This window comes from Symphalangus syndactylus, chromosome 2 (genome assembly GCF_028878055.3).
Source record: "Symphalangus syndactylus isolate Jambi chromosome 2, NHGRI_mSymSyn1-v2.1_pri, whole genome shotgun sequence".
NCBI lineage: Eukaryota > Metazoa > Chordata > Mammalia > Primates > Hylobatidae > Symphalangus > Symphalangus syndactylus.
Window position 1 is genome coordinate 136,946,364 of NC_072424.2, and position 72,089 is coordinate 137,018,452.

At 45.0% G+C, this 72,089-nt stretch overlaps 1 protein-coding gene across 2 annotated transcripts; it reads right to left on the minus strand.

The window, feature by feature from the left end:
* Positions 1-11,651: 11,651 nt before the first annotated feature.
* On the minus strand, positions 11,652-56,502 carry LOC134733499 (uncharacterized). Of its 2 annotated transcripts, XM_063623067.1 has the most exons (4): positions 56,324-56,502; positions 38,071-38,153; positions 28,583-28,753; positions 11,652-11,694 (listed from the first exon to the last, which is right to left on the minus strand). In XM_063623067.1, exons 1-4 carry the CDS (start codon positions 56,390-56,392, stop codon positions 11,673-11,675), a joined length of 345 nt encoding a protein of 114 aa, XP_063479137.1. In that variant the 5' UTR covers positions 56,393-56,502; the 3' UTR covers positions 11,652-11,672. The 2 variants fall into 2 exon arrangements, 1 of the variants encoding a protein (XP_063479137.1); XR_010117041.1 differs by lacking the exons at positions 11,652-11,694; positions 28,583-28,753 and adding an exon at positions 36,302-36,550.
* Between the last annotated feature and the right edge of the window lie 15,587 nt (positions 56,503-72,089).

Below are 72,089 nucleotides of genomic sequence, written 5' to 3' on the forward strand. Positions count from 1 at the left end.
TTCTTTTCCTCCAAGGAGTAGTGGATGTGCAATGGGCTGTCCTGCCCGTAGAGATGTGTGGGGCTGGCTGCTAGAACAAGATGGCAACTGGCTGGCTCTGATGTCTCAGAAGAGGTGAATACATTCGGAGAGGCCACAGCTGAGAGTCCCTCAAACTGGGGAGTTATTATTTTAAAAGTTGGATTTTTAGCAAGATTTTACCAGGTGAGGCCGATTAAATGATAGTGGCGGGGGTGGGGAGGAATGCCTCTGTAGCTGGGGAGAAAAACAAAAGTGAGTTGAAGTCAACTTCTCCAGTTAATGGATGTGCGTCTCCTTTACCCAGTGTTCATTGATCAGAAATCTCACTATTCCACCTAGTAACATACTTCTAGAATTTTTGGCTTCTGTTGTCCTGCATTTGAGCTCTTCTAGGGCATTTTGTTTTGCAATGGAGGAATACTTCCAGCAGGCCACCAACAGTGGTTCCATTGATTGCCAGTTGAGACTTCTATCTGACCACTCGGGGCTCCTCACACCACTGAACCGCACAGAAGAGAAGGGCATTACCCCACTGGCTGGGGTGGACATGCAACCACCAAGAGGAAATGCAGTTGTTGCCATACAGTGGGGCAAGGGAGGATTCTCTGGAGCCCAGGGGACTCTCTGGGCTGTCCCTTAGCTCTTCCATGTCTAATAATAAACGTTAAGGGAAAACTATAGTAACAACAAAAATGCAGGGTCACTGACCCCTTAGGAATGAAGGTTCCAGTCACTGTGTAGAGAACCCTCACAAGCTGAAGCCATGGCCGAGGACAAAGGAAACAGAATGGCCAGTGCAGAAAGAAGCTGTACACATCAACGACAGCCTCATGATCAGTTAGAGAAAGGGGGACCAAAGCCACTCCGTGTACTCTCTCACATTCGTCATAAGTGTGTGCATGAGTGTGCTTACATATGAACATATTTTGTCTTCTGCCTTTTCCCTCTCTTTATTTCTTTGAGCAAGTATTGTTGGAGATTAACTGACAATTTCGTCCTTAGGTATCACGTTATTTGAATGGGCTGTGACTGAATTTGAGGAACAACGCACCCACCCCAGAGATGGACAGTGGCCTGTTTTCAGGAGATGGCAGCATTGATGACTGGGATGTTGTATCTCCTCATTCAAGGGAGAGAATGGGAATGCCTCCATTTCTTATGAAAGCGGCCCCCCATCTTGTTAAGTTGAAACATGGATGTCTTGGGAGTTCCAATGCTCACAGAGGGGAGTGTGTGGAAGCAAAGCCCAGGGCAGGCTGTGCCAGGTATGGAGCTTTGGTTTCTCAGTCCCAAACCTGCCATCCTCCACCCTGAGACGCTGGGCTGGGACGTTGCAAACCAGTGCCTGCCTTGCTGCCTGGCTCCCTGTGGGCTCTGCTGATTGGACCCCTGCAGGCTGGAGGAGGGGGAAGGGACTTGCTCCTTCCTGGTTTGTCCTAGTTCTGCTTTCTCTCATTCGGTTCCGGTCAGACACTTGTCCGTGTCTTCAGGTTGGCAGTGGCAGTCCCATCCAGTAGCAGGAATTGAGATCAGTTTTCAGTTTTTTCCAAGATTCTCAGAACTGGTCTCATCACACTCTCTTAGGGCTGTGAGTGCCTGTTGCCCAGCGTCCCGCCCCTCTTCAGAGGTCAGGGACTCAGCCTCACAGGGACCCCGCTCTGATCTCTGGGATCCCAACCGGGCTGAGCATCACTTGATTCTCACGGGTTTTGCTCTGCAAGGCTTTCCCCCAAACTGTTAAGAATTCCAACTTCTTCCCTTTGTTCTCCTAGCCGAGGTGTGACAGCTGCTTCCCGCCTTTGCTACATCCACGATCCCTCACTGTTTCCATTTTGCCTTTTCATTTCTCCAGGTAGTTAGCAATTCTATGCATTACATTCTCTCTGTCAGACTAACCAGTTTGGTTTCTGCCTGCTGTCTGCATTTTTAAACTTTGCTTCTTTTTTTATCTCTCTTCCTCACTCATGTGGAATTGGTCAAATTTTCTTTTACCTGCTTTCAGAATTTTCTTTTGCCTCCTTTTAGAAGGTAAAAACATACATTCTACTTTTACTATTTTAGAAATCATCCATTAATTCTTAATTCTTAATGCTTACTCGACCTTATTTTTTTCTAACAAAATCTAGAGATGGTTAATATTTCTACTCTTCTTGAACAAGTCAAGAATGGTTTACTTTCTTCTGAAGTCTTCTCTTCCATCTTTTATGATATCGTCTGTTATATCAGTTCCACTATCCTGACTTTTTTTTTTTTTTTTGAGACAGGTCTCATTTTGTCACCCAGGCTGGAGTGCAGTGGCACGATCACCACTTGCTGCCACCTTGACCTCCTGGGCTTGAGTGATTCTCCCACCTCAGCTTCTTGAGTAGCTGGGACTACAGGTGTGTGCTACCATGCCTGGCCAATTTTTATATTTTTTTGTAGAGACTGGGTTTCGCCATGTTGCCAAGGCCGATCTTGAGCTCCTGGCCCCAAGCAATCCACCCGCCTCAGTCTCCCAAAATCCTGGGATTACAGATGTGAGCCACTGTATCTGGTCTCCATCCTGATTTTTAAGCAATCTCTAACTAGCTGTAATTGTGATCTGTACCAGTCAACTATGTAGACTGATCAGTGCATTTGATTGATTTCTTTGGTTACCATTGTCTTTTTGGATCCTCATTTTTCCCTTTGGATTCAACTTCCTTCTTGCCAACGTACAAAATAATAACTTTTTTTTTTTTTTTTACCAAGAGTCTGTGGGCATTCAACTCTCAGTTTTTGTTGCCAGAAATTGTCTTTATTTAGCTTTTAACTTGGAATAATAATTTAGCTGGAATTTAGATCTCTCTGATGAAAATTGTTTTTCCCTGAGTATTTAAAAGATATTATTCAGGGCTCCTGGTATCTGTTATTGCTTCTTGGAAATCTACTGTCAGGTTAGTTATTATTCATTTTAGCTCTCTGTTTTGTTTTCTTATAACGTCCAGTTTTTTTCTCTTTACTTTTGATATTCTGCAGGTTTGTTACCATGTGCCTTGGAGCTTTTATTTATACTGTCCTGGTTTCAGTCTACTTATACAATTTGAAAAGTGATGTTTTTCCTCTCTTCTGGAAAAGTTTTCAGCCATTACCACTTGAATATTGCCTCTCTAACTTTCTATTTTATGCACTTATTCTAGAACTCTAATTAGACACATGTTGACTTTTCTCACTCTACCCTTGTAACTTTCTTTCTTTTTTCTTTTCTTTTTTCTTTTTTTTTTTCCGAGATGGAGTCTCACTCTGTCACCCAGGCTGGAGTGCAGTGGCACAATCTTGGCTCATTGCAACCTTCGCCTCCTGGGTTCAAGTGATTCTTCTGCCTCAGCCTCCCGAGTAGCTGGGACTACAGGCGTGTGCCACCACACCCGGCTAATTTTTTTTTTTTTTTGTATTTTTAGTACAGATGGAGTTTCACCATATTGGCCAGGCTTGTCTCTAACTCCTGACCTGGTGATCCGCCCCTCCTCGGCCTCCCAAAGTGCTGGGATTACAGGCATGAGTCACCACGCCTGGCCACCCTTGTAACTTTCATATGTTACATTTTATCTTTCTGAACTACATTCTAGATTATTTTTCCTAGTTCTCTATGCTAATTCACTATTCTTCTCTTCAACTATTAAACCCACCTATTAAGGCTTTTTGTATAATTTGTTTTTTTTTTTTTTTTTTTTTGGAGGTTAATCTCTCTTTTTCTCTCCCATGCTCTTTATGCTATGTACATCTTTACATTACATATTTTAGATATATTTAGGATCTTTTCAGATTGTTTTATTTTTCTTATTTTATTTTTTGAGACAGAATCTGCTCTGGTTTTTGGGCTGGAGTGCAGTGGCAAAATCATGGCTTACTGCAGCCTTCACCTCTTGGGCTCAAGAGATCCTCTTGCCTCAGCCTCCTGAAGTTCTGGGATTACAGGTATGAGCCACCATGCCTGGCCAGATTATTTTATTTTTAGTTCTTGAAATGCAAATATTCCCATTTATTGTGTTTGCTATTTGCCCCTTTGGTAGTCTGTTTCCTAATGTGATTTAGAGTCTGAATTCATTTTTTTAAAAGTGCTATTTTCTACAGGAGTCTCCCATACTGTTGTTTTATGGAACTGTTCCTACAGAGCTGTTTATATTTCCCAGAAGCCTCCAGGAAACCTTTCCTGGCATCTCATTGGCCAGAGTGGAGTCACATGTTTTTCCTAGGCCAATTGATTGTAAGGGGGAGGGAATTACCCTTAGATCAATCAAGTCCACCCTAATCAAGCTGAGGGTGTTTCAATCTTCCCCTCAGAAACATAGGCTGAGAGGGAGGGTGGACACCGGAACCAAATCAGGGTTCTGTGAAGGAGAAACGTACATTTGAAACTTTAGCACTCCTAGAGATGTTCCAATTTGCAAAGGATCACTAGTGAACTATCCAGTAGACAAAATCCTCCAAGGGATATGGAAGGGGAAGGGAGAGTCGGAGAGTAAAAATGGAAACAAACACAGCAGGGGCAATTTTTTGATGAGACACATTCTGGTGGAGTAGCATTTATGTGTTCTCTAGAAGTGACTCACATTTTTCTGAAAGGCGACTTTGGCTTTTGTTGTTGGGTGTGGAGTAGCACTATACATACCATTCTGTTTTTCTTTTGTCTTTTTTTCCCTTCTATTTACAGGAAAATAAAAACAAAAGCAATCCAATGAAGAAAATGTAAATAAAATGATCTCTAAATTTCAGATATGGCAAAACGAAAATTTAGTACTAAGAACAGTTTGAATTAATCTGTGAGTACACTGTGATCCTTTGATGGGTTCAAAGTAACTTGTAGAAAGTTAGTTATATTTTCAGTATTGACGCAGAGCTATGCTTTACTCTGCTTACACAACATAGTAGTTAAGTAACATGATAGGGAACACAGTGTCTGACTGTGGGTCTATCTGGGTCTAACACTATCACCAGCCACACAATTTTGGCAACATCTCTTCTGTGATTTGACAAGCAAAGTTCCTATAGCAGTAACAAAAGCCTCAGGGGTGCCGCCAATGCTTTATGAAGTTTTGCTAAGATTGGTCCACTCCCTTTTGTCCTGTCAATATTTGATGAGCATCCACTGTGCGTCAGGCACTGTGCTGTGTCAAAGACGTGACAGGGAATCAACAAAGTCTCTGCCTTCATTGGAGCTTATTGAGGACCAAATCTCTGAGGAGATGAGAACATTGTATCAGACTTTATACATATTTAAATCTATGGACATTTCAATTCTTCATTATTTATGGGCATATTTGCCACCTTGTTGAAAAGTAAAGGCATTATTGATCCTAGTAATAGGTGCTAAAATACCCAACATTTAGCATTCTAGATGAATCTAGCCTCTCCATTTGCTTGTGTGACTTCGTCCTGCCATTCACTCCTGCAGTTTCTCAAGAGACGTTAGATGTTAGATGGCAGAAAGACTTCTCGGCAAAGGTGACAATTAGGCTGAAACCTGACGATGCGGGGGAGGAATGGTGGTGTTGGTGGGAGTGAGGGTAGAGATTGGCTGAGGCAAGAAGAATGTTTCCAGAGAAAGGAAAAGAGCAGCACATGTAAAGAACCTCAGCTGGGAAAGAGCTTATGAGGATGAGGAACCATTAGGAACCACTATTTCCTTCTCGCATTAAAGCCATTGGCTACCCCAGCCCCTATGTCCCTTGCTCCCTCTAGCATTCCCATCTTAGACCCGGGAACAGTGGCTTTCTCCTTCCTATCTCTTTTGCTTTTTCCCCTTTCATCCTTTCGTGTGTCGTCCTCACCTCACCCCTTTTCTATGTTCTTATCATTTCATCCTTGAACTTTAAGTCTGCTTGACGTTTGGTTGTTTTCTGGTCATAATGTTATTGTGTACACTTTGAAATCTTTTCAGTCTATGAACATGCTTTGAATCCTGCTGGCTTTTCTGTAAGGCAGCTTTCAAACACCATAATGTAAACTTGGAACAATTGCATATGTAAGCCCTGTGAAAGAATATCCATTTGTCCATCATGTTTGCAAGGGGGGTTTTACACATGTCTTATTGAATTCCAGCCCCAAGCTTTCAAGGAGGTGTTCTCATGAGGAAACCATGGCTCCAAGAAGGACTTTGTTAAAATCTAAAAACTAGTAAACAATAGAGCTCAGACAGATCCAGGTCTTTGGACTCCAAATCTAGTGTTCCTCCCAAATCACTTCTTTGCCTTTTTCACAAATGATATCATTGCCCTAAATAGAGACTGCAGATTTAACTTAAATAATTACAGGATCTCTTACACACAGCTTATGTTGAGTAGGATTCAGAGGCTCAATTGATTTTTGGAGATTGGATCTGTATTTAGATCAATTATCCTTTTAGATGGCATCGACAGAACAGATTATGCAACTCAATTTTATCCCCCACCCCTAGTCCACCCAGCAGAACTAGGGTTACTTGTATTTACTCAGACAACTTTTTGTTTAGTTGATTCTCTATATTTTCTAGATCAGGAGTTGACAAACTTCTTCTGTAAAGGAGTACATAGTAAATATTTTGGGCTTGCACAATCTCTCAACTCTTCCACTGTAGCACAAAAGTGGACATAGACAATGTGTAAACAAACTTACAAAAAACACATGGCTGGTGGGATTCATCCCCTGGGCTGTAGTTTGCTGACCTTTGTTTAAGATAAATGATCTAGATGAGTGATAAATATTGTCTCATCTTTATTCCTCATATCAGTTAGGATTTGTTTCAACTCTGAATAACAAATCCTTCAGATAATAGTGGCCTAAACAAGATAGATGTTTATTTCTGTCTCATAAAATGCCCAGAGATGAGCAGTCTCAGGCTAGTATGGCATCTCTGTTCTGGGAAGTCCTCATAGTCTGTCCAGCTCACCACTCTCCCATCCAGAGTGTGGCCTCATCCTTAGATCTGAGATGGCAGTATCCAGTTCCAGGCAGCAGGATGGAAGAAAAGCCAATGAAGCTTTTCTTCCATTGAACTGACCCTTCGGGGAAAGTCCCAGAACCTGTCACATGATACTTCCTCTTTCATCCTGTTGGTCAGGCTCAGTCACATGGCTACTGGCCTAACTGCAAGAGACTCTGGGAAATGTGGTTCTTACTCTGAATGGTCATTTGCTTGGCTCAGAATTCTGTTACTGTGAAAGAAAGGGAAAATGGATATTGGGAGGTTCCCAACACACACGCTTCTTAATTCTTTCATTAACTGAATTTCAGTAGAAAATTCAGTAACTAAATTTTGTTTTTGTTATTGCTAATATGATATTAACTAATGAACACTCTTTTCTTGTTTAATAGGAATGATGCTAATGGTTCACTTTTTTTTTCTTTTTTTTGAGATGGAGTCTCGCTCTGTCACCCAGGCTGGAGTGCAGTGGCACAATCTCAGCTCACTGCAAGGTCCGCCTCCTGGGTTCACGCCATTCTCCTGCCTCAGCCTCCCAAGTAGCTGGGACTACAGGCGCCCACCACACCCAGCTAATTTTTTGTATTTTTAGCAGAGATGGGGTTTCACCGTGTGAGCCAGGATGGTCTCGATCTCCTGACCTCATGATCTGCCCGCCTCGGCCTCCCAAAGTGCTGGGATTACAGGCATGAGCCACCGTGCCCAGCCTTGGTTCACTTTTAAGTATGGTTATAGTAGATTTCTCTCAGAGATCCTTTGTCAATTTAAAGAAGTTTTCTTCTAATTTTAGCTTGCTGACTACTTTTTAATCAGAAGAGAATAAGCCATACAATCTTCTGATAAGGAAGGCCTGGCTATCCCACCCTCTTTATAGTTCACAAGAATAACCTTAACACCATCTGAATGGAAACGCATAAGATTCCCATGTAGGTGAGCCAGGTCTCCTCGATTCTCGGGGCCATCTGGTCATGCTGTCAGTGAATTAATCTCAGGGATGCTGATAACCACCCTGGGGGAAGACAAAGCTGCCTTTATATAGAATCACTTCTTTGGCTCTCTGCAAACAGAGACCCTGCTCTGTCAGACTTATTTGGGGTTGGTGTATCATGATGATTTCCTATCTTCCTTTGTGATAAATATGTAAACTATAAAATGTCCCCCTGGGGTGCAGAGTGGTCATAGACTCTCGGTTTGTATAGGCCTGTCTCAGAAGATAGGAGAGTTTATTGCTTGCTATGGGCATAAAACCACACCCCATACTCCTTGTTGAAATTGGAGTCTTCCAGCCCCTGCAGAAACACACCCAACTGTTCTTACCTGCCATGCCTAAGGACTCCCTAAACCCAGGCAGAGAACCTTTTGGAAATCCCCTATGAAACAGCAGCTTCCTCTCTGACTTAGTCAACTTTCTATGCCTCTGGATTTGAACTGGATCCATTTCACCTGCCTTCTCCAGTCTACTTTGAAGGGGTATAGATTTTCTTTTTGTTTTGTTTTGTTTCTGACCCACAGCGCCTACTTGCCCCTTCCTAAAGGAACTGCTGCTCTGGGTCTGGGCTTGTTGCCAGGCCCTTCCTGGGTGATGGGAGTCCTGCTCTGTCACCCAGCTCCGTCCTGTGGGGCTGCTTGCATCCAGGTGCAATACCCTCTCTGCTCTGTTTGTGCCCAGCATAAGGCACATATTGCCTGCAATTCAAGCTTTAAGAGCCCAGGAATGTTTTACTATGCCTCTTCTCTCTTCAACAGAGCCTGTTCCATCAGCCGGGGTCCTGGGATGAAGGTAACGTGGAGCAGAGTTGCAGCAGACCCACGATGTGTTAGCACAAGCAAGAAATAAACTTTTGTGGTCCTAAGCCATGGAGGTTTTTGAGTTGTTTGTTAGAGCATGACCTATCCTATCCCGACAGCTGTACAACAATTTCTGTTTGGCAGGATTTCCCAGACCCTCCGGAAGGCTGCTGTGCTGTGTGAATCTTTAAAATGGGAATGAGGTATATCGCTTTTCCCGGTCTTAATGCCCAAGACTTTCTTAATGAAATCATCTATTGGGACTTGAACTGCTGTTCCAAAGAAGTTAATGGGATAAATGGCTGCGTGTGTTCTGTGCATGAGTCATCTTCTTCCAATGAGATTGAAAGCCCCTCAGTAGAGTAGCATACTATCCAACACAGAGTTCAACAAACTTGTTGATAAAAAAATTTCATCCTTTCCTGCCACCTCCATGCCCACCCCATGCTGAAAGATTTATTTATAATACCTGTTTCCTGCTTCGTGAACAAAGTTAAGCAGTCAGTGCATCCTGCTTATGTCATATGAGGCCCTTCCTGGCCCATGGAACTACCACTGACTTCTTTTTATTTATTTATTTTTTGAGACAGAGTCTTGCTTTGTCACCCAGGCTGGTGCACAGTGGTGTGATCTTGGCTAACTGCAACCTCCACCTCCTGGGTTCAATTGATCTTTCCACCTCAGCCTACCGAGTAACAGGGACTACAGGTTTGTGCTACCACACCTGGCTAACTTTTTTGTATTTTTAGTAGAGAGATGGTTTCACCATGTTGGCCAGCTGGTCTCGAACTCCCGACCTCAAGTGATCCGCCTGCCTCGGTCTCCCAAAGTGTTGGGATTACAGGTGTGAGCCACCACGTCTGGCCACTACTACTGACTTCTACAAGTGCTCCCTTCTGGGGCAGCGCCTGGGAGGCAAAGAGCTATGTGAGAAGCTTATTTCCAGAAGAGGTGATGAAGGTAAATCAATAAGATTCCGATGCTGTAAACTGGTCAAGTGTCACTCTGCAGCAGACATGCAGTATTAAAGCCTTTGCTAAAAACAAACCTTTGCCACGTCTGCAGCTATTAGAAAACTTTTTGAATGTCTTCAAAGTAGGATCACGACAATAGTTTCTTAAAAAGTGTGGTTGTTGGGGAGAAAAGAGAGGCTGCCATGAAGTCCTTTTCTTCTCAAAAGCAATTGCAGGAGAGATCCCTGTGATCAGAAGAGAAGTGAAGGTGTGAATGGGAAATGCTTTGGTTTGCAGTTGATGCTAGCCGAGGCTCCTCTGGGACCAGTCAGAAGCTGCCAGCGCCTGTGATTTCCCCAGCCCTAGGTGCTGTGAGCGAGGCGGCCGGTGAGTAATAGCAGTGCAGCTCACTCTGCAGTATGTGGGAGGACAATAAAGGTCAAACCACAGAGTGGGCTTCCAGCTCAGCACGGTGGCCTCTGTCCTTTCACTGCAAGGGGGCTTGGGAGGCCCAGGGAGGAAAGGGAAGGCTGGGTGTTAACGTGAGGTCCTGTCATGGTTTCCGTGGTAAACCATGGGTTTTCCAGGTCTTCAGATTCCAGGCCCACCACACTGTGGTTGCCATCTGCCAGCCCCTCTGGACCGGATCAAGTGAAGTCTCTCTCCCAGTTCCCTTCTAGTGAGGAAGCAGACACCTGGCTCCTTTTCATTGAAGAGAGAAAGCACTTATGAAATTGGATTTTGATTTCTGAGAGATTCAGGAACAACGGAGTAATAAAACTAGAGATTAGTGGATCCAGGCACTTTTTAAAAAAAGTTGGCATTCTGGGGCACTTTCATTGTGCCTCGTACTGTGATAAATATTTTTCAATAACTATTTTGTATTGTTTTGTTTTTTGAGACGAGGTCTCACTCTGTCTCCCAGGCTGGAGTGCAGTAGTGCAATCATGGCTCACTGCAGCATCGAACTCCTGGGCTCAAGCGATCCTCCTGCCTCAGCCTCCTGAGTAGCTGGGACTAGAGGCATGAGCCACCAGGCCTGGCTATTTTTTTTTTCTTTTGTAGATACAGGGTTTTGCTGTGTTGACCAGGCTGGTTTTAAACTCTTGGGCTCAAGCAATCCTCCTGCCTCGACCTCCCAAAGTGCTGGGATTACAGGTGTGAACCACCACACCCAGCCTAATAACTATCTTTTCTAATCTCCGTGTCACCACTATGCTGTGGTACTATTACTATCCACATTTTACAGGGGAGGAAACTGGCATCTGGAAGTTTAAGACCCCCACAGACAGCTGGGACCAAATTAAAGTTCAGCTAAATCACCAGCCTGCTCTCCATCATGCTGCTGCCCTGTATGGCCATTTTGGAAATTTCTGGCTAAAATAACTACTTGATAGAAAAGAACTACTATTGGTTCAGCATTTCTTCATTTATCCAGAGAACTTCTGTTGAGACCCTGCTGGTGAGAGCCCAAGGTGGATAAGGTTTGCCCCATCTGGAAGGCACCTGGGCTGGCTCAATTATAGGGAGGCAATGCCAAAGGCAGTGGGAACCTTGAGGAAAGAACAACTCACTCTACCTGCGGCAGCTGGAGTGGACTTCCATGACATGGTGACATTGATGCTGAAGTGGGTTAACCCAAAGAGGAGAAGAAGGGGCAAGAGACTTGGAGAGGACTCAGCAAGGTGACCTGGGAATGGGAGGCGTGGGGAGTTTGGGAAACTACAAGTATTTCCCTGCACAATGGGAGGAGAGGGAGGAAGTAGGAGAGAGTAAACCTTCTTAATGCCACACTAGCTGGAGGGGCTTCATAAGAAGGCAGGTGACGTTACTGATGTTTTATTGAGCTGATGTTTGCCATTGAGGATTGGAAGAGATGGGAGTGAGGTGAGGCGGGTGCTAGATGAGATCAGTCTTGAAGCCACTGCTCCTCTGTGGTGGCATGAAGGATGAAATGGGCCGAGCAGGTAAGGAGACAGGTGCAATAGTCAGATGCGAGATGATGAGGGCCTGGGATGAGGCAGAAGGGATGGGTTAGAATGACATGGTCTTGGTCATTGAATGGATTTGGGGGAAGGAAGAGAAGGAGAACATTTTGGCTTCTGCCTCACCCCATTGTCTCAGTCTCGTGCTAAAGGGGACTCTCTGTCTTGACTTTGTGGGTGCATACTCGAAAATGGGGTTTCAGGCTGGGCGTGGTGGCTCATGCCTGTAATTCCAGCACTTTGGGAGGCCAAGGCAGACGGCTTACTTGAGGTCAGGAGTTTGAGACCAGCCTGGCCAACATGGTGAAATCCTGTCTCTACTAAAAATACAAAAATTAGCTGGGTGTGGTGGTGGGCGCCTGTGATCTCAGCTACTCAGTAGACTGAGGCAGGAGAATCGCTTGAACCCAGGAGGCGGAGGTTGTGGTGAGCCAAGGTCACGCCACTGCACTTTAGCAAAAAAAAAAAAAAAAAAAAAAAAAAAAAAGGTGGGGGGGTTTCAGGGTGGCTATTATCTAAGTAAAAGGGGATGGGTTTTTAAGTTCCTCTGCTTCATTTGTTCACTTCTATTATTCATGCCTCTAGCATGAATCTGCAAGCAGAACCAGTCCCAGTGGAAACTGTGGTGGAGGAGGTTCGAAGTGACAGGGGGCACATTGTGTAAAGTTGCTGTCCTTTTTGTCTCCCGGCCGCTTCCAGCCTTGCACTGGGTCTCTCCCTGGTTACAGAGTACAGCATTCCAGGGAAGAACAGTTTGGCAGAAAATGAAAACATTTGGCATATAGTAAAAATAAATAGAGATCTGCAATGAGGAATCTTAACCCTGAACAATTCATGGAGAAAATATCTTCTGGGATATTTGAACCATCAAGAGTTGGGATAATTTAACATATGGGCTATAAAATGAGGAAGAAGGAAGGCAAGTTTAAATGATTTCTTTAATTAGAATATCTTGGTGAAATTGGGTTATAGCCTCCTGGGACCAATTGTTTTATTTTATAACTTTTCCTTAAATTTTGTTTTGCAAATTTTTCACTATATCAAGAAAGCCTAGACCAAATAAACTACTGAAACATCTGGGCTCAGAACTATGAGGCCCCCACATAGCTGTCTAAAGCACAAGAAAATCCAGGTTCAAATCCCAACTTCACTGCGTACTCGTGCTGTGACTTTAGGCAAGGAGGTAACCCAAGCATCAGCATTTCGATCCTCAAGCTGAGAATAAAAACACCAAGGATAGGTTGCTCTGAGGACCAAATTATAGAAATAATATGAAAATGTTATACTACTACCTGGTCCACAGGCAACACAGAATAAAATGTTAGCTCTTTATTACATCATTTAATCCAAAGAGACCAAAGTCACGTGTAGTGGCATTTGGGCATACCAGCAGGCACACAGGAAGTCTCATGGCCCAGCAGAATTGCCTTACTTAGCTTCTCTCTAGAGACAGCCTTCATTGTGTTAATGAAACAGAGGTTGGCCAAGGTCTATGACAGCACAGATCTTCCTGTCAGAAGTGAACTCCAGGCAGGGGTCCATTCTAGCTCCTGTGTTAACAGCACAATGTAAGAGACACTAAGTCTGTAAGAAACTTGAAATAGCCCATAACCTTCCTCACATCCTCCACCTCCTACTAAGCTCTGGGCCTGTCCCACCTTTGTGCACAGACTGGAAGGTGTGCTTTGTTGACAGTGGGGTAACGTAACTGTGCACATCTGCTAATGGGCAAGGTGGCCTGGCAGAGGAATGGTCTCAGGGGCTTCCCCTTCTGCAGAAAGGACGGTGGAGCTCACACCCTGAGTTTAGAGAAATGACCAGTCCCTTTCTTTCTTTCTCTCCATGCTCCATGGGTTAATCTAATAATACCCATCAAAGGGAAGGAAGAGCCACAAGGGTCTTTTTGTTTTATTTTTAGCAGAGCCCTCCTTCCTGTCTGGTCTTCCCCAGTCCCTCACTTAGGTCCCACACTCTGTGGTGAGGCAGTCCTGCTAATCTGCCTTACAACCAACTTTCCATCGTCTTTACAATTAGGAGTTACTGTAAAAAATAGACCAGGAACAAGGGAATATACATCCTTAAAAGAAAAAACAAGGCCAGGCATGGTGGCTCACGCCTGTAATCCCAGCACTTTGGGAGACCAAGGCGGGTGGATCACGAGGTCAGGAGATCGAGACCATCCTCTCTAATAAAAATACAAAAAATTTAGCCGGGCGTGGTGGTGGGTGCCTATAGTCCCAGCTGCTGGGGTGGCTGAGGCAGGAGAATGGCGTGAACCCGGTAGGCGGAGCTTGCAGTGAGCCGAGATTGCGCCACTGCACTCCAGCCTGGGTGACAGAGCGAGATTCCACCTAAAAAAAAAAAAAAAAAAAAAAAAAAACAGAAAAAGAACTTATAGGAATTTAGCAGTAATTACAAGTAATTACATCCTCACACTATCCTGTAAATTCAGTCCATTTCAGTTTTTAAATCAACATTTAAGGAAAATAACTAATATTTGTTGAGCATCAAGGACTTGATCCATTAACATCAAATCTTTAGTAATGCTCTGTAAGTGAGCTCTATTTTCCTTATTTCATAGATGAGGAAATGTGTGGCCAAGCTTAACAGAGCTCCAAAATAAAAAGACAGGGATTTGAAACCATCTGTGTCCAAAGCTCACACTCATTTCCAAACTCTGCCCGGCTCATCACTAAACCTAACAGCCTCGACTAAGTGAGATAATCCAGCACGCTTGGTCAGAAGTTTCATCTCCCAAGAAAAAGCAGATAAAGCAAATTGCTTTAAAAAAAATTTCCATAGGTATTTGGGGAACAGGAGGTGTTGGGTTACAAGATTAAGTTCTTTAGTGGTGATTTGTGAGATTTTGGTGCACCCACCACCAGAGCAGTATACACTACCCAATTTGTAGTCTTTTATCCCTCATCCCCCTCCCACACTTTCTCCAAAGTCCTCAAAGTCCATTGTATCATCTTATGCCTTTGCATCCTCATAGCTTAGCTCCCACTTATGAGTGAGAACATAAAATGTTTGGTTTTCCATTCCTGAGTTACTTCACTTAGAATAATGGTCTCCAATTCCATCCAGGTTGGATGGAAACAATGATATAAATAGGTGAGACTTAATTAAACTAAAAAGTTTCTGAAGAGCAAAAGAAACAATTAGCAGAGTCAATAGACAACTGGCAGAGTGGGAGAAAACTCTTCATGGTCTGTACATCAGACAAAGGACTAATATCCAGAATCTACAAGAAACTCAAACAAACTGAAAAAAACCCAAACAATCCCATCAAAAAATGGGCTAAGGACATGAATAGACAATTCCAAAAGAAGATATGCAAATGGCTGAAATACATACGACAAAATGCTCTACATCACTAATGATCAGGGAAATGCAAACCAAAACCACAACGCCATACTCCCTTACTCCTGCAAGAACGGCCATAACCAAAAAATGATGGATATTGGTGGGGATGCGGTGAAAAGGGAACACTTTTACACTGCTGGTGGGAATATAAACGAGTACAACCACTATAGAAAACAGTGCAGAGATTCCTTAAAGAACTAAAAGTAGAACTACCATTTGGTCCAGCAATCTCACTACTGGATATCTACCCAGAGGAAAAGAAGTCATTATGCAAATTACTTTTAATAATGAGCTCATCTCTTAGAGCAGGGCTGGAAATGCAGGGCCTTTCTGCAGGTGTTGACATACCACAGAATCACACTGGAAAATGATAGAAAACAAAATATCTTACTTCTACTTAACTAGTCATATGCTTTATTTAAAAAAGGATTTTTGAGATTATAATGAATATTAAACAATAAACTTGGGCCAGGTGCAGTGGTTCATGCCTGTAATCCCAGCACTTTGGGAGGCTGAGGCGGGTGGATCACCTGAGGTCAGGAGTTTGAGATCAGCCTGACCAACATGATAAAACCCCATCTCTACTAAATACAAAGAATTAGCCGGGCGTGGTGGTGTATACCTGTAATCCCAGCTGCTCAGGAGGCTGAGGCAGGAGAATTGCTTGAACCTGGGAGGCGGAGATTGCAGTGAGCTGAGAATGCGCCATTGCACTCCAGCCTGGGCAACAAGAGCAAAATTTCATCTCAAAAGAGTAAAATAAAGTAAAATAAGATAAATAAAATTGAAAAAATAGGATTTTTAGTAAAGGAAATTTCGTTTAGATTTATTACAACTAACATGAATATAACATTTTATTTCTCTGAAAATAATAAAATTGGAATCTGCTGATAGACTGATAGGAAATGTATGCATGTACATACATTTCTATATCTGAAAACATAATTCGTGATGATGCAAAACATTGCTAGGTAACTTAGTGACTAGATAGAGGATTACATATTCAGCTTGCTGAACCATATAATGTGGGCTAGTTGTGAGCTCTGTCTTCATGCTGATTTTCCTAAATGCTATTTAAAGAACACTTGAGATTTTAAAAATTCCTTCTCCTTGTTCTTGCTGTAGCTAGGTACATATTTGTTTTGTATGTTTTCTTTTTAGAAGGAGGCTCATTTTTAAAAACACAGAAAAAATATAAATAACAAAAAAGCAATAATTCATAAAGCCACTACCCACTGGTATCTGTTTTAATGTCTATGGCTTTATATTTTATTTTGGTAAATGATAGCATCTGTCTTCTTTATTTGTTTATCTTCACACAGTTGCCTTGGCTTTTTGGCACATTTAAGAATTTAATAATCAATGATGTTTAAAAAAAAATCTCTTGATGATTTTGATTGGCATAGCAGTTATACAGTAATTTGAGAAGAAATTGAGTCTTGCCATCCATGAATGTGGTACAGCTCTTCAAGTCATCTCTCATTTCATATTTAATTAAAACTTTCTCTATAAAGGTCATGAAGATTTTTCTTAGATTTATTCCTATTTTTAATTTTTTGCAATTGCAAACTAGATCTTATTTTTACATTTTAAAACTTTTGTTATTTCCAATTTTTAAATTAAAAAAGTTTCTACCTGTTTGGGTATATTTTAATTCTGCTTTTCTCTATTTTTTTTTTTTTTTTTTTTGAGATGGAGTCTTGCTCTGTCACCCAGGCTGCAGCGCAATAGTGCAATCTTGGCTCACTGCAAGCTCCACCTCCGGGGTTCATGCCATTCTCCCGCTTCAGCCTCCCGAGGAGCTGGGACTACAGACGCCCGCCACCACGCCCAGCCTGCTTTTCTCTATTTTTAAATTTAGTGATTGATTTATGTATTAATCTCTCTTGTTTTGTAATAATTGCATATAAAGTGTATAGTATTTTATAACCTGGGCTAGTTTTGAAGTTTTATACTTAATAGCAAAACAAGAGATTCCATTTTAAATAGTAAATTTATTTTAATAACATGATTAAAAGTTTTGCCATAATTGTATTTAAAGATTTTGAAAACCAAGATAAAGTTTGTGCATGCAAGTATCTGTAGCTGAAAAAATATTAAGGTAGTGGTTTTACAAACCAGGGTGGTATGTATCACTTGCGCAGTGACATCAGTACATGAGAATCTTTTTTGTTTCTATGAAAGTACTGATGTTGCATCATCTGCTTATTAAGTAATTGTTCTTTTTTTAAAAAAATCTATTTTTGGGTTAAAACAAGATTGCCATCTCTCCTTGGATGGTTTTTCACATTGAATTACTGTTTCATCATCTGTTAGCCTATTGTGGATTTGATTTGGAATAAGCAACTGATCAATAGAAGAAGACAAGTGCTTATATTTCACTGAAATTTTAAGAAATATTGCCCATGTTGGTATCATTTTGCTATAATAGAACATTAAAATGTTAAAAATTTAAAATGTAAAAAACTTTTCTCATCAATCTTAATTGTACTTATTTTTGTTATAAGTGGTTACTTAATGAATAGATACTAACAATTTTAAGTCAATTTAAATTGATTTTATTACTTTTTAATCCATTGCTTACAAAATTTGTTACAATACTTGGAAAACAGTTTTTGAAGTAATTGAAATTTATTCCTGTCTCACACATGTCAATGGAGTAGATTTTTAGGTTCAAATAAAAATTCTGAAGACTTAGACTCAATATTTGTAAAGGGAAGAATCTTTGGAATTCCATGAATTTTAAAAATCTTCAAAATATATTTAAACATATTAAATATATAACAGAAAAATTCCATGAACAAAATCTCAAACCATTTTTTATTTATAAAAGTTATACTTTTGTTCAATGTAGACAATTTGAAAATACAAAAAAAGAAAAAAGCCAACTTTTGGGTAATTCATGAGAATTTTGAAAAGATTTTGAGAATAACTTCTCTGTTTGTGGGTATAAACTTGAAAATTTAAGATTCCACCCTTGACCTAGAGCGTGAGGTCCAGCATGGGCCAGATTCCCCTTAGGCTGATCCTAGCCTGCTCCTTCCTCTGGTCTTTTTTTCCATCCATGTTTGACCCTAATGTGTCTTTCCTGGCCTACATGAGTTTTTGCTTGGTCCCTGTCGAGCTGCCCTGCATAAGAGCTTGCATTCTGGGGCCGGTCTACTTGGGATTAAGTGTCAGTTTCTCCACTTAACCTTAGTGGGACATTGGGCAAGTCTTCTAACCTCTGCTGGTACCCTCATCTGTAAGATGATTGTAAGAATAGCAGTGTGGGCCGGGCGCGTTGGCTCACGCTTGTAATCCCAGCACTTTGGGAGGCCGAGGTGGGCGGATCACGAGGTCAGGAGATCAAGACCACGGTGAAACCCCGTCTCTACTAAAAATACAAAAAATTAGCCGGGCGTGGTGGCGGGCGCCTGTAGTCCCAGCTACTTGGAGAGGCTGAGGCAGGAGAATGGCGTGAACCCGGGAGGCGGAGCTTGCAGTGAGCCGAGATTGTGCCACTGCACTCCAGCCTGGGCGATAGAGCGAGACTCCATCTCAGAAAAAAAAAAAAAAAAAAAGAATAGCAGTGTGCTGTATTTAACTCATCATTTGACGAGTCTGGGCAATAGGATGTTCGTGCACACGAGGCAAAGGCCTGACACATCCTTGTGAGGCTAGGTTTGTCCTCTTGCATTTCAGTTGTCATTAGAAACACATGCCCTGAGTATCCATCCTGCTGGTCCTAGAAGAATAACAGACACTAGAGAATGCCTGAACTTAACCTGTGTTGGGCACCCAAGCCCTCTGGGTCCAGCTTAGATCAGCAGAATGCTAGACAACCTGGAGATGCCAGAATAAGATGCAAATGCTTGTTTTCATGAGCTACTGTGTTTTGAGATGGTTTGTTCTGTGTCATTTTTGTGACACTAGCCAATTAAAATAGTACCTGCTGCATAGAGGTATTATAAAGGTAATTAGGCACTGTGTCTAAAGTACTTCAGAGCTTATCACAAAGTCACAGCTTAGTCAATGTTGGGTTTTTGAGCTCAGTTTCCAAACCGCTGTGTCATGTCCTGCCTCCCTAACTGTTTCCTCCCAGTGGGCTGATTTTTCCACCTTGAGACTCTCTTGTGAAAGGCACACATTGCAGCTATGGTGGCAATGCACCTGGCCTGATTCCTGGGACCAGCCTCTCCTCACACACAGCCCCAGAGTCAGAGGGCAGATGCCTGTGGATGAGATTCTCTATGGATACGATCATTTCATAGTTTCAGATAGTTAAAGTGAGAACACTACTCATATCAGAAACACTTAGAAAGATTCTAGAAATAATTTTCTTTCTACCATTTTTTTCCCTTGCCAGTATTCACCTGAGTAGTGAAGATAATCTCTGCTTCCTAGAGAACCCAGAAATAAAGCCACATGTTTACAACTAACTTATCTTCAACAAAGCTGACAATAACTTTCATTGGGGAAAGGACACCCTTTTCAATAAATGGTGTTGGGAGAATTGGATATCCACATGCCGAAGAATGAAACTGGACCTGTATCTCTCACCATATAAAAAAAATCAACTCAAAATGGGTTAAAACCATCCGAAGACCCAAAACTGTAAAAATACTAGAAGAAAACTTAGGAAAACTCTCGTGGAGATTGGTCTAGGAGAATAATTTATGACTAAGACCACAAAAGCACAGGCAACAAAAACAAAAATAGACAAATGGGACTTAGCTAAACTAAAAAGCTTCTACACAGCAAAAGAAATAATCAACAGAGTAAAGAGACAATCAGTTGAATGAGAAAAAAGATTTGCAAACTATTCTTCTGACAGGGGACTAATATCCAGAATATACAAGGAACTCAAACAACTCGACAGGAAGAATCAAATAATCCCATTAAAAAGGGGGCAAAGGACATGTATAGATATTTCTCAAAAGAAAGTATACAAATGGCCAAAGATATATGAAAAAAAAATGCTCAACATCACTAATCATCAGAGAAAAGCAAATCAAAACAACAATGAGATATTATTTTACCCCAGTTAGAATGGCTGTTATTAAAAAGAAAAAATAAGATATGTTGGCAAGGATGTGGAGAAAAGGAAACTCTTATACACTGTTGGTGGGAATGTAAACTAGTACAGCCATTATGGAAAAGAGTATGGACATCTCTCAAAAAACTGAAAATAGAATTACCATTCTATCCAGCAATTCCACAACTGGGTTTTTACCCAAAGGAAAAGAAATCAATATATAAAGGGATTCTTGCACTCCTATGTCTATTACAGCACTATTTACAAGACAATGATGTGGAATCAACTAAGTGCCCATCAACAGAAGAATGGATAAAGAAAACATGGTATATATACACAGTGGAACCCTAGTCAGCCATAAAGAAGAATGAAATCAAGTCACTTGCAGCAATGTAGCTGGAACTGGAGGTCATTATTGTAAGTGAAATAAGCCAAGCACAAAAAGACAAATACCACATGTTCTCCCACTTAGATGTGGGAGCTGAAACATTTGATCACATGGTGGTAGAAAGTGGACAGATAGACAACAGAGATGGGAAGGGTGATTGGGGTAAAGGGGTGAGGATGAAGAGAACTGCATTAAAGGACACACATACAATTAGATAGAAGAAATAAATTCAAGTTTTAAAAAATAATTTAAAAAAATTAGAGATGAGATCTTGCTGTGTTGTCCAGGCTGGCCTTAAACTCCTGGGTGCAAGCAAACCTCCCACCCTGGCCTCTGAAAGTGTTGGGATTATAGCTGTGAGCTACCATACTGGGCCTAAATTCATTGTTTGGTAGCAGAGCAGGATGAGTATGGTTAAACAAAAATGTATTGTATGTGGGTGATGGATATCCTAAATACCCTGACTTGATCAGTATACATTATATACACGTAACAAAATTTCACATGTATCCCATACATTTGTACAAATAAGAAAATTTTTTTTAATGTAATCTACTGTTCCTGTGGATGGAGGTGACTTTTTCCATGAAGCCAACAATCTCAAGAAAAAAATTGTTAAATAATATGTAAAATGAAAGTTAACATCAACTTTCTACTGCCTTAAAGTGTCAAAAATAAGCCAGAATTTTTTAAACAAAGGTCAATAATTCATCTAAGTAAGTTGTCACTTGACAAATGGCAACATACCATGAGGCAGTATTATAACTCTGAGACTTGGGCAGGCATGCAAGGTGCGATGAAGAAGAGATACCAACTTTGCAGAGCTGCTGTTGGCTACCAAATACATCAAGACGTATGAAGCGATAAACCTGGTGCCTGGGCCATAGGAATGATCGATCTTAGTATTAAAATTTGGCGTAGGCTAAGTGGAGATGGGTGGTAATGAGGTCATCCTTCATAAGTGTCCAGCGGGGAAGACAAGGGTCAGGACAGCCATGGACATTTGGATGGCTATGACACCAGGGAACAAGCCATGATGAGAGCTTTTATACATTTCATCACATGTAAAGCATTTCATGAATAATTAGGAATAAATACGAATCTTGTTAGGTCTGTTTCTATTTTATCTACTTGGATCACTATTAAAGATGTTCTTTTTGCCTCTTTGCCAAATTATTTTGTTTTGAAAACAATTTTATAGCATTGCAATTGTGACAATTTTTTTCAAAATAGGTAACTCATAAAATGAATTTGTTTATTTATTTTTGAGACAAAATATTGCTCTGTTGTCCTGGCTGGAGTGCAGTGGTATGATCTCAGCTCACTGCAACCTCCACCTCCCAGTTTCAATCCTCAGCCTCCTAAATAGCTGGGATTACAGGCGTGCGCCACCATGCCTGGCTAATTTTCGTATTTTTCAGTAGAGATGAGGTTTCACCATGTTGGCCAGGCTAGTCTTGAACTCCTGACCTCAAGTGATCTGCCCACCTCGGCCCCCAAAGTTCTGGGATTGCAGGTGTGAACCACCACATTCAGCTCCATAAAATGAATTTAGAAGTACTCAAACTTTCACATAATCTGTGATTACATTAAATAGTGATTGAGAAGAGTTAAAATTTAGTGAATGAATTGAGCTTATGTTTTTTAAAATCTTACTTTAATTTGACAGTTATTTTATGTTATACTTACACTAATATTAGCTAATAGTTTACTTAGCTCTGTAATAGCTTTTAGTAGGAAAAGTGTTTTGAATGCAAAGGTATGCTGATGTATGTCCCACAATAAGACACAATTAGACACTGATCCCTCATTATCACCAGTGTCCTCTATGATGCCTGAACCAATCCCCAAATCTCAGTGCTCACATTACCTGACTTGGGTATGGGATGTCCATAGGATTCTTTGTCAAATCTGGCTCCTTTTGAGAGTGAAAGGGAGCATGATTAGTAATAACACCAGGACGAAAGCAGATGTGAGCTGGGACCTTCCTGGGCAAGCCAGTATAAATGACTAACCCTATCTCACAGCAGCATTTGCTGAAGTTACTCACTCTCCCCTCCTTGATGCACTTTCTTTACTTGGTTCCAAAATGCCACAGTCTCATGATTGTCCTCCCACTCGCAAGCCTCTCATTCTTGGCCTCCTTTGATGGTTTCTCCTCTTCTCCCCAACCTTTTAATGTTGAAATATCCAATATATGGTCCTTGGTCCCCTTTTCATTTTTCATTACATTCAGGGCTTTAAATATAATCTGTATGTCAATGAGATGGTTTAAAAAAATATGTCCACCAACGCTTGTTGACTGGTTTTAGTGAGTAGATGACGGCAGAAATGATGGAATGTCATTTCCAAGATGAGGTTATAAAACTATTGTGGTTTTTATGTTGGGTACTCTTTCATTCTCTTTCGGCTCACTCATTCTGGGGTAAGCCAGGGGCCATGTGAGGTTCACAGGATGAGGATCTGAGGCTTATTAACAGCCACACAAGTGGGTGTGGAAGTGGATCTTCCAAGGCCTGCACCAACTGTGTGAGTGAACTTGGAAGCTGATCCTTCCTCAAACTCGCCTTCAAATGAGGTAATGAAGTCATCCTCATTACCTATTAGACTACCTGTTAGACAGGACTGCAGCCCTGTATAACACCTTGACGGTAGCCTCTAAGACAGAACCACTCAGCTACATGGCTTTCAGACACCCAACTCACAGAAACTGTGGGTTAATAAATGATCCTTTTTGTAAGCTGCCAAATTTTGGAGCAAACTTGTCCAGCAATAGAAAACTAATACGATCGACTCCCATATCCAACTGCCTCCAACCATTTTCCTTCAGACGTCTAACAGCATCCCGAGCCCACACGTCCAACAGTGAACTGCTGATCTCACAGCTCCAGAACCTGCTCCACTCCAGCCTTTCTCATCTCAGTGGACGGCAACTTCATCCTTTGTTATATTATAACTCTGTGATTTGGGCAAGCATGCAAGGTGCGATGAAGAAGTGATACCAACTTCACAGAGCTGCTGTTGGCTACTAAATACATCAAGATGTGAATTCCAGGCCAGGGAATTTCAGTCCTCTTTGATTTCTCCCAAAGGAGAGAAAGCACCGCCTCCAATTTGGCAGGTTGGTCTCCCCTTCAAAACGAACTCAGAATCCAGTCCCGTCTTACCGCCTCGGCTGCAGTTTCTCCAGTGTGAGCCACCATCATCCCATGCCTGGATTTTCTCCAGTCATCTTCTAACACTTCCCCTTCTTCCTACCCCTAGCATCTCCCTGAGCCCTACACTGTTTTCAGCAAAGCAGCCAGACCGAATCTTTTAATACAGAAGTGAGATCATATTATTACTCTGCTGTCATTTTTTCAATGGCTTTCCATCTCACTCAGCAAGGAAGACAAGCCAAAGTCCCACCAAGGGCCCATGAAGCTCTGTTTGATCTGCCACCTGCCACCTGCTGACCTCCTCCCCTGTCCTTCTGCTCTTGCTCCCTCCCCTCCATCCCTGCAGGCCCGCCTGCAATTCCCCGATGTGCTTGGCACGCTCCACACTCCGGGCTTCTGCTCTTGCTGTTTCCTCTGCCGTGAATGCTCTTCTTCTGGATATCTGCTTGGCCAACTCCATATTTTTGCTCAAAACTCCCTTTTGCAATGAGGCCCACATAGGCCACTCTAATATTGCAACTAACCACTCTCTTGCTGTGAGTTGCCAATTCCTCTTGCCCAACTCTCCTTTCCCCCCATGGCACGTACCACGTTCTAACAGACTAGATCATTTACTATGTTTCTGATCTATTTTCTACCTCCCCTGGCTGGCACATAAGTTCCACAAGAGCAGGACTCCTTTTCTATTTTATCCCAAGTGCCTAGAATAGTGCCTGACAGTATACCAAAACCTGTGGAATATAGCAAAAGCAGTACTAAGAGGGAAGCTTATAGTTACTAAGTGCCTACCTCAAAAAGGAGGAAAAACTTCAGATAAGTAATATAATGATACATCTTAAAGAACTAGAAAAGCAAGAGCAAATGAACTCAAAATTAGTAGAAGAAAAGAAATAATAAAGCTGACAGCAGAAATAAATAAAATTGAAATAAAAAAATACAAAAGATCAATGAAGCCAAAAGTTGGTTTTTTTGAAAAGTTAAACAAAATTGACAAAACTTTAGCCAGACTAAGAAAAAAAGAGATCCAAATAAATAAAATCAGAAATGAAAAAGGAGACTTTACAACTGATACTGCATAAATTGAAAGGATCATTAGTGGCCACTATGAGCAACTGTATGTTGATAAATTGGAAAATCTAGAAGAAATGGACAAATTCCTAGATACGCACAACCTACCAAGATTGAACCAGGAAGAAATCCAAAACCTGAATAGACCAATAACAAGTAATGAGATGGAAGCTATAATCAAAAGTAGGCCAGTAAAGAAAAGGCCAGGACCTGATGGCTTCACTGCTGAATTCTACCAAACATTTAAAGAAGAACTAATACCATTCCCACTCAAACTATTCTGAAAAATAGAGGAGGAGGGAATACTTCCAGACTTATTCTATGAGGCCAGTGTTACCCTAAATTCTTCAAAAATCAGGTTGTTGGATAGTTCAGCCTTTGTGAAATGAGAAAGTCAGGTTATGTCCACATGTGAATGAGAGCATGGGGTGAAATTCACACTGAATTTACACTTTCAGCCTAAAACAAATAAAGAGATTTATTTAAGTTCACAGATGTGGGAGATGTACTTTTGCAACTTTTATTTTAAAAAATAATGTTGAAGTTGTGTCTATTTTATTCTAAAACATGAGTTTTGGCAAAGAAATAAGACCTTTTGTGGAGCAAAGTGAATGTTGTTAAATATTGGTAAATGCTGGTAAATATATCCAGTAAAGGTCTTAAGCTTGGATGTTCCTTAAATATGTCTGATGATTTAAAATATATTAAATCCATCAGAGGGGGCAGCCAGGGCCAGCTCCATGAACAGGTGACCTGTGCAGTCCCTGGGTCCCCAGGCTTGGAGACCCCTGTAGTTGGCTTATCGTTCTGCTCCTGCTGTGTTAAAATTCCTATTACTCTTTGAAAAAAGGGCACTGTCTTGCAGATTGTGTAGCCGGTCCTGGGGGTGGTTATTATCAATTATGAATGGCTATTGCCTCAGTGGAAAAGAATATTTCAAAACCACTTGGGCAAATTATGAAATATGCCTTTGTATGTCATACTGTTTATAGTAAAATGCAACTGAAAACACTTCCCTTTGCCTGTGGAGTCACTGGCTGTGCTATTCTTGTCAACGGATTGCTAAGGCTCTCCTGGACGTTTATTTGCTGAACCTAATTGCACAGATCTGAAAACAACCATGTGGTCATAATTCACAAGGCTTTAAAAATCAGGTATCTAGTCCTATAAAAAACAGTAAAACTTCTTTAAGATAGTTCCTCATTACACATATTGGAATATGGTACCAAGCATATCTTGAAAACTTACAGTTGAAGATTACTCTACACTAAAAATAGAAAAATTAAATAAATTTTCCAAACACATAGGAGTCTCACTCTTTGAATTCAACAAAACCAAAACACCACACAAAGTAAAGAGTCAATCATGATTCCTTCCCTTTGTCCATGAAGGCTGGCAGATTTTTTTAAAATTAATTAATTAACTAATTATTATTTTTTTTTGAGATGGAGTCTCGCTCTGTCACCCAGGTTGGAGTGCTATGGTTGGATCTCAGCTCGCTGAACCTCCACCTCCTGGGTTCAAGCCATTCTCCTGCCTCAGCCTCCCGAGTAGCTGGGATTACAGGCGCCCGCCACACGAGCCTGGCTAATTTTTGTATTTTTAGTAGAGACGGGGTTTCACCATGTTGGCCAGGTTGGTCTCGAACTCCTGACCTCAGGTGATCTGCCCGCGTCGACCTCCCAAAGTGCTGGGATTACAGGCGTGAGCCACCGCGCCCAGCCGAGGCTGGTGGATTTTAAACCTCTCTGCTACGTTATAAACTCTTTGAGAGCTTGGACTCTGACTCCAGAGTATGGCAAAACGGCTTGAGTGGAGCAGACCCTCCATGTGCCGGGAGCCATTAGCTAATAAGTGATTGAGATTCATTTCAGGCTGGTGGAGGAGACTGAGATCTCTTCTCTTTTTGTGAGCGGGTGGGGCCTCAACCCTTCTTGGAAAGCACATCAGAAAGCGACTCTACTACATAGGAAACACTGCACACACGTGCCAGCCGGTTCTAAGCTCTGATCTTGTAGTTAGTTCTTTCAATCCCCACCCCAATCCATCCTGTGAGGAAGATGCTATTTTTATCTCCATTTTACAGACGAGAAGACGGAGACACATAGAGATTAGTCACAGTTGGTAAATGGCGGAGGGGAGATTCAACTCCCTCTGGGTTCCAGAGTCTGCGCTTTGATCCAGTTCCCTGGGGCCGTGTCCCCCAGCATGGGGAAGAGCTGGCTCAGGAGGAGCGGGCGCAGCCTCCCGGGTGGTCGGAGCAGCGCAGGCGGAGGCGCAGAGGCAAGAAGGAGCTGGTCTCTTTGAGGGCGAAGGCGGTTCATAGGGTGTGTGCACATCTAAACCGGCTCCTTCGAGTGTGCCGCCACCCTCATTCTCAGGGAAGGGGCGGGGAAGGGTTCCTGGGATCGTCATCCTTCCTAAGCACCCCAGTGAGTGTTCAGTTCCCGGCCGCTGCTAGTGCCCTGTGCCCAGTGGGAAGCCAAGTGGCCAGGCCTAGCGAGATCTCCGGGCGCGGTGGCCCGTGTGTGCCTCTAGCCAGGCCGCCGTGGCCAGGGCTTGGTGGTGTGTTTGACGCTAACCGTCCATGTCAACTCTGCGCGTTTCCCCAACACCCCGCACTGACCCTGTCCCCCTGGCTGCTGGTGACCCCTGACTCCCTGTCCTCCTGACTGCTGGTGAGCATGCTGAGCCTGTTTAGAGGGGCAACTCGGGGAGTTCCTGAATGCAAAGTGAGGGGTGGTTCAGGCCACACACCTGTGAGTGCCCTGGGTACCAGCCCGCGGCCCAGAGCCTGGCTCAGGAGCTCAGCTGGGGCGCTCGCGGAGACTGTGACAAGTGTGCGTTCTGAGCCGTGGCAGGATTTCCCCAGCTGCTGTTTGTGTCTCCCCGGGGCTTTCTCGGGTCTCTGAAAACAACACATCCCGGGCTGGGATACGGGGGGAGGACACCAGATGGGTTTTGAATTCTTTGAAATCTCCAAGCACCTAAAAAAATAATCACGGTGGGTAGGTGTGAGAAGCTCTTCAAAATGTGGCACATTTCCCCCAAAGCTTAAAATAGAGCTTTTCAAAGGAAATTGAATGGAAGTATAAAAATATGTAAATGCTCTTCCTTCCTACAAAACAGAAATAATGTTACAGGCATCACCCCCGGCCCCAGGCCCCTCCGTTGTCAGCACCAGCCGTGCCAAATACGGCCCATGGCTCTGGGTTTCTCCCTATATTGACTCTGACCAGGGACATCAACACTTCCCCCAGGGGACCCCACTATTTCTCTGATGCGTTCTATGTGCCTAATGTCTGTGTTTATCTCCTGTTTTTTTTTGTTGTTGTTGTTTTTGTTTTTAAACTAGTGTGGGATTTTTTGGAGGCTGTCACATGTTCCTTGGGCCTGTAGGGTTTCTTTGTGAAAAATATACCACATCCTGGGAGATGTGGCTCCAGTCCAGAGGCTGCTCTAATGCGCACATTGAGGAAGTGTTCATTGCAGAGCTTTCCAAAGAGAAAAATGGTGCAGGTCATGTTAACTCAGTTATTGACTTTCTCAATTTCTGATTTCAACTTTATTGCTATAAACACATGATTCACTTTTAGTCAAACCAAAAAGTCAAGTTTGCGTAGGGCTTTTTTTTTTTTTTAAATGATGGATTTTCTCTACTTTTCTTGTCCTAGTTTTCTACCGACTAACTGTGTGATGTCGTCCCAGGGATTCAGCCTCTGGGTGCTTTGCTTGTGAATGAACGGGGAGGAAGGACGGAGCCACCTAAGCCTGTGCAGGCTGGGAGCGCCGGTAACGTGGGCCAGGCTGGGTCCCAAGCTCTGGGGCCCCTTGCGAGTGCCCTTGGGTGTTGCTAGGGTCTTGGAAAGAGATTGAGTTTTAGGAGAGAGCAAGGCGATGACTGCCACCAACTCACCTCTGCTTGGCAATGACCAACCAGTCCCTGAAGAGGAAGAGGTGCCTCCTGGTGGTCTCGGGGCCCTGGGTCAGCACCACGGGGCTGTGAAGGACAGGCTCAGCGTGCTTGAGGGGCAGGCCCAGCTGCAGGGACAGCTGCTCGAGGGTCACTGCGGATGCCAGGCTCTTCCTGAGGGTGGGGGAGAGTGGGATCAGTCCTGAGGGAAGAGGGTTCCACTGGGAGCTGGCGTGCAATGCCTGCGATGTCTCCAAACACCAAGTCGCCACTAGTGTGGCTTAGTCAGAGTGGAAATCAGCAGGAAAAAAGTGCAGACTTTTTTCTTAAAATTTGAACTTAAACAAAATGAATTTACAATAAAGCACAGCAAATTGAGTCAAATTGTTGGACCTGATTCAGGTTATAGCTAATCACTGCTAGTAATGTCAATGTTAAGGATTTCCATGAGAATTTTAACCGAAGGCAATACTTTCCAAATATTTTCATGCCATAGCATACACAGCAAAGATAGCATTTATATCACACTCTGAGGGAAACTGAGGTAGCCAAAGGCCTACCGGCCCACCCAGGCCAGCCCACACACAGAACGGAGAGGGTCAATGCCGTGGCTTTGCTGTAACTCATCTGTGGCACGTGGCTTAGGAAGCTCTAACATATTCCTTTGATTAGCAGGAGTTTTCCCTAAAGGTTAAAAAGGTCAGGGTTTCTCCCTGCCGCTAAGTCTAAACAAATGTCTCTAAATTCATGGTTTTCTTCCATAGAGTAATTTAGCAGCAGAGCAGATTAAATATTACCTGTGAGACTCCAGCGGTCATCATTCATTCATCTGGACTCCAGCATCTTTTCCCTGTGCTTCCTACAATGCTAGAGTCACCCAGCTCCTGGTGCCCTTGAAATATGTTCTCTTCCTGGTCCTCTACCCTGTGTCTGGGGCCGATGGTGAATTTAGGCCATGAGGGGTCTGTCCCGTGGCCTGCTTTTCCAGTTGCTTTACAGCCACTCCTTTCCATTCTAAACCCAGCAGTACTAACTCTTACAGGCACATCTTTTACCCAGGGAATCAAATGTGATATTTGAATAAAGATGAGTTGGGATACGTTTCTGTTATTTAAAAGGCAAACATTAAAACATTTTGATACTTGGCTGCATGCAGTGGGTCACGCCTGTAATCCCAGCGCTTTGGGAGGCCGAGGCAGGTGGATCACTTGAGGCCAGGAGTTTGAGACCAGCCTGGGCAACATGGGGAGATCCCCATGTTCAAATATTTCGCCCACATCGCCAGAGGCTCTGTAAAGGCCGCATGTTTTCATGTGCTCTAAATCTGCAGATGGTTGGGATGGCTGGGGTGACAGGTCAGAGCTTTGACCCACATTGTGTTTAAAGAAATTATTTGTGTATTTGTCTCCACAAAAAAATACACAAATTAGCTGGGTAGCATGTTCCTATAGTCTCAGCTACTTAGGAGGCCGAGGTGAGAGGATAGCTTGAGCTCAGGGGGTTGAGGCTGCAGTGAGTGGGGATTGCACCATAGCAATCCAGCCTGCATATGAGACCCTGTCTCAAAAAAAAAAAAAAAAAAGCAATACTCAGTGTTTTCCAAAAATCAATTAAGTGGCATGAATCTTGGATTTTGTGCCCTGATAATGGATTCCCGTTCTGGAGTGGGACTCTCCTGGCCTTTCCACCCCGCAGACACCTCCCACAGCCTCGTGAATAATTCAGAGCTTCCTCTCCATCAAGCGGGGGTGGGCGTCTATAAATGATACAGCCCAAAGGAAAGCCTGGGCGGCTCTGAAGTGGTGGTGTTTTAAGTCTTGCTGGTGGTTAGTTTGCTATTTAGGGAGGGAATACGATAGAGAAATTGGGTTTCAAACCGTAAGGCATGGGAACTAGAACTCTCTGCTCTGTTTTTAAATGGCTTCTGCTTCTCTTTGAATTTATTTGGAAAAATGCCTGGTTATTTCCATATATTTGAGAGATATATAACTCCCAGGTATGGAGCAAACGTTGTCTCTCTGGCTATACCCATCAGAGCCTGCTTCACTGCCTCGCCCAGAGGCCACCCTCAAATGCCTGAGGGGAAAGTCAATGGGTGAAGTGAGTGCTTGGGAGCAGTGGGACCGTAGAAAATGGTAGAAGTTGTGCTGGGTCCAAAGGGAGAGCCCATGAGGGCCACATAGAAATGCGGGCCCAGTGTTACTGCCAATGATTTAAAACGCCAGTAATCTGACATTCTATTAAATGTCCATTCATTCTAAACATTTCTTTCTTTCTTTCTTTTTTTTTTTTTTGAGATGGAGTCTCCCTCTGTCACCCAGGCTGGAGTGCAGTGGCACAATCTTGGCTTATGGCAACCTCCGCCTCCCGGGTTCAGGCAATTCTCCTGCCTCAGCCTCACAAGTAGCTGGGACTACAGGCACGTGCCACCAGTTCCGGCTACTTTTTGGTATTTTTTTTTTTTTAGTAGAGGTGGGGTTTCACCGTGTTAGCCAGGATGGTCTCGATCTCCTGATCTCGTGATCCGCCCACCTCGGCCTCCCAAAGTGCTGGGATTACAAGCATGAGCCACCGCGCCCGGCCCTAAACATTTCTTTAAACACAATGTGGGTCAAAGCTCGGACCTTTCGCCCCAGCCATTCCAACCATCTGCGGATTTAGAGCACGTGAAAACATGCGACCTGTACAGAGCCTCTGGCGATGTGGGTGAAGTATTTGAATATTTAAAATAAGATGTTATGAACCAAATTGAGAGGAACAGACCTGTATTTGTCAGATAATTATTCATTTGAGCTCGAAGAAGCGTGCACGTGTAGATGATCCACGTCTAGTCAAGTGAAGTAGGTCAAGTTTCTTTCCTGAGTATTCTGCTTGCCAGGTGCCTGTCCGCATGTCAGTCTTGGTCTGCCCACGATTTTTGCTTTCTTTCCCCTCTCCTTTGAACGCTGTTCCTCCTCATGCTCCCCGGCCAGTCCCCCACCCTCCTGCCCTATTTTGCACTTCCTTGTGATCCCAGGAGAACTGTACACTTGCCGGGGTTAATTTTTCTGACACACACAGAGACCTAATTTGGTGATGTCATTAAAAAAAAAGCACTCGTGTTAACCATATTTCACAACAAAGGCGCCTCAGCGCTCTCACCCGAGGGGAATTTTTTTTTAATGCACTGAAATAGGAAACAAGTGACGTGGCAAATACCTGGTGAACGGAAACAACTCTGCCCTTTGCCTTTCCATGCACTGATGAATTTCCAGCGGAGTGGGGCCTGCTGGTGGCTTCGCACAGCGAAAAGTGCCGCCGGGCCCTGCTGCATGGAGACCTGACCTTCTCTCCCCAGAACTTCACATGGGAAATGATCTAGTCAACTGGGGCCCTGCTCAGTTCAGCATCAGTTCCCAGCCTGAATCGACTTCAGGAGCCTGCTGGAAGAGGGAGAAGGAAGGGTGGTCACAGGTGCACCCTGGGAGTGGGTGGCGAGGCCTCTTAGGTCAGTTTGCCCAAATGCGTGCTCCTCCGATCTGAACTCCCAGTATTTGACTGTAGATTTGGCATAAAGGGATGGAGAGTAGTCCAGTATTTGGGGGCTCTTTGAATTACTGGTGACTTTGCAAAAGAAAAAAGTGCAGTTAAAGGGATTTCAGCCATAAGAAGCCTGACCTGGAAACCATCATTTCCTGGGCATCTGGGGTTTCGAGGCAACACAGCTGTGGGTCCTCCATCCCACACAGCCTGGGTTAACCTGCATTGGAGGCCCCCTGCACAAAGTCATGGTGCATACAGCTCTCCAAAGTCACGTTGTGTGGATGCAGTTGCCCTGAGGTGTATGTACAAGCCTGTCATCCACTGCTAAGCACCCACAGCATCTCATCTCATTTCTGGCAAGATAATCAGGTTTTGATTGGCAAGATAATCAGGTTTCTTTTTCAAGCCAGGCGTGGTGGCTTACACCTGTTATCCCAGCACTTTGGGAGGCCGAAGTGGGAGGATCACTTGAGATCAGGAGTTTGAGACCAGCCTGGGCAACAAAGTAAGACCCTGTCTCAAAAAAAAAAAAAAAAAAAAAAAAGTTTAAATTAGCTGGGCCTGTAGTCCTAACTGCTTGGCAGACTGAGGAGAGAGGACTTCCCTCAGGAGTTTGAGGCTTCAATGAGCTATGATAGCACCACTGCACTCCAGCCTGGGTGACAGAGTAAGACTCTGTCTCAAAAAAAAAAAAAAAAAAATTTCAAACTTGGTCCTCAACCTATGGCATGAGTTACGATTTTCTTCAACAGGGCTAACATTGACTGCCTGCCATGTGCCAGGCTAATCTCTTTACCCTCATTCTTTCTCAATCCTTACAACACTCCTATACAATTAGGGCCATTTTATAGATGAAGTAACTGAGGCTCCGTGATGTTAAGCAATCTGCAGACCACTCAGCTAGCAAGTGGCAGGGCTGTGAGCTGGAGTCAGGCCTGTCTGGCTCCAGGGACTTTCCCTTCTCCACATGATCAAATGTTGCCTTCTGGATATTTTTCATTTACTTCTTTTTCATCCACTGACGTTCCACACTCCTGTGGCATGTTGTCTGCATTACTTCAATAGTTTCTGCTATTTTCCTTGCATCAGACCTTAATTCCCTCAACTCTCTGTCCCCCTCCATCCTCCCTGTCACTGCCCGAGGAATTCTCTCAAATAAGTATGCCTCAGTCACTGCCAGGCATCAGAGCCCACAGGACTCCCCAGTCCCTTTAATCGATCTCGCCAGGCTCTGTGTGCTAACCCTTGACCCTCTCTGCTGCTTGCCAAGAGGCCCTCTCTGCACTTCAACCCAGGGACCACTTGCAGCCTAGAGTGGCTGTCTCCCTGCAAACCTGTGTCACCTACTTGTCTGGCTCATCTGCCTGTCTCGTCTATTGTAACACACGCGGTCTCTTTCATTTCCGCAGCCCCAGCACAGTGCCTGGAAGTGGGACGTGCAGGCACTATGGAAAAAGGACTTGGGTGGTTCAGAAGGGAAATGAGGCAGTGGAGGCAGAGGCAGGGAAATAGAACCCCAGTGAATGAATGAAGCCTTCACAGATCTGTTGAACGACATTTGATCTTTTATGTGCCTTGCTTGATTTGCTTTCCACTGAGGTCACCTGCATTTCTCTCATCCTATCCTGGCTCTCACCATAACCAGTCTGAAGTCAGGTGGCAAAGTTGTGGAGTGTTGGAAAAAGCAGTCGGTGGTGGAACAAGTGGGTGGTGGGGGACATGACTCCCCCTTGAGGGCCCTGCCCAGCTGTTCCATAGTGGCCTGGCTGGCCCCTTCCTAGGCAGCCTCTTTGTCTTAGCAGCGTCTTTCCAAGGTCAGCACGCTCTTTTGCGATAAGAGTGGACATTGCTGAGCCCTGACTCTGTACTCGCCGGTGTTCTAGAAGAACCTGCACTTGATCCAACAAAGCAGAGAGTTCTTGGGTCCTTTTCTTTCCTTTTCCTTTCTAAAACTGTATAATAGACGCACAAATGTAAAAAATATTTACAATACCTTATAACAAATGCCAGACGCTATGTATTCCCTGTCTACTGCCTGGCTGTTTTGGTTTTTCTATTGAGATTTTGCTCTTGAGTGGTAGTAAAATGCCATTTTCCCTCTGTGATTCTATCATTAGTTCCCCAATATTTTCTTTAATAATAATAATATTTGGTATTTTAGAAGGTTTAGAGTTCAGAGCACCTTCCCCCTCATCATCTCACTTGATTTTAATTCTCGTCTACCTCATGAATAGGGCAGGAATCCTCACCCCCTGTGTACAGAAGGGGGACCAGAAGCTCAGAGAAAGAAGGGGCAAACTGAAGGAATCAATGGCAGCAGAAGGACGTAAATCAGCCTCCAGATTCTGAATTTGTCGTGTTGTGCATATCAACAGTTCTCATCTTTTCATTACATTTATTGATTTGGTTGATCTCATCAGAGACCATCATCTAAAGTTACATTCAGGCCATGCCAGAATGTTCTGTCTGTGGACACAGTGAGCTAAGGGGGTGCCTCTGGGCTCAAGGGAAACGCCGCTGCAGGGCAGGAGGCAGGACCATGCTGCCCACGTGTTAGCTCGTCCGCAGGGCCAGGCGTGTGGCGGGTTCCAGTCTCCGAGCATGGTGGTAGGCTCGGCGCTGGGAAATTTCACGTCTCAACGCATCTCTTGGGAAAAAGGACTTGGGTGGTTCTGAAGGGAAACCAGGTAGTGGAGGCAGAGGCAGGGAAATAGAGCCCCAGTGCATCTGTGAGTGTAGCTGAGGGTGCAGTGTGGTGCCAGCTGGCTTCGAAGCACTTTATAGTCTATACCAGGATTTCTTAAACAGGAGTCCGAGGATTGCTTCAGAGGGGAGAGGGGCAGAGATTGTGTTTTTAAAGAAACAGATTCTCAGAGGGCTTTGTTCATGTCCCCCCAAATATTGAGGACTCACTCTTTAGTAGGAATTCCATGAATAAAGGAATAATGTACGACTTCCGAAGTGGGGCTGTCCCTTATTATCCTGTTTGTTTTCAAGGTAGCCTCACAAAATCAAATGGTGTCCCTTGCATCCTTCAAACTCACCCTGGCATTCAGGACACTGCTATTCTCTGCTTGGAAGGGTCCTCGCCTGGCACAGCAAACTCCCATGTTTACCAGGATCCGACTTAAATCTCACCTCTGGGTGGTGCCTCCTTAGACCCCTGGGAAGACCTGGGTACTCCTCTAAGCCTCCCAGCACCCTCTCTGTCTCTAACGCCTGTCTCCCTGTCCTGTAGTGACTTGCTCACCTGTCACTATGTTGGAACACCTTGCTGTATTCATCTTCCCATCCCCAGCATCGATCTCTGTGCCAGGTTCACAGAAGGTGTCCAGGAGATCGCTGTGTGATTGACAGTCTGGAAGCTGGGCTACTAAGGGCAGTTGTCCAGCCAAATCTGAGTGAAACTGGGTCAGGATTTAAAGATGTGGTTAGTCTGATTCACACAGACTCTGTAAATGTCATTGAAGATTATCACTGGCATTTGGATGGTGTGGTCTCTGTGACCACAGGGCAGAAAATTCAATTATTCCGCACTTGCTGTATGCAAAGCACTCTACGGAATCCCATGGGTAGGAGGAAGTCTCAAAGAGGATGAAGACATTGGCCCTTCTTCCAGGAGATGTCTAAGTTCTATTTGATTGGGTCAAGATCATATAAAATTCAAGGTTTTGAGGCTTGGTCCCGTGGTCAGACTAGCCAGCTTGGGCCAGAAGTGTTTTGTGCTTGGATACTCTCACAGGTACACTTTGTGTTCTCAAACTAAACATCTGGTAACACAGAGCAATTGGCAAGATAATCAGGTTTCTTTTTGTAGGTCTTTGGAAGGAGAACAATTGGATAGTATGAGGGGATCATTTGCCAATTATAGATAGTAGCCCTGGAAAGCACTGGAGAGACCTGGGCCCTAACACGGGGAAAAAGGTTGGAAATTCATCGACGGGAGCAGAAGTTAGACACATTTTAATTTCACATGCTGTCTTGAATACTGTGTACCACGGCAGCATCTTTACTCGAGACTCACAATCATTAGATTCTTCTATAAACTGGATTCCCATTCAAGATTTTCTCATTCTCCTCTACTGTGGATATTAGCTTAGAATAGATCATTAGTGTCCATATAGAATTTGAAATCTTTATTTGAAGTTATAACTGCTAAAAATGATTGTTAAAATCATTCAGATATGAGGTTCCCAGATAGCAAATTTAAGCCTTCTCTAACCACACATCTTAAAGGGCCTCTGGGGACACCTCCACCTCCTTGTGAGACCCAGGAGTCTCTTCCAGAGTGCAGTAGCAGAGGAGTGGCTTCCCCGGCGAACAAACACTGCGTGGGGCACCGTGGTCCTGACCAGACACGCTGGCCCTCCTGGAGGCCTCAGGCATTATTTAGACCTTCAGCCAAGTCTCTCTTCTGTTTGGAGAGGTTGGGAAAGCGGGTTTCATCTCCTAATGGAAAACGAAAATCTGTCATCACCTTTCACATCATCAGCCTCCTGGAGCCCCCTAGTCCGTCTGACCGCAGTTATGTCCCAGATAATGAGGCTTCAATCAAGCCCCCTAAGTGCACAGCGCTGCAGGCTGAGCCCTCTCCGCACTCCTCTTCCTTCCCCACCTTCCTCTCTTCTGGATCTAGATCCCCCGACACCTGCTCAGTTACCAAGAGCAACCTGCTGGGGATCAGCTACCCCACTCTGGGGTGACGGTGGCTCGGGTGAGGACAGGGCTGTGTCTGCAAACAGCCCCCTCAGACCTTTCTCCCTCTCCCATCGCTCCCTGCTTCTTCCACAAAAGTCACAACATCACAGCCTGTAACTCAAAGGCTGATAGGATGTGCGGATAACAGCTATATAACCTTAATTCTCAGACGGTGGGAGACAGTCAGGGAATTTCGTGTCAGCCATCCACTGCTGTGGCTCCGTGGAAATGCTTCCAGCACAAACAACCTGTCTACACTGCAGAGCCGTTCACTCAGGAGGGAGGTCTGAGCACGGCTGGTATTTGCTGCCTCCGAAGGGGTCAGGGCTCTCTCTGCAGGGAGCCGGTGGTTCTGCTGCAGCAGCGGAGCCTCCAGCGCGAGTCGGTGACTCTCCTGCCCATGCCTGGGTGGATGTGAGCTCTGGTGTCTAAGACAGCCTGGAATTGTGCCCTGGGAGTGGGGTCTGGGGCAAGGGAGAGGCTGCAGTGTCATTACAGGGATGTCCTCCTTTCCTGGAGGTCACTTTGGGCTTGACCACGGGCTGTCCACTGCCTGGCGTGGTCTCTGATGTGCTGCTCTCTGAGGACCCTTGGTTGTGCTCTTTCGGGCTTATCTAACCTTACTCATGCAAGGACCCGAAGCTCTGGCATTCCCCAGATCTGACCTGGGATCCCTAGTCTTTCTCATTATCTGTGCTACCGCTTCCCAGAGTCTCCCTGGGAGAATCACCGCATCCACTTCCTGAGGTGGGTTTGATGAATGATGCAATGTGGCTATGGTGAGGGCGTCTGGCCTGTGGCAAATGCCCAGTAACTGGCTCAAGCTTTCGTTCTGCCTGGTCCCGCCTGACTGGGAGCCTTAGGGAGGGATATTAATGCTTATCCAGTTTGGCCCAATTCAGTAAAGAAAACTTTAAACTTAAACAACCCTCTTAGATGGACTACATTTTACTTTGGTGAATTGGGTTATTTTTTTCCCCTGCTCTTTGGTTGTTTTTGGAGTATACTAACATGATGCCAAAAATACCTTGGTGATTCGTGAACAACCTGATGTTTTGCCCCTGGGCTGCCACGTGTCCGAGGACAAGCTGGGTGCTACTTACACCTGCATAGTTCCTCCAGGCAGCAGGCTCACAGTCTGCTGCTGTCATGTAAAGCACCCTAGAGATGAGATCAGCCAGGCAGGCTGAGGTTAGGCCTCCGTTCATGGAGAGGCTCAGTGCCTTAGTGGGCTCCCTGGCAGCGGTTCACTGTGGTGGGTTTTCACCTACCTGGTGTGTGGCCGTGCCTTGCCTAAAATCTTGTCCAGTCTAGCAGCTGGCGCTGAGGAGCAGCTCTGAGCCAGGTTCCTGAGCTGTGGGAACAAACAAAGCAGGGCTGATCATTGTCTTGCCTGGTAGGAAACGGCGGCTGCACTTAGGGCACTCATGTAAGAAGTGTGTTCCTAAACAAAACGGAGAACACCAAATCGTCTCCTTGTTATCCTCTGCTCTGCTGCACTGCCTGGAAGGGACTTACACCTAAATTTGGAATAAATACATTTATCAACGAGGTCCCAACTCTCGGACCACTGGTGAATGGCCAGGGATGCCTGATTTGATGATAACATAAGACAGTTCCGGCAGAAAGGAGTGGGCTGTGGACCCTTCTGAAGCTCCAGTGGTTGAACTACTGGATTCAACTTAAAACATCAGTCCATTTTTGCACTAAGTGAAAGCAGTAGTTGTGCAAATCGTTGTACTCACACTGGCAAAGGAACCACCAGGGGCCGAAAGGGACAGGGCAGAAAAGCTCCCTCCCCAGCCCTCTCTTAGCCTGCTCGGTGTGATGAGGACTCTTGATTTCTGGGTCTCCAATGCAGCGACTCTAACTCTGAACATTGGCTGTGTTTCCAGCCCCTTTCATATGTGGCAATCTGACAACCAGTAAGCAGCGCTTTGACTTCATTTCTGCAAAATAAAGATCGCCATTGTTTTCTCGACTGTGTCCAGCTGTGTTTATTTTAAAGTACCTTATTTTCCATTTTATTGAGAATGGCTACAGAACTCTGCCATATGCTCTGCGTTAATGAGAGGGCATCTGTTCCATCCCATCGTGCTCGGTCAACATCTCACACACTCTGTTTACTCCTACTTTACAGGCAATAAGGAATCTCCAACAGATAATGGAAGAGTTGCTTCTTTCCAGACTGGAGGTGGCTTCGTGTGGAAGTGGAGAAGTGAGCACCCTCCCTGGCCCCTGCGAATCAGGTCTTCCTGGCTTGGGCTCGTTGGATTTTAGTCTCATGTTAAAAGGACCCAATTCCTGCCAGGTGTGGCATTAGATTTCACTGTGAGTAGAAATCCCTAAACATCGAACCTCCTGATAATCAAATGCAAAAACTAATTCCAAGGTCAAACAGAAATCATATTCATTGTCAAAAATCACATGGACCTTCCAGGATAGGAAAGAACAAGGAAGATGGTCAGGTATTACCCCTCACATGATCTTATACGGTAAACGAGGAGTCAGAATTCATATGAATATAAAGAGATGAATTGCAAAATCAGGCTGCAAATGACCAAGCTGTGGTGAATCAGGTGGACCAGAAAGGTCCTCTGAAGAAGCCGTGCTGGTGGGCTGGGCCAGGTCTCTCTCCAGCACGATGCGCCCGGACCAGGTCCAGGACAAAGCTGGGTGATTGAACTAGAAAAAAGAAAGACAACCAGGTGTGGCTTTTTGAGTGAAGAATGAGCCTCTTCTGTCTAAGATGCCCCATCTGTGTCCTAGCTAATGCCTAGCACCACCCTTATGAGGCAGGAGAATAGGGAATTAAGGTAACCAAGGGTTAAAGCAGAAGCAAAGGAACAGCAGGTGCAGCCAGTTCTAGGCAAGATTAGGCAGCATACAGGCCACATCCTCACTCCTGTGATAACAAAACGGGTTTCCACTTCAGCCTCTGATTGGTCGGGGGCCCATCCATCATAGCGGGTAACCAATTGGAGGCCTCTAAAGGGCATCTAGGGGTGTTACCAAATTATTTCAACTTAACAAAAACCCCAAAGAACATTGTAAATGAGCTGCTTGGTTGATCGAGCCAACTCTCACTCTGTAGAGTGTACTTTCTGTCTCTATAGAGTGTACTTTCACTTCAATAAATCTGCACTTTTGTTGCTTCGTTCTTTTGTTGCTTTGTGCATTTTATTAAATTCTTTGTCCAACACGCCAAGAACATGGACAACTCACAGTCACGGCTTCCCATCTGGTAACACTCATTCCTTTGCAAAAGGTTTCTTGATCCCTGTTAAAAGGCAAGTACCATGGTAAGGTGCTCTTATTCATGTACTCCTCCAGGTGAATGATTTGATGTCTTCCATAAAACCAGGATTTTATGGGAGAGGAAGTGGGGAGTATGAAGACCCCAGGAAAAGAGTCTTTAAAGAGGAGAAGATCCAATTTCACACCTTTGAGTAGTCCAGCTCTGGAATCCAGTAGAGGATTTTTGGAAGATTCACCAAGATCCGTCTTTCCTTTTCCTGCTGTTCTTTCCAAATAGGTAAAGGAGTGGCTGAGGGAAACGCAGCTTTGTGAGGGAAGCCTGGAGTGTGAGAAATCTGTTCACACTGGATTCTGTCTCGGGCTCGACAAAGGCTGTGACAGCAGACCCGCGATATGACAGGCTCACTGGTGTACACTTGGCTGTGTCTGCCATGGCTGTCAGGTGGGTTAGGAAGGAAAGGTCCCCCAGTTCATACTTCTGAGTCATCGGTCAGATATGAATTACGTTCTTTTTTTTTTTTTTTTTTCACTCACAGCTACCCTGAAGCTCCAGATCTACTTCCTGGCTCAGACCGCCTGCAACACATTGGTGTGGCATCTAGCGGGCTGTGTTTGCAGAACAGCAGGCTGGCTCTGTGCACCCGCTCAGTGGGGCTGGGCCTTAGCAACCTGCATTGAGGCTGCTCTTCCTTAACTTTTCTCTACCTGGCTTCATGAAAGTTAATTCTGCTGGGACCCCACGAGGCAGCAGAGAGCCCACTCTGCCCATGACTGGTGCCCTGGGCTGGCACGCAGAGTTTAATGGAGGAGACCGGGAGAGAGGGATGCCTGAGAACCAGGGATGTGGGCTGGAGCCGTGCCACCTCCTCTAACTCACCCGAGAGCCCAGCCAACCTGCTAAACCTTCCCCACAGAGCCTCAGCCTCCTTATCTGTAAAATGGGTATACTTTGTGTTTTCTCCTGCGTTTCCTTGCTCTCCTCAGGAATATGACAGTAGTTGAAGTCAGCTTTCTAAGCCTTGTCTTTTATGAAATGTAATGCTTTGTTTTCTCGTGAAAAGAAATGAAACTATCAGAGACCAGGCAGGAGACTTTTTTGGGCATAGAGTGAAGGGTTGCTCTTCCTTTCCTGCCCTCAAAATGTTCCTACAACCTTGCCCTTTAATGGGAAGTATTTTTGTTTCAGACCTAGTATTAGAGTGATTCTATATATCTAACACCTTCATCAAACCCTCTGAGAAACTGGGAACTTAGTGACTTGTGCCTGGTTCAGCTGTCTTCTCCAATGGATAATGTGTGCCTAAGGACAGGGACCGCATTCTCTTATTCAGTTTTCTATCCCCAGAGCCCACCTAGTGCAGGGCAGGGTGCTTTGTAAGTGTGTGCGAAGTTTCTGCTGAATGAACAAATTAGATGACATCATGTTCCAAGGAAGGTGGGAGCTGCATCTGCTCTGCTCTCCCTTTCTCTCCCAGCCCACGGCTGACCAGAGCGGGTGGCTGATAATGTGACTTCTAATGAGTTCATTCACCAAATACTAAATAAACAAAATCACAAGAGATTTTCTTATTTTGAGACAGGGTCTCGTTCTGTCTCCTAGGCTGGAGTGCAGTGGCGCAATCAAGGCTCACTGCAGTCTCGACCTCCCTAGCTCAAGCAATCGTCCTGTCTCTGCCTCTGGAGTAGCTGGGAGTACAGGCACACGCTACCATGCCAGGCTAATTTTTTTTTTAATAAATGGAGTTTTGCCATGTTTCCCAGGCTGATCTTGAACTCCTAGGCTCAAGCGATCTGCCCACCTTGGCCTCCCTAAGTGCTAGGATTACCAGTGTGAGCCACTGCGCCCAGCCCACAAGTGAAAATTTTAAACTATATTTTGTTAGAGAAGAGGGGACCCGAGGCTTGGATAACATGCAAGATCTTCATAAGACTTCATGGCAACAGCATTCACTTGTCATATTTTGATGACCAAATTGGAGAAAATAGCTCTTAAATTCAAACCGAGGGGCAAGGTAACTTATTTCAAATAGGATTTTTTTCCCTCTGTCTACAGTGGAGATTTAAAATTTTTCCATTCATTCTTGCACACCTACAAATTACCTGGCACTTGTCCAGTCATTCTGCAGTCAACATCGCCCAGATTCCATGCAGAATCCTTTGCAGACTCCTGAGGAGGTACAGACAAGTAGTGTCCCTGTCCTCATGGTGCTACATGAAAAGGTGCAGACAAGGAGTGTCCCTGTCCTCATGGTGCTACATGAAAAGGCAGGTGACCCAACAGGCAGCATTGGAGAAAGTGCCTAACTGTGGAAAGGCCAGTGGGACAGGCTCGGTGGAGGAGGAGCTTGCTGGACTAGAGAGGTCAGGGAAGGCTTCTTGGAGGAAGTGAGGTATGAGCTGGAACTAGAAATACCAGGAAGCCCAGGGCAGGCTTGGGAATGGGCTAGGCATGCTCAGGTCCCAGGGCATAGAGTAACAATCTGGCTGGAGGAAGGAATGGAGGAACAAGCTGATAGGAGGGTGATTTCATGTGGACTGCACCCCACGTTCAGGAGGTGACCACACAAGCCAGGATGGGTGGATAGATTTAGCTAATCCTGGAAGAAATCACGGAATAAAATTAAATATATGCATTGCCAGCTACAGATCCAGTTCCTTCTTCCTGGGTCTCTGTGCCCACCCTTCTTGGGGGCCATCCCTCACCTCCCTGCCACTGCCACAACCTTTGCCCTTTCTAAGCAGGTGCTGGGTAGGGAAAGAGGTACACTGGAACTTGCCAAATGTCCTCCCCATGCAACCTCTTGCAGAGGGCCATGTGTGATCTTTAGATCTCAAGATTTTCTTGATATTTATAAAAGCACCTTTGCCTCCATTCCCAAACTGAATTCTCCATCCCTGGGCTCCATCTTGAAGGGAAATGATCACAACCGTGGCGATTGGGTGTCTCCTACTGGTGAGAGTTGGTAACTACAGCAGCATCTAATTGTCCTTTTTCCAGACCTCTACAGGGTAAGAGCCTATGGGGAGCTGGTCTTGAGGTGGAATTCCAGCTAATATTTACTGGGTGTTTCCTGCATGCCAGGCACTTTCCTACAGGCTTGCAAAGGCGAACTCATTTTCTCCTCAGCAATCCTATGAAGTCAGTACTGTTGTTGTCTTTTTTTAATCCATGAGGAAACTGAAACACGGAGAGGCTAAAAATGTGCCTAAGATTCCCAGGATCAGGGAAGGCAATACATACTTCTGTTGTTGCAAACAAAATTGTGAGGAGGACCCGCTTTAGGGAAAGGCAGAGTGTGCCTGCTGTCACAGCACCGACTTTTAGCATTCGACTGCCTGTCTAGATTCTAGAGTTCTAGGAGTTCTTACTGATATAAATTGTAACATGGTGATCCTGGTTATTTAGAGAGTTAATGTTAAAACTCAATCATTTCGAAGGGTGCACATCATTTGACTCAACAAAATTTAAATACTTACTACCTGTAAGTTCCTGGCAGGATACTACAAAAATGAAAGAGAGTGTCACAAATAACAAAGTTAAAATAACTCACAGTGTGGTGTCAGTGATAAGACATGTATAGAAATAATCATAATACGAGAGAATGTTCTAGAAGAATGCTATTAATGCTATGGAAACACAAGGCAGAGGCTGTACTGCAGATCTTAGAGGACTTCCTGGAAGGGTGACTTTTGAGCTGGGCTGATGGTGGAGATGGTTGGGAGGGGCAAGGGAAGGTGTGTTTTGGTGGAGGGTGTAGTGCTGGCAGAGGCAGTGAGGCAGGAAAGCAGAGTGGTGCTTGGGAGGCCAATTGAGGATTGAGGCTGCTTGCAGCTTAAGTGAGGGCAATTAGGGAAGACTAAACCTAAGGATGGGCCAGACCACTAAGGAGTTAGGGATTTTAAATTATATTACATATAGTGAAAGTTTTCGATCAGGAAGGAGGGTCCAGAAAGCAATAGATACATTTGTTGGTGCAAACAAAATTGTGAGCAGGACCCGCTTTAGGGAAAGGCAACGTACGTACATATCAGGTAACATTCGCAAAGACTCTAAAGAGTGCTGTAAATAGAACACCCACACACCTGCCGGTGCCTGCCCAGTCTGAACAGCTTACCTGTCTCCAAACCTCCTTCTACCCCCCAGGGCTGGTATTTCAACATTAAACACCAGGTGAGGCGAGGGCTTGGATATGAAGAAGGCCCCAACTAAATTGTATATACAGCCATGCATCACTTAAAAACAGGGATACATTCTGAGAAATGTGTCTTTAGGTGATTTTTGTCATTGTGCAGACACCACAGAGTATACTTGCACAAATCTGGATGGGCCAGACCACTACACACCTAGGCTATATCGTAGACCCATTGCTCCTAGGCTACAAACCTGTACAACATGTGACTGTGCCGAGTACTGTGGGCAATTGTAATGCAATTGTAATTGTACCTATATGGTCAAAATGCAGTAGAAAAGATTTAAAATGGTTCACCTGCATGGGGCACTTAACATGGAGCTTGCAGGTCTGGAAGTGGATCTGGATGAGCCAGTGAGTGAGCGGGGAGTGACTGGGAAGGCCTAGGGCACTACTGCACATGACTGTACACACTGTACACTACTGTACACTACTGTAGGCTACTGCACACTACTGTACACTACCGTAGGCTACTGCACACTACTGTACACTACCGTACACTACTATAGACTACTGCACACTACTGTACACTACCGTACACTACTGTAGACTACTGCACTCTACTATACACTACCGTACACTACTGTAGACTACTGCACACTACCGTACACTACCGTACACTACTATAGACTACTGCACACTACCGTACACTACCGTACACTACTATAGACTACTGCACACTACCATACACTATCGTACACTACTATAGACTACTGCACACTACCATACACTACCGTACACTACTATAGACTACTGCACACTACCATACACTATCGTACACTACTATAGACTACTGCACACTACCATACACTACCGTACACTACTATAGACTACTGCACACTACCATACACTACCGTACACTACTATAGACTACTGCACACTACCATACACTACCGTACACTACTATAGACTACTGCACACTACCATACACTATCGTACACTACTGTAGACTACTGCACACTACTGTACACTACCGTAGGCTACTGTACACTACCGTACACTACTATAGACTACTGCACACTACCATACACTACCGTAGGCTACTGCACACTACTATACACTACTGTACACTACTGTAGACTACTGCACACTACTATACACTACCATACACTACCGTAGGCTACTGCACACTACTGTACACTACCGTAGGCTACTGTACACTACCGTACACTACTATAGACTACTGCACACTACCATACACTACTGTAGACTACTGCACACTACTATACACTACCATACACTACTGTAGACTACTGCACTCTACTATACACTACCGTACACTACTGTAGACTACTGCACACTACTATACACTACCGTACACTACTGTAGACTACTGCACACTACCATACGCTACTGTAGGCTACTGTAGACTACTGCACACTACCATACACTACCGTAGGCTACTGCACACTACTATACACTACCGTACACTACTGTAGACTACTGCACACTACCATACACTACCGTAGGCTACTGCACACTACTATACACTACTGTACACTACTGTAGACTACTGCACACTACTATACACTACCGTACACTACTATAGACTACTGCACTCTACTATACACTACCGTACACTACTGTAGACTACTGCACACTACCATACACTACCGTACACTACTGTAGACTACTGCACACTACTATACACTACCGTACACTACTATAGACTACTGCACTCTACTATACACTACCGTACACTACTGTAGACTACTGCACACTACTATACACTACCGTACACTACTATAGACTACTGCACACTACTATACACTACCGTACACTACTGTAGACTACTGCACACTACCATACACTACCGTAGGCTACTGTACACTACTATACACTACCATACACTACTGTAGACTACTGCACACTACCATACGCTACTGTAGGCTACTGTAGACTACTGCACACTACCATACACTACCGTACACTACTGTAGACTACTGCACACTACCATACACTACCGTACACTACTGTAGACTACTGCACACTACTATACACTACCGTAGGCTACTGTAGACTACTGCACACTACCATACACTACCGTACACTACTGTAGACTACTGCACACTACCATACACTACCGTAGGCTACTGCACACTACTATACACTACTGTACACTACTGTAGACTACTGCACACTACTATACACTACCGTACACTACTGTAGACTACTGCACACTACTATACACTACCGTACACTACTATAGACTACTGCACTCTACTATACACTACCGTACACTACTGTAGACTACTGCACACTACCATACACTACCGTACACTACTGTAGACTACTGCACTCTACTATACACTACCGTACACTACTGTAGACTACTGCACACTACCATACACTACCGTACACTACTGTAGACTACTGCACACTACTATACACTACTGTACACTACTATAGACTACTGCACTCTACTATACACTACCGTACACTACTGTAGACTACTGCACACTACTATACACTACCGTACACTACTGTAGACTACTGCACACTACTATACACTACTGTACACTACTGTAGACTACTGCACACTACTATACACTACCGTACACTACTGTAGACTACTGCACACTACCATACACTACCGTAGGCTACTGTACACTACTATACACTACCATACACTACTGTAGACTACTGCACACTACCATACGCTACTGTAGGCTACTGTAGACTACTGCACACTACCATACACTACCGTACACTACTGTAGACTACTGCACACTACCATACACTACCGTACACTACTGTAGACTACTGCACACTACTATACACTACCGTAGACTACTGTAGACTACTGCACACTACCATACACTACCGTACACTACTGTAGACTACTGCACACTACTATACACTACCGTACACTACTGTAGACTACTGCACACTACCATACGCTACTGTAGGCTACTGTAGACTACTGCACACTACCATACACTACCGTACACTACTGTAGACTACTGCACACTACCATACACTACCGTACACTACTGTAGACTACTGCACACTACTATACACTACCGTACACTACTGTAGACTACTGCACACTACCATACGCTACTGTAGGCTACTGCACACTACTATACACTACGATACACTACTGTAGACTACTGCACACTACCGTACACTACCGTAGGCTATTGCACACTACTATACACTACTGTACACTACTGTAGACTACTGTACACTACTATAGACTACTGTACACTACTGTAGACTATTGTACACTGTTGTACACTACTGTAGACTACTGCACACTACTGTACACTACTGTATACTGCTGTAGACTACTGCACACTACACTACTGTACACTACTGTACAATACTATAGACTCCTGTGCGCTACTGTAGACTGCTGTACACCACTGTACCCTACTGTGGACTACTGTAGACTTTATAAACACTGCACACTTAGGCTACACTAAATCTATAATTTTTTTCAATAGTAAATTAACCTTAGTTTACTGTAACATTTATTACTTTACAAACTTCATTTTTTTTCACTTTTTGACTCTTTTGTGATAACACTTAGCTTAAAACACAAGCACGTGATACTTCTGCACAAAATTATTCTTTATATCCTTATTCTATATATTTAAATGTTTTAAAATTTAGTTTTACTTTTTAAACATTTTCATTTAAAAACGAAGACACAAACATGCACGTTGTCCTAGGCCATCACAGGGTCATGATCATCAAGGCCTGAGTAGGGAGCGGGAATTTTTCAGCTCCGTCGTAATCTCATGGGGCCACTGTTGTATGTGTGACCCATTGTCCACTGAAACGTCATTGTGCGGCCCATGGCTGTAGTTGCTTTGAGGGAAGAGAGGAGCCACAGACAATAATGATAATACCAGCTGAAACCTCTTAAGTCACTTGCTCTGGGCTGGGCACGGCTCTTGACAAGCTCTATGGCAGATCTCATTTTATCTTGGCCATAACCCTTCAAGGCAGAGACTCTCATCATCCCTGTGTGACAGAGGAGGACACTGAAACCCAGAGAGGCCAATTGACTTACTCGAAGCCACACAGCTAACAAGCGGAGAGCTGGAATTCACTCCCAGGTTGTCTGTGCACCTGTCCTGTGGGTTAATGCCCAGACCAGTTTCTCAGATGCTCAGCTCTAACCGTAGAGGAGCCACGGAAGCAAGGCCTGAGGACACAGGACGTGGGCAGAGACTGTCCAGAAAAGGAGGAGGCTCTTTGAAGGGAGTGAGGTCCCGGGTGAATCACAGAGCGCAGAGGCTCCCTGCCTGTGTCAGCCGGGGCCAGCTTCCCAGGGAGCGTGGCCTGATCTGGCCTCATCTGAGAACCTGTGTGTGGCATGTGAGCAGTGTGTATGCGGTGTGTGTGTGCTCACCGTGTATACAGCAGGCGTAGTGTGCAGTGTGTGTGCATGCAGTGTGCGTGTGCATACAGTGTGTGCAGCTAAAATATTACCCACTCTGGCTTCGAACCGCACTGGAAATTTCCATGTGAAGAATTTCTTTTCCCAGTCACCTCATGAACTAACTCATCAAGTCATGATCGCAGCTAAAGCTTCTCACAAGATTATTTACCAGCAGGGCCACTAGCTGGGAAAGAGAAGGAATCACCAGGCAGAGCTCTTGCTGCAGGGTGGTGTCCCCAGTCCACCTGCGTTAGTGGCCACCCTGCCCTCGGGGCCTATCTGACAGGGCCTATGACAACAGGAGCTCAAGAGCCTCCCCCGACTAGTGTAGAAACAAACGCCTTTACTTACATCGTTTGAATCTTCACAAGGACACTGAAAGGCAAATGTTTTAATTTAAGACATTCAACATACAAAACAATAACACCAAGCAAAAGGCCAACCTGAGATTCAGAGAGGTTACTTGGATTGCCTGAGGTCACACAGCGCAAGTAGGCAGTCACCTAGGTCCTATGATTTAATGGATTCTTCTAAACTTCCTGTATTTAGACACCATTCCTATTACCATATGACCCAGCAGTAATTATCCTTGGTATACCCCAAGATAATTAAGAACATATGTCTGGCCAGGTGCGGTGGCTCACGCCTGTAATCCCAGCACTTTGGGAGGCCGAGGCAGGCGGATCACGAGGTCAAGAGATCGAGACCATCTGGCCAACGTGGTGAAACACCGTCTCTACTAAAAATACAAAAATTAGCCAGGTGTGGTGGCATGCGCCTCAGCTTACTCGGGAAGCTGAGGCAGGAGAATTGCTTGAACCCGGGAGGTGGAGGTTGCAGTGAGCCAATATCACGCCATTGCACTCCAGCCTGGCAACAGAGCAAGACTCTGTCTCAAAAAAAAAAAAAAAAAGTATATCCACACAAAGACTCTTGTGCATGAATATTCACAGCAGCCTTATTCATAATAGCCAAAGTCGAAATAATACAAATGGCTATCAACTAATGAGTGGATAAGCAAAATGTGGTTTATCCACACAATGGAATATTATTCTGTTGTAAAAAGGGATGAAATACTGATTCATGCCACAACATAGGTGAACCTCGAACCATTATGCTAACTGAAGAAAGCTGGACACAAAAGACACATGTGATATGATTTCATTTATGTGAAATATAAATAGAACAGGCAAATCTATGAAGACAGAAGGCAGATTAGTGGCTGCCAAGGGCTCGAGCATGGGGGCAGTGCAGACAGACTGCTAATAGGTATAGGGTTTCTTTCTGGGGTGAGAAAAATTGTCTGGAATTAGATGGTAGTGATGGTTGCACAATGTTTTGATATGTGAATTTTATCTGAAGGAAAAAAGTAAAAGTAAAACAAAAGACAAAACCAAAAACCTGTATCCCTTGCATGACATTGAATTCTCTACTCTCTGCCACATTGTCTGTATTTCTACCCATTAGAGAGCCTTTGAGTTGAGAAATGCCTCATTGAATAGGCAAATGTCTTCCCAAAGCTATTAGTCGTTTGCACCTTAGAGTGATTCGGTTCAGAGAGGTTCTGTTTCTCCCAACCACTGAGAGAAAGATGCTTGGGAAGGAGGATGAGCTGCTGGAAACCAGCTCTGAGGAAGGAGCCAGTGGGAGCCATTATCTTGGCTAATGTGGGAATCCTGTTGTCCCTACCTAGGCCGGTGGCCTGGGCTCTGGGATCTGGGCCTAGAGGTGGAATGGTCAGGCGGCCCTCACCTCAACGGGTTCCATGGGGTCATCCCCAAGGGGCATTGTTTGGCTGTTTTGAGCCGTCTGCTTTTCCTCTGCTAAGTCACAAAGTAATTCATCATAGACTCTTCTTTCGTTATTTATCCCTTTTAGGGATCAGGACAGAATAGTGCGTCCTCTGTCTTGAGAAGTTTGCATCCAGCTGTGCCATGGACCAGCCATGCTCATGGGTGAGTTACTTAACCTGTCTGTGCCTCAGTTTCCTGTCTGTAAAATATCAGTAATAATAGTTCTTATTACCCAATTGGGCTGGTTGATAGAGTATTACACAAGTTACTCTAGGTGGAGTGCTTAGATTGCTGCTGGCCACTTCATGATGGCTGTGTACTTGATATTATTAACAATTGTAAGACATTTTATGAAGACTCTGAGTGGTCAGTTCATCTTTTTAAAAAGCTCATGGAAGGAATAAATTCATTCTCTGTTTTCTTTCAGATTGCCTCTCGTTTTGATATGGACGGGAGGCAGGAAAATACTGGGTAGAAGAGGGCGGTTCCCGACAAAGGCCCCAACCTTAAGCCTGAAGACCCACGACCCTAAATGAAGGCAGCCATTTCTGGTTTTGTGCCCAAAAAGTTGCCTTTTGGCCTGCCACGCCCAACATCTTGCCCCCATAAAAATCTGAGACCTTAGCGGGCACACACACAAGCAGTCAAATGTTGGGATGAGCAGACCAGTGGACCAGCAGACCAGCAGACCAGTAACGGTGGAACAACGCAGCAGAGAAAGAGAGAAGAGGAGGGATGTCTGAATGCCAAGGGGAATTTGGCCGGGGGCAGTTAGAAAAGTCTGGCCGCTGGGCGGCCCGACTCCAGCGGAAGACCACCTTCCCACTCCATCCCCTGTTCTGGCTCCCCATCCATCTCCCTGAGAGCCACCTCTACCACTCAATAAAACCTTTCATTCATCCTTTGAGGCCATATGTGATTTGATTCTTTCAGGACACTGGGCAAGAGCTCGGAATACAGAAGATTGTCCCAGTGGTCCCCTGCCCTTGCGATAAGGCAGAGGCTCCATTGAGCTGACTAAGACACAAGCCCAGATGGCAAATCTGAAAGAGCTGTGTAGCGCACACCCACTTGGGCTTGGGGAGTCACAGACACCCATTCCTAGATGGTGCCGTGGGGCCAGAGCCCAAAAGGGCTTTCCCTGGCCTCTGCACCTGCCCATCTGCATGCTCCCCCAGGGGTCTGAGCTGTAGGCAAGCCACACCCCTGTTGCACGTCCTGCCAAGGGGAATTGGGGAACTCTACTGTTTCAGTTTCATGTTCCCCATATTTGTCTGTTAGGCAGAGACTGCTTTTGAGTAAATTTCTTACAACTAACAAAGGAAATACATTCTACTTTAAATTATATCATAATTCTGTGCCCCAATGGAAATAAAGTTTCCAAAGGAGCAACACTTTAATAATTTTAAACACATTTTAAGAAAAACAGTTCCATGGGTTGAGGACACAGGAACAAGTGATTCTGAGGGCAAGGCTGCAGTTCTCAGTCTCGGTTAGCCGTTTCTACGAAGCAAGAGTTTTGGTCTGAGAGCCCAGGTTTAACCTCAGATGTGAGTAGATAATTCCAAATCTAGGAAATGCAAGTCGGTTTCCTTCAGAGGAGTTGGGAGAGCAGGTGACTTCAACCTCCAGCTCAGTAAGTCAGGGACGTGAGACTCTTCTGAGGTACTCAGGGCAGGTATTTCACCCAATCTGTGTGATGGTTGCTGTGTGTGGGAAGGGCTGAGGAGCACATCCCATGGCTTGCCAGTGCCTTGACAATTGGAGTCAACTCAAGAAGGAACGCCAGGGCTCTGTACTCTGGAAACTTGGCAGTGAGAGATGAGCAGAGACATTCCTGAGCTGTCATTTGGCAACAGTTCCCCATGGAGCATGGCATTGCTCTGAAATCAGCCTGTGTCTCCAGTGAGAAAGCCTCTGGCAAAATATTGCTTCACTTCATGAAGACACAGCCTGGGGGATCTTTCTCATTCAGGAACAATCTTTCTGAATCACCATAGGCTGATTCTATTTCAATCAGCAACAACTGGATTTCGGGCAACCACCCAAGGAGCCCTCTTTATTGATATTTCAGGACTTTAAGTTATATTACAGCCATATTCTGGCAGATATGATATGTATCAATAAGTCATGCTACAACAGGACAATGATTTTCTAAATATGTGGGAAATCTTCACTAATTCATGGGATCAGGGGGTCACTGGGTTGACCTTGTGCCCCAAACCATCAGAAGTGACGATGGGTTTGCTAAATCAGGGTGCCACCAGTGACGGCCTCTCTGTTATGCAAATCACTACATACTTAATGCCACAAGCTAGCCAGCTCCTGCACTGAGGCTGGGTGGCTACGCAACAGTGGAAAAGCATTGCTGATATCAGTCCCTTGTGGGATGGTGCCCCGGTGGCCAAGCAGGAAACAGAATCAAGCACTGCATGTGGCCCTGACTTGGTGAAGGGATGGTGGCCTCAATGAGTTACAAAGAGCAAGGGGCGGGTCATAATGTGACCCACAGGGATTAGCAATAATGAGGACGGGCCCTGGCTACCAAGAGGAAACTGACTCCTGCTCAAGGACCGTCCCTGTTGATGCCATGCCAAGATCATTCCATCCTTTGGCAACAGATCTGGTCTTGGACAACCTCCAGCCCATGAAACTCTTTCTCCTGTTGTCTTTTTGGCTTCCCAAGGGAGCAAAGCACTAATCCTAATCTTTCAAACTGCTGCCGCTGGGAGCGGCTAGGGGGAGACACCAAGTTTCCGTCTCAGGGTTGCCTGTGTCTCCCTGGGGGGAGATAGACCTCATAGAGGAGTCTAGAACAATCCCATCCCCAATCTTTACCCAAATGATAAATGACCAAAAACATCTCCGAGCCACCCTTGGAAAAGAAGATTATTTCCTCCTTCTCCAGGAGTCTCTGCCTGCTTCTAGATCCCGGGAATAACCCTTATTTTTAATTCATCAGGATTAAAAAGAAAATAACTCATTACGGGGTAATTCTGAGTTTGGGCGTTAGCAGAGACCAGGGTGGGACAGGGGACAGGGGCATTCTCAGTGTTCATGGCCCTTGCCCAATTCTATTCCTCTCTGTGCTTCTTCTCATCCCCTCCCCAAGCCCATCAGGTGCTGAAGAGGCCACGTCCCAGGAAACCCATGCTCCCTGGTGGCCCTCCAGTGGCTCTCCTTGTGGTTGCTGTGGCCTTTTTGTTATAAGCATTATAGGCTGTGCATGATAAGACACTTAACTATGAAGGGAAAAGCCAGAGATAAACACTTAAAATGACAAAGATACTGCAAGACAGGGCAAGGATCTCTCCCCTGATATCTAGCAGTGAAAGAGGAAGGAGGATGCCCGCCTTGGGACAGATCATGAGGCCAAGGCTGAAGGTTAAATGAACTTCCCAACTACAAACTAGACCAGCCCCCATGTGTCCTTTAGCTGTATCTTCTCTTCCAAAATCTTATACTGTAGCAATTTTAGGTCATTGTCCTTAGCTTTGAAATTGTTTAAAGAAACTGAAGGAAAAGGAAAAATTTAGGTTGCTTTTTCTTCTGCCTGAAATTTTAGAAGATTCTTCAACGAAGCCTGTCTGAACTGAATACCCCTGATATCACAGGCCATATACAACATGTGTTTATCTGTTCTCATGCTGCTATAAAGAACTTCCTAAGACTGCGTAATTATAAAGGAAAGAGCTTTAATTGAATCACAGTTCCACAGGGGCTGGGCAGGCCTCAGGAAACTTACAATCATGGCGGAAGGGGAAGCAAATACATCCTTCTTCACATGGTGGCGGCAAGGAGAAGTACAGGGTGAAGCGGGGGAAAAACCCAGAATAAACCCCTCAGATCTTGTGAGAACTGACTCAGTATCAGGAGAACAGCATGGAGGCAATGGCCCCCATAATTAATTTACCTCCTGGCAGGTCCCTCCCATAACATGTGGGGATTATGGGAACTACAGTCCAAGATGAGATTTGGGTGGGGACATAGCCAAACCATATCAATACTCTTGCTTTCATAAGATTAAAAATGGTGAACTCTAACAAATGATTTTTTTTGCAAATTTTTTTTTTGCAAAGCAGTTAGTTGTTAGTCACTAATCAATTTATCTACTTTTTTCAAAAAAACCTTGTTCATGTAAAGTGACCTGTTTCTCTCACCTACTGTGTCTAATCTGAGAGCAAGCCTTGTTGATTTCTTCCTCTGAAGTATCTCACAACCTCCCAGTTCTCTTGGCTACCACCCAGGCCCTCATCTCTCCTGTGTGGCTTACTGCAAAACAGCAAGCTCTCTGCTTCCTCCACCCCACCCTCTCAATGGCAGGCAGATTTTCATTTTAAAGCACAAATCCAGTCATGTCACCTTCCTGTGGGGGAGCGGCTTGTCATCACCCATGCCATAGGTTCCCAGCAGTTCACAGGGGAGCACAGGCCTTTTGTCCTGGAACCCCCTTTGTTTTGTGACCCCAGGTCTGTGCCAGGATATTCCCCTGGCTTGCAATACTCTTCTCTGCCTAGAAGACCTGGCCCAGTGTCATCTCTTCTAGAAACGTCCCTGTTTCCTCAGCGGGGAGGCCTCCTCGGTCCTTTCCTGGCCACTTTGCCCTCCATGTTAGTGCTGACCACACTGCACTGGCTTTGATTCCACATTGGTTTCTTCACTGGCCGGGAGCTCTTTGGTAAGGTCAGCTCTGTGTCCCACACGCAGCACACATCTGACCAGTGCTTGTGGCATGAATGCGTATCTGAATGATAGGGAAGTTGCTAAATGTAATTAAAAAGAAAAAGCAACTTATGAAACTTCTGTTTCCAAGAGTGCAGGACGTGAGACAGGAGCCTCTCAGTGAGCCTGTCTGAAGTGAGTGGTAGGCTTTTGCTACTCCTGCTGGTTACACAGACCCTTCCCCTTCTTAAGTCTTGAAGAGCGATTTGGTTTTCTGCAACAATTTCTACTCTGAATTTGGGCATGCACCAGAGGTTGTTGCTGCCCCTTTAAGTTTGGCTGTGTGGTTTAAATGTAACCCTCTCATCCTTCCTCCTTCTCCTTTGCTCCAAGATGGAGGGTTTCACAGAAAACACTACAGGGATCTTATAAAGAAAGAAGTCCATCCCTTAAATAAATTAACGTTTCATTTCATTTGACAAATGTTGAATTCATTTAATATCAACAAATACTGACGATTTCAATTTACCATCGTTTGTAAATGAATTAACAAATTATAATTCATTTAACATCAACAAGTATTGTCTGGGCCGTTACTCTTGTATACTGAGTTGTGATTGTTCTTGATCCTAAACTAAATTTGGATCCTTATGTTCCTGAAAATATGAAGACTTGTTATTTTTCTTCTATACCAGTGTTTCTTTCTAATGAAACTATAAAATTACTTTGAGAACCCTTTATGATACTATCCTGTATGATTTACTGCCAGCACTTGGAAGATGTGACGCCAAGCCAGAAAAGTGGAGGAAAGGTTTAAATTCTTGTGTAGAACAGAAGATCCCAACTCCCAGGCTCAACAAATGTCCCTTCCTCCTGTTATTGCTTCAGTTTGAGATTTCTAAAGAAATATTTCTTTAAGAACTTAAAAAAACTATATGTTGATTTTTAGAAAAATATAGATAGATAAAAAGAAAAAAATCTCCAAAATTTCTACATCAAAGCTAATCACTGTCAGCATTTCAATGCAGCTCTTTCCAGATATTCATATAAACATATTCTTCTAGACCTCTACATAAATTAAAATTGGATCAATCAATATACTTTCTTTGAATAATGGTCTTTAAGTTGGAGACGATTTTTGCCCCCTTTGTGATGGAGGTTTGCTATACTCTATCTCCCTTAACATGTGAGGGCTCAACCTACTTCAGGCTGAAATCTCCCTACTTACCCTGTGCTTGGTAGCAGGGACACCACAGCTGTCCCCCTTGGGTGCTCTGGGAGGCTGGGGACCAGGCATGGTGGTGCCACTCCAAGAGGGCCAGGAGCTGAGCTTAGAGAGTCTCAGGATCACGGTGGACCGGAGCAGTCAGAACACCCGCGGGCCATTCCAGACAGAGGTGCCCTGAGAAGGGCTATTCCAGGCAGAAGACACGTGCGCCTGCGCTCACTCACCGGCGCGATCTCTCTCTGCCAACTAATTAGAAAGTAGCAAGTTCTCTTTCCTTCTCTCTCTCTCATCCTGAACTTGGACTGATCTGCCAAGTTCTTAGGAAATTCATGCCACGAGGGTCTATTTTCAGCAAATGTGACTTGTAGAGTTATCCTTGAGCAAAACCGTTCAGCCAGGCACCCGACAAAGCGGAGGCTTTTGTCACATGTTGGACGCTTACCCAGGGGCACAATGTGGAGAAGTGATTGGAAAGCTGGGCTCTCTTCCCCCACATGGAGCGCAGCGGCTCCGCCAGCGATGGCTTTTTATAGCCTGCACAGGTGGTTGTGCTGCAAGCCCCCCTCTCCGGAAGACAGAGTGCTCTGCTCCTCACCCCTGCTGGGAGAAACCTGTTAAGAGAGAAGAGAAGCTCAAATAAATGACTTGCCTTCTCCTGGGAACTTAAAGTGCATTGACATTTTCAAGGTTTTCCTTAACGGAGATCAGATATTGGACTGAATCCATTCTAACAGGTAATCAAGAGAAAATATGTATTCTTTAAGAACTTTCTATCAGTAACAGGGTTAGTCTTTGAGAAAAACCTTCAGAATTTTAGACTTAGTTGCAACTTGAAAATTAATCTGGTCCATATTGCTCATTTCCTAAATAAATAAAGACTCAAAATCAGTAATTTCTTCAAGGTCTAGAAGTAGTCAGATTTTGTTTGACCTTTTTTTTTTTTTTTTTTTAAATGGAGTTTTGTTCTTGTTGCCCAGGCTGGAGTGCAATAGTGTGATCTTGGCTCACTGCAACCTCCGCCTCTGGGGTTCAGGCGATTCTCCTGGCTCAGCCTCCCAAGTAGCTGGGATTACAGGCATGCGCTACCATGCCAGGCTAATTTTGTATTTTTCTTTTTTTTTTCAGTAGAGATGGGGTTTCACCATGTTGGTCAGGCTGGTCTTGAGCTCCTGACCTCTGGTGATCCACCCACTTTGGCCTCCCAAAGTGCTGGGATTACAGGCGTGAGCCACTGTGCCTGGCCTGTTTGAGCTCTTATAGTTTGCCAGCACATTAAAATATAGTCTTTGCTACTGCATTCATCCTTGGCCTTGAGATACAGCTGGCATTCCATACCAAGGTGCATATTCTATTAATAGATGCCTTTAGTTTGTCTGGGTGCCACACATACGCAACAGACATCTAGTGGGAGCAGAATGACTTTCTCTATTGACCTTTGTACACACTGAAGCTCATAATAGTGGTTTCCAAATACAGAAGCATCTGTTAAAAATTCAAAACTGAAGCTCCCTTCTTAAGACTGCATGTCAAGGAAATCATACCTTTATCTTTAACCTTCCTTATTATTATTATTTTATTTATTTTTTGAGACAGAGGCTTGCTCTATTGCCCAGGCTGGAGTGCAGTGGCATGATCTCCGCTCACTGCAACCTCTGCCTCCCAGGTTCAAATGATTCTCCTGCCTCAGCCTCCCGAGTAGCTCGTATTACAGGTGCGTGCCACCATGCCCGGCTAATTTTTGTATTTTTAGTAGAGATGGGGTTTTGCCATGTTGGCCAGGCTGCTCTCGAATTCCTCATCTCAGGTGATCTGCCTGTCTTGGCCTCCCAAAGTGCTGGGATTACAGACATGAGCCACTATGCCCGGGCTCTCTCTTTAAATAATGTGGAAGGAGAAGAATGACTTCAGTGCAGGAAAAGAGAAGCTGAGGTTAGTTTGGCACAGATTCTCAGTTCTGCAAGTTAAATTGCCTCTATTTCAGATTTTTCTGCACTGAGGTATTTACACGTTTATTAATTGAAAGGTAAGGTAATCTGAAATAAGCAGAACCTCTAGTGGGATGGCCTGTGTAAGTGGTCTGCTCTGTTATAGCATCTCCACTGCTTTCTCAGGGCCATCCTCATGGTTGTGGGGAAGTTGTGTTAGGACGTGGTGCTGCCTCTGGCCATATTTGTTTGGTTTAGAGGTGGATGAGTGGCTATTCCTGGGCCAGGGATGTCTCCACCCTGCTCCTGGCCATAGTAAGTCCTTGGTTCAGGAATAACCATCAGACCCAAATTAGGATAGAGCTGTTTTCTGGAAATTTTGCAAGTGGAATGAAGAGATGAAACCATCTCTTAAGTGCTAGGATTGTGAGAGGAAAAGTTGGGGATCCTTCAGGGGACCATTTGCCCCCACCATCTGTTCTTGGGGAGGGGAGAGCAGTTTGCAAGAAGAAGGAGCAGAGCAGGAGGGGATGGAGGGGCCCTCTTGGCACTGCCGCCTCCTGGAGGTCCAGGTGTTTTCTAATTTGGGTCTTGTGACTCTTTCCAGAATCTTCTTGTCAAATCCTAAAATCAATCCACTGTACAGGAAGCAGTTATGGCTGTGTATTAGTCTGTTTTCATGCTGCTGATAAAGACATACTCAAGAATGGGCAATTTATGAAAGAAAGAGGTTTAATGGACTCACAGCTCCACATGGCTGGGGAGACTTCACAATCATGGTGGAAAGTGAAAGGCATGTCTCACATGGCAGCAGGCAAGAGAAGAGAGCTTGTGCAGGGAAACTCCCTTTATAAAACCATTGGATCTCTTGAGATTCATTCGCTGTCATGAGAATAACACAGGAAAGACCTCCGCCATGATTCAGTTACCTCCTACCAGCTCCCTCACGCAACATGTGAGAATTGTGGGAGCTACGGTTCAAGATGAGATCTGGGCGGGTACACAGCCAAACCATATCAGGCTGATTTCTATAATATTTGACCAAAAACTTTCTAATGTATGTAGTTCATATAATTAATTTTCTGCTAAAGAAGTTCTAGAAGACAAAACAAAATGAAAACCTTTCTTTGTGCATTTCAACAGAAAATGGCATAACCTACAGATGGCATTTACTCAGAGGGTGGTTAATCATTTTTTACAAACATGCAGAGTTTGGTAATAATAGCAAGGAAATCTCCTCTCCTCAGCCCACTCCCCCGTATGCAGGACACTCCAGTTACATTAAAATTATGTTTTTGAAGATGTTTCTTCCGTTCCATGTTTCCTGAAGGGGTAGTCTTATCTGTTGTCTTATTTCTATTTTTGACTCTAAAATTTGTCTTCAGTATTATCACTTCGAGTAGACACTACTATAACAAGTAAACAGATACTTATGTATATTATCAAAAGTATAATTTGCTACATAATTTATTTATATTTAAATAGAATGTTTTATATTTACATTATAAAAATTAACTGTGATTAGTAGAGAAAATTTGAAAAATGTAGAAAAATAGAGGCAGATAGATAAATGCTGGTCATATTTTGGTATATTTCTTGTCTGATCCTTTTCAATGCATTTTTACATAGTTGCGATTCTTTTAAAGACACAATTTTGTTTCCTGGTTTTTTTCAGTTAAGATAAAATAGCATACACATTTCCATGTTCATCACAAGTTTTTTATGGTTTTTGTTATTATGTCTTATTTTAATGTTATAGATGCCTGTAATTTAATCTGCCCACATAATTTTAAGGAATCAGATGGTTTCGTATTTTTAACAATCATAAACAATGCTATAATAAATATGTTTGTACGTACTTGTATAATATTTAGGATTACTAGCTTAGAACAAATTACTAGAAGTGTATTTCTGTACTAAAGCTTCTGATGATTTTAAACCTATTTATGCATGTTACCACTACAAAAGGATTGCACCAATTCATTCCGCATCTAGTGTTGTTTAAGTGTGCCCACTTCCCCTGTACTCGCCAGCAGAGGGGGTGCTCATATTTAAAAATCTTTATTAATTTGATAGGGGAAATATTTTTATCTTATAACTTGCTTCTATAAACATTATCGTAAGATTGAACATTATACAAATGTTTGTTAACCAGATGTATTTCTTCTTTAATGATTTTTCTATTCATGGTTCTATTGCAGACATTTCAGTGAAGGACTGTTTAGGTGAATGGCAGGAAAATGACATCTGACAGTCAGCCTGACGTGGTCTTCCCTCGGTGCCATGGAAATGCTCATGGTGAGGCAGAAAATTATGAAAATTAATAGCACCACCAAAAATTACTACTAAGAGGGAAATTATTGCCAAACAGGGAAGAACATTCCAGAGCACAAATGTCGCCTCTTTTTATTTTGCTCCAAAAAAAAAATTTGTTAAGCAATATATCCATAATTCATATCATGGTTCAAAAATACAGAGAACATCTGTACATTATTTAATAAAAATACAATATTATCTTTCCTTTACAAAGAGAACACAAGTAATAATTCCTTGAAAGTAAAATGTAACATTCATGTTAAAGCTGCATCAACTTTTTGGATGAAATGTGGTTAAAATGAATACCATAAATACATAGGAAGAAAGAAACATCAGTAAAACTCTCCTCTGAATGGCAGTATTTTTCTTACATTTCCCCTGCCTTAAAATCCCTCTTGGCACACATAATGAAGGCTAATCACTGTTGACTAAAAATTATGAAATTAAGGAAAACCTTAAGCCTTCAATGCCCATAATAAATGTGCCTCATTGTTTTATTCTAAACAATGATGACCTAACCTAGGACAGGGCAGACCACTGGTTCTGTGGTCATGTGGGAAGCTGCTCTGGGCCAGCGTTATTGCTCAGAGCAGCCCCTGCCAGGGCTCCTGATGACAGGTCAGGAGGCCAAGTGCAGTGGGGATGTTGAACAGGAGACAAGCTGTCTGCTGTCCCCATCCATCCCAGCAAGCCCTCCCACTGTCACTGGTCTGTACAGCTGTTTTCACTGTCCCAGGCAGACTGGAAGACACCCAGCCCCCTTGGCCCTGGCCAATGCATACTGATCTTATGTCGACCTGCCCAGGGGCCCTGCCCAGCATGAGATGGACTGTCAGCTGCTCCTCAGACAGCCATGAGGCTCCCTGCTTGGCATCTGTGTTCCAGGCAGCAGCACCACGAGCATATTCACAGATACTGGGCTCTCAGTTTGACCAATCTTTTTTTTTTTCTTTTCAATGCAGCGTGCTTCCTAGTATAGAAAAACTGGAGGATTTCCTCAAATTGATGAGTGATAATGTAGCACTGAGACCAGGGAAAATGATTTTGCATCTCCTCTGAGTAAAACACTGCTTTCCTTACAGGTAAATCACACAGCCATGGAGGGTCCCACATCTTCGGCTCAGATGAAGCCGCCAGAGTGACCCACTGGGTCCAGCGCAGATGCCCTCAATTCAAGAGATGGGTCTGGAGCTGGGCAGGTGTGGAGGGGGGTCTGGTCCAAGACTAAGTCCCTGAATCGCCCCTAGGAAGAGAGTGGCCAGGCCTTCTGGAGCAAGGCTCGGATGATGCAAGCAGTGTGGCTCCTGTGTCCTTGCAGGGCTGGGGCCCGGCCAGGCGGCATGATCTTCTTTTCCAGCTGAATGGCCACTCCTGAGTGTCTCTCCCACGGGCAGACAGCCTTTCTGCCTAGAGAAGGGCATTTGGTCAGGGTCCAAACTGTGTCTCAAGGAATGTCTTATTCTGCTCACGTTTTCTGTTTTTTTTTTCTGCCAAAGCTGTATGTGTATTATTTTGGTAATATTATTGTAACTGGCAAAAGTAAACACTAAGAAGAGATAAGCACAGAAACTTAGAAAAATTTAAAATTCAATACATGGGACGGTGCACAGTGGCAGGCAGGACGGCATCACTGCATGTTAGACAATAGCTTCCCACACAGAAGCCAGTCACCTTTCCTAAGAAGACAGCGAGACCTCAGGAAGCCAGGCGATGATCGAAACTTAACCAGCCACCAGAACCTGCATCAGCAACACCAGGTCTTTCCAGTGACAGCAGTGAGAGCAAATGGTTCAAAAGTGGAGTGCAAACATCAGATTCACTTCTTCTTCTTTTTTTTGTTTTAGATGGAGTCTTGCTCTGTCACCCAGGCTGGAGTGCAGTGGCGCGATCTTGGCTCACTGCAACCTCCACCTCCTGGGCTCAAGCAATTCTCCTGCCTCAGGCTCCTGAGTAGCTGGGATTACAGGCGCCCACCACCATGCCCGGGTAATTTTTTTATTTTTAGTAGAGACAGGGTTTCGCCATGTTGGTCAGGCTGGTCTTGAACTCCTGACCTTAGGTGATCTGCCTGCTTTGGCCTCCCAAAGTGTTTGGATTACAGGCATGAGTCACCGTGCCCGGCCATCAGATTCACTTCTGAAGAACCGCCAGGTGCTGTTTTATCACAAACTCCCTGCACTTAGCTATTTCTCTCCACAACAAATGGTAGAAAAGTGAAAAAAATTTTTTCCCCACAATTTATTCTCCATAATCTTTAAACATCTGTGTTAACAAAAAGCTGTCACTAAATAAAAATACATCATTAATTTCACGGCTGTGGCTGAGACAGGTGTGTGGAGTGGTGAGGCTGGCTCTCTCTGGGGCCTATCTGACTCTTTTTCTTCTGAGCTGCAGGAAGGCACCGGCTCTGAGGGAGCCCCTTCCGGCCTGGGACCCATGGGGTGAGCTGCAGCAGCGGCCGACCACCCACCTGCACCTGCCTGGCACCTGCCGCCTGGGAAGGGTCCGCTTGCGCCCACTGACCATACCCGCGGGCATCCGAGAGCACACCCGGGAAGCACAGGCAGTCCAGAAACATCCCTGGAACCAGGGGACCAGGAACCACGGGGTCATGGATGTGGAGACCGTCCTGACCAGGACCATTGTGGGATGTTCTCATTCTCATTCACTCCCTGTGAACCTCCTGCGGGGAGGGCCCCGTCTGAGAGACAGAGCTTCACAAGTCCCTTTCTGCTTTATTTCCTGTCTCAGTGACACATTAGAAAACAGGAGGAAAAGATATCATAGCTGCAGCCACCGGAAGGAAGCGAGGCTATCATTCTCAATGACCCTCCTCTTAAAGAAAAACGGACTTAAATTCGGAATCTCACGTCTCAGTTGTCTCCTAGGTTTCTTTCTCTGGTGTGAGGACAGAAACAGGCTTCCCTGCCTTCCCCAGGAACCTCTCCCTCCTCTGAAGGCCTGGGAGAGCATTTCTTTTTTTTTTTTTTTTTTTTTTTTGAGACGGAGTCTCGCTCTGTCGCCCAGGCTAGAGTGCAGTGACGCAATCTCGGCTCACTGCAAGCTCCGCCTCCCGGGTTCCCGCCATTCTCCTGCCTCAGCCTCTCCGAGTAGCTGGGACTACAGGCGCCCGCCACCACGCCTGGCTAATTTTTTTTGTATTTTTAGTAGAGACGGGGTTTCACCGTGGTCTCGATCTCCTGACGTCGTGATCCGCCCGCCTCGGCCTCCCAAAGTGCTGGGATTACAAGCGTGAGCCACCGCGCCCGGCCAGCATTTCTGAGAGCTTGCAGTGCTCTTGGGAGCCACACTAGGCACCATCACAAACGTATCACAACAGACTGCATGTGCGCATTCTTCCCCAGCTAGTACCAAAAAGATTCCAAATTGGTTTGGTGAATGGTGGTTAAATGAAAAGTACAGTCTAGCTTCCTAGCTTCCTTCCAAAACTGCTGCTGTGGCACAACCAATTCACATTAAGGAGTCCTCTGGACGTGAGCTGCGGGCCTGGCGACGTGCAGCACAAGCAGGGCAGGGCATTCATTGCTCATCGGCTCCTAGCAGCTGGACTCTCTTCACAGACACACAGACCCAGATCTTCGTGCTATTACGGTCGTTTCATCTTCACAGTAAAAGCGTCAAGAATTCCCAGAGAGACGGGACATCAGCCCGGCTGTTCCGCTGTCTCTTGTCGGTGCTGGTCACGGAACCAACAGCCCCGTTGGTAATAAAGAGCTCTTTACTCCTGAGGGAGGACTGAAGTCCAAGCCAAAAGGCAGGACACAGCGACGCAGAGGCCACTCACTCAGGGGAAGAGCCCCCTGCCCTCCCCAGGCCCATCAGAGGCCTCCCCGACAAGAGTGCTCGGTGGCCGGAACCGGCAGGGAGCTGAGTGCAAGGAGACATGGGCCATCTCTACATTGGCCCCGCACGCGCGTCTCAGTGTCAGGTGTGCTCCCGTGGTGTTAGGACGCATGGAGCCCGTGCTGTACGAAACAGTCCTAGAAAACTACAAACAGGCTACGTGAGGGGGAGGCCTCGAGCTGCAAAGTGGTGGCTATGGACCATGTTAAACCGTCTCTACCCGGCCTGTGCGCTTCGCCTGGCAGCCTGGGCTCACAATCGTCCGACCACGTCCACTGGGCGCCCTCGGTGACTGCTGCGCACGTACGGGGATCATCCTATAAAAAGTTACAGCGAAGTCAAGGTGGGTGGCGAGTCCCTGCAAGGTCGCCCCTCTGTGCCAACACAGCCTGGTGGCTTCTTGTTGTAGGAAACATCCAGAATTACAACTGACCATTGAGTTATTATCTATCAATTGAACAAGGTAGTTTTAAAATGAAAGAAAATCTTGCAACATGAATAAAGAAATAGACTCTTCGAATCCGGCATACAGCTTTCCTTTCCTTCTTCCTGCTTTCCCGGACACAACGTGGACAGACCCATTTCCCTTTGGATTCATGGTAAGGTGAGTGTGGCCTCTGGAGGAAGGCAGAGGGTGGGTCTTACTCTGGTTACTGTGTTTTATTTACCAAACCGTAGCTACACTGCCTTTCCCCCTGCCAGAAAAGCTTGTCGAACCCTTTTATCTTGGAGCATTTATGGGACCTGGATCCCACTGCATGATTTTGGGAAATGCTTGTCTAAGGAGCTTTCAGGCTCTGTGTGAAGAGCTATATATATATATCCAGCCATGGTGCTTTCGTGAGTAAAGACATTAGAAAGACGTTTTCAAATATCAAAGGGTTCAGAAATATTCTCCTAGATGGCCCATTCTGTTCATTTTGTGTCCCGTGGCAAGAGAACAAATAGTAATCTACATACCTCTATTTAAGTGGTATTGAGAAATCACACACACTCTTAAGTAAAACATATCCTCTCATTTTTCATGATTACTTGAAGGCCCTGGTGGACGCTCTGCTCCAGGACAGGGGATGCCAGTCACCTGCGGCACCATCTCAAGGTGGCATCGCCTGGAGCTGGGTCCTGCTCTTACTGCCACCTGACAGCAGTGCCCAGCCTGGCTCCGTGCCTCACCCGCCCCTGCCCCACCAGCAGCGCTTTCTTAACAGAATAGCAATGCGGTTCCGTGTTCATCCCTCCCCAAGCCGCTGCGTGTGTCTCCAAGGAAACTGCCCCTTCCGTTGTGGGAGGTCCGGCCCTGATTAGTCCCCAGAGACACACTTGGCAGGAGGCCCAAGTGGACCCTGAGAGCAGACTTAGGGCCTCTGTGGCCAGGAATTCTGGGGCTCTGGGTGTCAGGAGGGGACCAGAGGGGCACATGGTCCGTGGTGGGCACACCTCTTTGGCCTTTCGGATTCCTCAGCTGGTGGGAAGAAGTGAAGCCAGAGAGAGGCCAAGCATCACCCTCCAAAGCGGAGGCTGGGGACAGAGGCTGCACGCTGGGCTGTGAGGTGGGGCTGCCCTGAAAATCTTTCCTGAAGATGTACCTCAACCAGGTGAAAGATGGACCGAGAACGAGAAAATGATGCTAGAACAGGGCGTGGGACTTCCCTCAAGCCAGGGCTTCTCCAGATGTGGCCTATGGACTCCCAGGTCAGCACCGCCTGGGACCTGGTGAAGAATGCACCCTGGCAGGCCTCGCTCCAGACCCTGGAATCCTAGACAAGGGGCGACCCAGCAGTCTGTGTTTCCGCAGGTCCCGAGTGCTTCTGATGCAGCTGCTGAGCGGACCCCGCTCATTTCAGGAGTCCCGAGGACACTCGCTTTCCGGCAGCCTGTCCGCCCCCCGTCAGCCTGGGGGCATCTGCCCTGCAGCACTGGGGAGGAGCCACCTCCTTGTCTGGGAACAGTCAAGCCTCCGTGACAGCTGAGGGTTCTTGTGGATTGTTCTTTCTGTAACTGGACAGCGCATCTGGAATTCCTTGCCACAGCTCTGTGCCTTCCTGGGGTCTGAGGTTCACAGGTCAGATGCTGCTGTCTGGTCCTTCCCAACTGGGGAGTGAATTCTCTCATCCTCACCGGCAGCTTCTTGCTCTCCCCAAGGGAGGCACGTGCTTAGTAGGGAGAGAGGCCTATCAAGGTGGCCATCTGCCATGGGCTAAATTGTGTCCCCAAACCCTTGCAAATTATATATTGAAGTCCTCGCCCCCGTACCTCAGAGTGTGATTATACTTGCAGACAGGGCTTTAAATAGGTGATGAAGTCAGTATGAGGTCATTAGGGTGGGTCCTAATCCAAGATGACGGGAATCCTTATAAGAAGGGAGCAGAACACAGACATGTACGGAGGGAAGATGGAGGCAGAGGAGGGCTCTCTGCAAGGCAAGGAGAGGGGTTGTCGGAAGACAGCAACCCTGCCACGTCTTGGTTTTGGATTTCCAGCCTCCAAAATGGAAAGAAGATGATTTTGTTGTTGTTGTTGCTCAAGCCCTCCAGTCCATGGCAGTTTGTCATGGCCACCCCAGGTGACCAAGACGCCATCCCATCTGACCTGCTCCCTGGGCCTGTCTTTCTGTCTGGGTGTCTGGTTTTTCTGTTGTGCTTTGTAATCCCCGGATCTGATTCCTGACCTCCGTCTTCTTTGGTGTTTACAGCAGCTACTCCTTGGCACGCTTTGCTGTTTCGATAAGTGTAACTTTTGTCCCTTCCCCTAAAATCTGAAGAAAGTTGCATCAGGTTTAAGAAGCATCCCTCCCTCTCAGTCGTGGCTGGGGCTTCCTCGGCCACCACATTCTGTTATTAACAGTTTATGTTGTGTGTGGTCCTCTGGTCTCTTGTTGGTCTTTGAATGTTTCCTTATCCGAGCCTACAGGGTGGTAGCCCCACCTCTAGTGGCCCCTGGCTGTCTTTAATCTTGTGTATGAAATTAAAATATCCAGGACCATGGGAACTGAGTGCTGAGAGGCTCTAACTGTGGCATATTTTACACACACATGTGCACCCATGGAGGCTTTTGGTTGAATTACAATTGTATGTGGATATACCTGCCTCTAGTACACAGCATGCTGAGTTTTTCTAGGATGGGGGCTATGTTGTGTTTCTCTCTGTAGTCCCAGACTTAGGAGGATGCCTGGAATTTTCTAGGTGTGTAATTGTTATGTTTTTTTGAAAGAATGGATGTTTATGAGGGAATGGAAACTCCAAGTTTATAGAAACAAAACCATAATTTTCCATAATTTCAGCTTTACCAAACTTTCCTACCCAAAGGCCGGGACTTATCTCTTGACACAAAACTTCGTAAGTAGATTAGAACACTTGTGGTCATTCTTGGAGCAGCTTCTCTCTACGCTCTTGACTTCTGAATGCAACATTGATTTTGATTCTTCACCCTCCTCTCTTTTTACTTTGGCCCCTTTCAGGGTACACAAACTGCTGTCAAGGTCAGATTCATGGACAGGATCCAGGAACAACCATTTCCCACCCTGGGCCACACAGAAGAACAAGATACTTTGTGATTTCTGGTGCAAAGCAGAGATGAGGCTTTGTCTTGTGGCTGGAAGAGAGAGGGGCCTTGAGCAGCGAAGTTGGCAGAGAGGGGCCAAGGCAGGGGACGGGAAGGCTCTGGCACCCTTTCCAGAGAGGGCACCTGTGGGAGGAGTTGTGAGGGGCTGCGCTTTGTGAGGCCTGGGGCCCAGGCGATCCTGCTTTGGAGGCAGAGATGGCGCAGTGCCCCGGAAAATGGAGAGGAGGCCCTGCCCTCCACCCCTGTGCCTGTGGGAGCAGCAGGGAGTCTGTGGCACCGGGGGCTGGAGCAAGCACCGAGGGCAGAAGGGGCGGTGGGTGGTTGTGGGCAGGACACACAGGAAGGATTTGGCCACAGTCCACATGGGACGCCCCTGGGGTTCCAGCCACAACAGGGAAGGCTGAGAGGCAGGGCTGAGGGATGGCTCCTGCAATGTGGGTGTTGTTGCTGACCAGCCCTGGTTCTCGCCTCAGCCACCTCCCTGCCACAAAGGCTATGATATTTTCCCCCAGGAAAGTCAATGCGGCTCTACAGACATTTCTTATAAAGCCACATCACACCCCCACCAGGCGCTGCATTACAGATATTAGGATCCCCACTGCTCCTTTCCACCACATCTTCCCTGGCGCCCCTTCGCTCGTCATTCACAGTGGCATCCTGCCCTTCCTCCTGGCTCCTTACACCTTCATTTTCCCCAACATCCGCTTAGTATTGATTTCTCTCATGTTTTCACATATTGGTTTTGTTTGCTGAGCCAGATCATGGGGAGCTCTGTGAGGATGGGGAGCTGGTCTTACACATCATCCTCATTTTCTATACCCAAACACCTACCACATTGGGAGCACACAGCTGCCGCTCAGGAATTGCTTGGTGGGTTGAATGAATGGCTTAGAAAGCAGAGTTCTTCCTTAGTTTTCCTTCCTTTCTTTCTTTCTTTCTTTCTTTCTTTCTTTCTTTCTTTCTTTCTTTCTTTCTTTCTTCTTTCTTTCTTTCTTTTTCTTTCTCTCTCTCTCTTTCTCTATCTTTCTCTCTTTCTTTCTTTCTCTCTTTCTTTCTTTCTTTCTTTCTTTCTTTCTTTCTTTCTTTCTTTCTTTCTTTCTTTCTTTCTTTTTTTTTAAATGTAACTTTCATTTTAGTTTCAGGGGAACATGTCCAGGTTTGTTGTTTAGGTAAACTTGTGTCATGCAGGTTTGTTGTACAGATTATTTCATCACCCAGGTGCTAAGCCTAGTATCCATTAGTTATTTTTCCTGATCTTCTTTGTCCTTCCACTCTCCACCCTCCGATAGGCCCATGTCTCTTGTTCCCCTCTATGTGTCCTCATCATTTAGCTCCCACTTCTAAGTGAGAACATGCGGTGTTTGGTTTTCTGTTCCTGTGTTAGTTTGCTGAGGATAATGGCCTCCAGCTCCATCCATGTCCCTGCAAAGGACATGATCTCGTTCCTTTTTATGGCTGTATAGTATTCCATGGTGTGTATGTACCACATTTTCTTTATCCAGTCTACCATTGGTGGGCATTTAGGTTGATTCCATGTCTTTGCTATTGTGAATAGTGCTGCAATGTATACACACATGCATGTGTTTTTATGGCAGAACGATTTCTATTCCTTTGGGTATATACTCAGTAATGGGATTGCTGGGCCGAATGGTATTTCAAGCAGATTATTTTCTATAGAGATGAATCCTGGTCTCAGCCGAAGCAGCAGCCCCCTCCTTTCCCAGCTCAGCCATTCACCCCGCTTATCTCCTGTTGCTGTTTCTAACACCCTCCTGCCTTTCCACCGCAAAGACCCTGCACTTTTCGAAGATCCTCACTAGGGAATTCTGGAGACAGAACCTCTGAGAGCTGTCACCTCAGCTCAGGTTAGAAATCAATTCAGATTTCTGTGGACAAACTGAGTCCTGAGTGCATACCCAGACTTTCCTTTTCCTGCACACAGTAGGCACTCAAAGTTTGCTCAATAAACACGAGTAAATCAAGAGAAAATAATAAAAAGAGAAAACCCTCTTATTTGACTAAAGGAATGAGTTTGTATGTATTAGTTGCATGCCCACCACATGCATTTTGTAGTTGAAATGTTTTGGGAGCCATGGGGGAGAATGGCCGTGCACCTTGGCCCAAGTGGCTCTTTGCCAACAGGGAGGAGGCTGTCTCCATTGCCACCACTTCTTTACCACGATGGCTCTCTGTTTCCCTCTGGTGGTAGATCCATGCCCTGCAGTGGATATTTCTAGGCTTCCCACAAGGTTAAATTTGAACAGAATGGATTGTTAAATCTCGAAGGTCCTTACAGGTCTGTGATTACAGAGTTTCCCCAGCTAGACTATTATGAGACAATCTGGAAAGCCTCTGAGTTCTCTACAAGATTAAACATTGGTTTAAATTTTGATGAAAGTGAAAATATAAGCATCTTCTGGGAGATGTGGATGATTGCTTTCCAATCACATCCTGCACTGCGGTTCTGTTTTCACATTTGCCAGCACAGCCTGGGCTCCCTGTACCAATAAAAGTTTTGCAGTTTGAAAACTGCAGCACACTATGGAATAAGCAAGCCCAGCGCAAAAGGCTTGTGCCTTCAGTCCACCTTCAGTGATGGGTGGCGATGCAGTTTCAGAAATGTGACATCTTCTCTCACATTAGTTTGGCCAATTGAACTCTAGTGATTTTAGTGTTGTTACTGATTACTTTAAAAATGTGCTTTGATGATACTTACATCATCAAAGTATCCGGCTTACACCTCATTTTATATGTCCAGCTTACACTTCATTTTATAATTGTGTATTTTGATGTGTTTTTACAGTAAAAATGAAGTAATTCAAATGTGGAGGTCTGCAGGTTTTCCCTTTAACAGTGGGTCAAGTGTTGAGCTTGTGTGAACAACAAATGATGCAACTGAGGCCCAGATGAATACGTCAGTGTAGCAGCATCACTTATTTAGTTGGGGGCAGACCCAGAAATGCACACATAGAGCAGGTGTTCAAACTCCCAGTCCTGCGTTCTCTCCACCAGGCCATCCAAATTGTCTGGATTCAAGAAAATCTATTTTGCTATTGATGAACTCCACTCTTTGCTTCCTTTTATCAGTGGAGACCTGATCTGTAATCACTTAAAAATAATCGACATTGAGGTTAATTACTTCTTTTCATGTTGATTCAAGTCACAATGTACTTCTTGCTGTCCGTAGCACTTTGCTTAGCAATATTAAAATTATGTGATTCTTGCCCAAGAACAGCTTATAATTACATGCGGTGGGGAGAAGAGAGACATATACGGAAATGTAAATAATTAATGGATAGTGTAGCAAGGCAAAGCTGTCACTGTTTGTCATTGTTTTCATTCTTTGTATCCCAGCAGTAACCTTTCTGAAAGTCTCCTAGGAAGTCAAGAAGGAAGCCCCAGTCCTGCTTGTCTCAGGTGTATCTGTCCAGGGGTCACTGCTCATTTCCGTGTGGGAGAATATGGCATATGAGCCTCAGGAGGAGGGTGGCCTGAAAGACACACTGCTCATGACATCTTGTCTTATAGTGTATAAGGGCTCTTCCGGAAGAATCAACGCCCCCCCCACCCCGAGGCTGGGGTTTCCTTCTCTCAGAGCTGGAGAGCAATTTCTCTGCCACCAGCGCTGACAATTTGCCTTGGCTTGGAAAGAAGCAAGCTCTTATCGTGGCTGGCCAGGGGACCCTCTCACCAGTGGGGCTGCTCATGCCAAAGCACTGCCACCATGGAAACATGTGCCTGCTTGTGCACCAGTGCATGCATACACCAGTGTGTGCACATGCATGTATGCAGGCATGCACATGTGCCTGTGTGCACACACATATGTGCATCCACACTGGAGGTGAGGCCAGCTTCCTCATGTGTGGGACATGCAGCAGCTCTGGGTAGAGTCTGTTTTTCAGGCAGTGAGTGATACTTCATCTGGGGGCCCTGCGAGTTGGGAGTGGGGTATTCCTGAGTCTTTTTGGCCTCTCAGACATTATGTGACTCCATTGTAATCCCCAAACATGGGCCTTTGCTGCTTCCAAGTTCCATGATAATTAGCTGTGAATGTGCTGAGTGTTTTTGAAATTGTGGCCCTCTATCTCTAGGACCTAAGA

Coding starts and splice junctions, on each gene's coding strand:
- LOC134733499 (XM_063623067.1), bottom strand. CDS start 56,392: ATGCCTGGTCCCCAGCCTCCCAGAGCACCCAAGGGGGACAGCTGTGGT. Junction 38,154..56,323: donor TCCCTGCTACCAAGCACAGG/GTAAGTAGGGAG, acceptor TTGTTCCCACAG/CTCAGGAACCTGGCTCAGAG. Junction 11,695..28,582: donor TTGGTCATTGCCAAGCAGAG/GTGAGTTGGTGG, acceptor GCCTCATCCCAG/GCCCTCATCATCTCGCATCT.